General features: G+C 42.1%; 1 protein-coding gene across 2 annotated transcripts; it reads left to right on the forward strand.

Moving 5' to 3' along the window:
* The first annotated feature begins 664 nt into the window (after positions 1-664).
* atp1b3b (ATPase Na+/K+ transporting subunit beta 3b) lies at positions 665-48,774 on the forward strand. 2 transcript variants are annotated; one of them, XM_049576030.1, is made up of 7 exons: positions 665-1,056; positions 12,113-12,241; positions 27,140-27,238; positions 30,418-30,605; positions 35,147-35,197; positions 38,279-38,365; positions 47,528-48,774. In XM_049576030.1, exons 1-7 carry the CDS (start codon positions 831-833, stop codon positions 47,693-47,695), a joined length of 948 nt encoding a protein of 315 aa, XP_049431987.1. In that variant the 5' UTR covers positions 665-830; the 3' UTR covers positions 47,696-48,774. The 2 variants fall into 2 exon arrangements, with proteins under 2 accessions (XP_049431987.1, XP_049431988.1); XM_049576031.1 differs by lacking the exon at positions 38,279-38,365.
* The last annotated feature ends 23,315 nt before the right edge of the window (positions 48,775-72,089 follow it).

Below are 72,089 nucleotides of genomic sequence, written 5' to 3' on the forward strand. Positions count from 1 at the left end.
TTTATTTGCACATACAATATTCACTTTGCACTAAATATGCTCACTTTAATCAATTGCTCATTCTTATTTTTATTATAATTATTATTATTAGCCAATTATTATTTATTGCTGTTTTTTGTATTGTTTGTACTTTTTTTCATGCCTAGTTTTTTAAGTTTTTAAATACTGAAATCTTTAATCTGACTCTGTCCCCTTGACTGCTATAACACTGGAATTTCTTAACTGTGGGATCGATAAAGGTGTATCTCATCTTATCATCATATTACATTACATTACATTACATTATATTACATTGTCTTATCATCATATTACATTACATTAAATTATATTACATTGTCTTATCATCATATTACATTATATTATATATGATGTTTTGAGCCTGTGTGTGATGAGGTGTAATAACTGTGTGTCTGTAATAAACCTGATGGGATACATACATGTCTGATACATGTGTGTGACATATGATACATGTATGATCTGTCTCCTCTCTGTGCAGATGACTTGGTGCATATTTACAGGATCATTTAAACATGATCAGATTATCAGATATCGATTATCCCCTGATAATTAAAGCTGGATGTTTTTTTTTTGTTTGTTTGTTTTTTACAGCACAGTGTAGCTCACCATCATCACGGCAGACCCCCAACCCCTCACCCCCGGGGCTCTGTACTGCGCATGTGTCTTGTTCTGCAGCAGTCCGTGTGTGTCGGTATGTGTGTGTGTGCGCGCGTGCGTGTGTTTGTGCAGCCACAGCGCGAGGTCTGCGGATCGCTTTAACCCAGCCGTTAATTGGCCCGGCTGTGTTCAGGTACCCGACCCAGTGCGCCAGCATGTCGTCCAGCCCGCAGGAGCAGAACCAGGAGTTGAAGGAGGAGGTGAAGGAGGAGAAAGCAGAGGAGAAAGAGAATAAAAATGAGGAGATGAACGAGGAGAAAAGGGAGGAAAAGAAGGAAGAGAAGAAGGAAGAGAAGAAGGAAGAGAAGAAGGACTCCTGGAAGGATTTTATCTACAACCGAAGGACCGGAGAGTTCATGGGCCGGACCGCCAGCAGCTGGGGTGAGACACAAACTGTCTATTCGTCCGTCCGTCTGTCTGTCTGTCTGTCTCTGATCGGGAAGTCCGGCTCGGCCCGGCGCAGCTCTGAGCACGCGGAGCTTCAGGACGCATCTCCGGCGGCTGGGAGATTGCCAAATCATTTTCGAATTATGGGCACTCTTTTGCAGGGCAGACCACGAAAACGATATAGCAATGTCCTCATTGTTTTCTTTTTGATTATGGCATAAAATGAGCAGTCTTGAAGAAGAAAATGAAAACGCAAATAGGTTGATTGATTACTAATTTTATTCATGAGTCAAATAATGCAGCCACATTCTTAAAATGAAAAAGCATTTCTGCAAATGCATTTCAGTTTTCAAATTTTACATTTCAAATTGAATTTTGGTATCTATTTGCAGGGGCATATTTTGAAAATTAAATCTCAAATGTCTTTTTCTTTTTCATTTTTTTCCCACTTTATTTATCAGTTTTCACAGTTGAAAATGAAACATTATATATACAGAGATATAATAACAAACTTTTCTCCCACTCCACCCCCCCCACCCCCACCCCAGGGGACAATCAGAAAAAAACCCAAAACAAAACAAAACAAAAATAAAAACAAAAACAAAACAAAAAACATACAAAGACAAAACACAAGATGTGTATGTGAGAGAACGATCACATGGTTACGGTAACAATAAATGACAATATATAAGTGACTAATAGGACAAAACCTCATACCTGTTCAAGCAAATATGTAATAAAAGGTTGCCATGTCCTACTGAAATTATCCTTAGGTCGTAGAGCAAGTCTTATCTTTTCTAATTTTAAAAGATGTAGTCTATCTCTAACCCAATGTTTATAGGAGGGCGGGACAGCCAGTTTCCAACTAAGTAAAATTATCCTCCTAGCTAAGAGGGTGACAAACGCAATGCAATCAGATTGTGCTGTAGGAAGATGATCATCTTCACACTGAATACCAAATATGGCCGTGAGAGGGTTCGGATTTATTGGTCTTTTTAGTATCTTGGATAGGGCATCAAATATAGAGGACCAGTACCCTGATAGTGCCGGGCAAAACCAGAATGTATGAGCTAACGTTGCAGGTGAAAAATTGCATCTATTACACGAAACATCAATTGCTGGATACATCTTTGCAATTCTGGCTTTAGAAAAGTGTAGTCTATGTGCTACTTTGAATTGAAGTAGGCCATGTCTGGCACAAACTGATGAAGATCCTTGAAAATATATCTGACCATTCAGTATCTGCTATTTGTAAGTTTAGATCAGCCTGCCATGCTTCTCTCAAAACATCAACAGATGCCCTCTGTAAAGATGAGAGTTTCATATACATAACAGATATTATGCCTTTGTTAGATGGAGCTGTTGGGAATAGAGTATCCATGGGCAGTTGTTCAGGGATTGCAGGATATGATCTTGTTTGGTTACGAATCCAATCCCGGACCTGTAGAAATCTTTAAAAATGTGATTTTGGTAAATCAAATTTAGCTCTGAGCTGGTCGAATGAGGCAAAGATATCTCCAATGTACAGATCTTTAAATGAGACAATACCTTTCTCACGCCAGGCTAAGAAAGAGTCATGCTCAAGTGAGGGGGCAAACTGATGATTAGCCACAACTGGGGCACAAAGCGAGCCAGCCTGCCAGCCGAAGTGTTTTCGCACCTGAGCCCATATACGCAAAGATTGATAGACTAGGGGGGCAGAAGATGCACAGCGTGGTGTGATAGGCATTGCCGAGTATACCAAGGCTGGCAGGGATAATGGGAGGATTGCATCAGCCTCCATTTGGACCCACGCAGGGGGCTCGTTAGTGTAAGTTTGAAGCCAATAAGCCATGGCTCTCAGGTTACATGCCCAATAGTATAATTGGAAATGAGGTAAAGCCATCCCACCTATTGATTTGGGTCTTTGTAAAAATTCCTTACGGATTCGAGGTGGTTTCTTATTCCAAATGAAGTCAGAGATAATCTTATTGAGATGTGAAAAAACAGATTTGTTGATAAAGATTGGCATAGTTTGGAACAGGTATAAGAATTTGGGCAATATGTTCATCTTCATCTAACCGCTTCATCCTCTTGAGGGTCGCGGGGGGGGGGGGGGGCTGGAGCCTATCCCAGCTGACATCGGGCGAGAGGCAGGGTACACCCTGGACAGGTCGCCAGACTATCACAGGGCTGACACATAGAGACAGACAACCATTCACGCTCATATTCACACCTACGGACAATTTAGAGTTACCAATTAACCTAGTCCCCAATCTGCATGTCTTTGGACTGTGGGAGGAAGCTGGAGTGCCTGGAGAGAACCCACGCTGACACGGGGAGAACATGCAAACTCCGCACAGAAGGGCTCCCATGCCCGGGATTGAACCGGCAACCCTCTTGCTGTGAGGCGACAGTGCTAACCACCACACCACTGTGCCGCCTGGCAATATGTTCATTTTTATTAAATTAATTCTGCCAGCTAATGAGAGAAGAAGTGTAGACCATTTGTCGAAGGCCATCTTGGTGTGCTCTAAAAGAGGAGCAAAATTAAGTTTAAAAAGTTTTGAAATTTTCCGAGTTACAACTATACCCAGGCACGTGAATTTATCAGTAGTCACCTTAAAAGGATAGGAGTTAAAAGAGAGTGATTGTGCAGCAGAATTGACAGGAAAAAGCTCACTTTTCGAGACATTAATCTTATACCCATAAAGCTTGGTGAAACATTCTAGTGTAGTCATAACATGCGATAAAGTATTCAGGGGGTCAGTAATATATAACAATAAATCGTCAGCATATAACGATAACTTATGTTCCCTTCCACTCCTTAATAAGCCGCGAATCTCCGGCGATGAGCGTAGTGATGCTGCGAGAGGTTTGATAGCTATCGTGAATAAAAGGGGTGAGATTGGGCACCCTTGCCTCGTGCCACGTTGCAACAGGAAATATTGGGAGTCCATATTATTAATGCGTACTGACGACATTGGGGATTTATATAATAATTTTAACCATGATATGAATTTTGGACCGAATCGAAATCTTTCTAGACACTGAAAAAGGTAGCCTCACTCGACCCTATCAAACGCTTTTTCAGCCACCAAAGAGATAATTACCTCGGGTAATGGCTGATTGGGATCCGCGTTCTGCATAATATTTAAAAGCCGATGAATATTAAAAAAAGAGAGATGGTTTTTTATAAAACCAGTTTGATCTGGAGAGATAATCAAAGGTAGGGTAGCTTCTAAGCGGTGAGCTAAGATCTTAGCTAACAATTTGCAGTCCACATTCAGCAGCGAAACCCTTCCCTTACCCTGATACATGTTTGGTTGGCTGAGATCCGTCCTGGTCCAATGACTGCAGTAACCCTTCCCTTACCCTGTAACATGTTTGGTTGGCTGAGATCCGTCCAGGTCCAATGACTGCAATAACGCTTCACTTACCTTGACACACATATGGTTGGCTCAGATCTGTCCTGGTCCAATGACTGCAGTGAAACTCTTTCCTTACTCTGACACGGTTGGTTGGCTCAGATCCGTCCTGGTCTGATGACTGCAATAACGCTTCACTTACCTTGACACACATATGGTTGGCTCAGATCCGTCCTGGTCCAATGACTGCAGTGAAACTCTTTCCTTACTCTGACACGGTTGGTTGGCTCAGATCCGTCCTGGTCTGATGACTGCAATAACGCTTTACTTACCTTGACACATGTATGGATGGCGCTAATCCGTCCAGCTCCAATGACTGCAGCAACCCTTCCCTTACCCTGACACATGTTTGGTTGGCTCAGATCCATCCTGGTCCAATGACTGCAGTAACCCTTCCCTTACCCTGACACATGTATGGTTGGCTCAGATCCATCCAGTTCCAATGACTGCAATAACGCTTCCCTTACCCTGACACATGTTTGGATGGCTCAGATCCATCCTGTTCCAATGATTGCAGTAACCCTTCCCTTACCCTGACACATGTATGGATGGCTCAGATCCGTCCTCGTCCGATGACTGCAGTAACCCTTCCCTTACCCTGACACATGTTTGGATGGCTCTGACCAGTCTTGGTCCAATGACTGCAGTAAAACCCTTCCCCTACCCTGACACATGTTTAGATGGCACTAATCCGTCCAGCTCCAATGACTGCAGTAAAACCCTTCCCTTACCCTGACACATGTTTGGATGGCTCTGATCCATCCTGGTCCAATGACTGCAATAACGCTTAACTTACCTTGACACATGTATGGTTGGCTCAGATAGTCCAGCTCCAATGACTGCAGTGAAACCCTTCCCTTACGCTGAAACATGTTTGGTTGGCTCAGATCCATCCTGGTCCAATGACTGCAATAACGCTTTACTTACCTTGACACATGCATGCATGTTCTGATCCATCCAGCTCCAATGACTGCAGTAACCCTTCCCGTACCCTAAGACATGTTTGGTTGGCTCAGATCCATCCTGGTCCAATGACTGCAATAAAGCTTTACTTACCTTGACACATGTATGCATGGTTCTGATCCATCCAGCTCCAATGACTGCAGTAACCCTTTTCTTACCCTGACACATGTTTGGATGGCTCAGATCCATCCTGGTCCAATGACTGCAGTAACCCTTCCCTTATCCTGACACATGTATGGATGGCTCAGATCCGTCCTGGTCCAATGACTGTGGTAACCCTTCCCTTAACCTGACACATGTTTGGATGGCTCTGATCCATCCGGGTCCAATGACTGCGTGACTGGTATACGGCAGTGGGTGGCGCAGCAGGCCAAAACACAAATTCAAAACATAAACATGATTTGCAGACTGCAAAAATTCCTTTTAAATGCGAATATTCCGGCCTCACTATTGTTGTCGGTGAGATCAGTATGTTATATGAACATTATTCCTTAGTCTCTGTGACATATTAGGAGGATTTTATGACTTTTGCTTTATATTTCTTACATATAGCTACTTTAAGGAAATGTAAGTCTAATAAATGATGAATAACAACACTGAATAAAACATTTTTATTAACTTTATGGTTAACTTATTTACACTTTCCTCGCTCTGGCTCTTTTTTTAAAGATAAACGTGCACCGTCTGCTACACATGCATTAATATCTCTACATCCACTGGATTAAAATGGAGGCGCTGTCTTTTATTGACCTGTTGCCATGGTGAATCGTGGAGTCGGAGCTCCATTGATGATGGCTTTTTATTGTCGGCTTAACTCAGAGTGAACATACTCAGAGTTGACTGAACTAACTCAGATCAGCTGTTCTGCAACTGGATACTCAGAGTTTCCCATCTCAGAGTAAATCAACTCAGAGTTCAGGGTTAGACTCAGAGTTTGTTGAACCTCCTTCAGCACTAATGCAATGCAAGACATTGATTGCATGAGATTAAGTTTGTCTGTATGAGTTTGTAAATGGCAGCCCGTGCCCTTATGTAGTGTGTGTTACATCCCCCGGCTGCCTGTGTATTCATTATATGTATATGTGCATTATGATCTGTGTATTTATTATGTGTATGTGTATATGTCTGTGTATATGCATTTGATCAGTATGTTTAAGTTAGACCTCTCTTTCTGTCCGGAGATCGTATGCTTTGTGAACAGGTGTGTGGGTGATTTGCTGAACGATCGTGACGTCGCTACAGCTGGATTGGCTGAGCAAGGGGCTCGGCCTTTAGTGTCAACCGTTACCGGATTACGAGCGTGATGTCACCGCTGTCGGATTGGTTGAACAAGGGGCTCGGCCATCATAATGCCGGCCACACGGAAGCCGCGAGACCACTCTCTGACATGGCAGCAGCGCGTCGTTTCTCTGATCTTGTGTGATAAGGGATTTCTTGTGTGTGACCATAGTGTGTATGTTCGTATTTAGCTTGCCTTGCTAAATATTCTATCTTTTTGTTCAGACCAGCGCCTTAGGGCCAACTGAGTCGTTTGTGTATATATTGTAAATAGTCACTATCACATGTTATTGTTTGCACGGAGCGTAGGGGTGAGCTGCTATTTCTGTTGGATCTGTTTTCTCCTGTTTTTCTTTAGCCTAGGGAGTTAGGCCTAGTATTGTATTTTTTTCTGACTTTTGTTTTTGTTAGGAATCAGTTATTTCTCCGGTTGGTAGACAGGTTGCTTTTGGTTTGTTGTTTTGGCCTGGGTTCTCCCTGACGTACTTGCTCCATTTGTGTGCCATATTGTACCGTATGTTTTTTTGAAGTGTGTAGCAATAAATTGCTCACCTGTACATTTATACTCGTGTTCCTGTGTGTCCTTACGTTACGCACCCACACCCCTAGACCGGGGCGTAACGGTGTGAACATACTATTTCTCATCAAACTGTAATAACTGTGATTAAATTCAGTATATATATGTCTGCCATATGTTGCCACCCCTCAAAAATTCCTGCCCCCCTCTTGCCACCCCATAAGTATTTTTCTAGATCCTCCCCTGGTGGAGCTTTACAGTTTTTTACAGTTGTTTATGCACTAAAATGAAAATTTTCACACAATTAACAGCTCTTTACACTCAAGAAGCAAAACACCTGTCCATAGTTGCACAACAATAAGCACAGACTCAGCTTCACACTTTTTGCAAAACATTACACACAGTGATTTGCAAAACTCTACACGCATTATCACACCTTAGACACAGATAAGGATTGTGAGGTTACTTCCTTCTCATTACAAAGCCCCTGCTTGCCAACGACCACACCAATGAACAAATTGGATAATCACATCCACCTGGTGTGGAAGCACACAGGTGCTTACTGTAAACCAAGTAGACCACATGCAGTACATTGTCGTTTGGGACAATGTATCTTTCCATCGATCTACTCTGGTCCACAACTGGTTCCATGAGCACACTGAATTTGCAGTCTTATACCTTCCACCATACTCCCCATTCCTAAACCCAATAGAGGAATTTTTATTTGTCTACACTTTACAGTAGTAAGAAAAACTACTATTTTGTTCTGATTTTCATTGTTGATCTGTTACTGTAACTGAGTATGGTAAGAAAAAAATATTTTCAGTCTGCAGCAGTCTGCAATCAGTGTTGTGTTTGTGTGTTGTATTTGTGTACTTTCTCTGGATACCTCAAAGTAATCATGAAGAATGTTGTGGGTTTGACAATATCTTTTTGTCATCTAAATTATCCCTTGCATAAAAACGTCTGGCAAAAAAAGTCTAGCACTAGACCAGCTATTTCCTAAAATAGGGGTTTTTACAAATGTATTTTGTATTGATCACTGTAGTGTGTAACTGACTGCAATAGTGTCTGATCATTTGAAGACTGTGTTGGTGAGATGAAAACAAAACAGCATTTTTATAAATATGTGTATATGTTTTGACTGAAGTGTATATGTTTTGACTGAAGTGTGTCATTTTGCAAACAATCTAGGAGTTATGCAAATTGAGTGTGGTGTTCAGAGGCGGGGCTTCCATGGTGGCACGGGGGGGCACCCGCCCCCCCTGCAGTCTGATTGGCCACCCCGTGTGCCCCCCCCAACGGCCATTGACTCATCATAATGTCAATCATTGCATTGCGTAAAGTTACCGACGCTGCATGATAAGACGGAAGCAAAGCCGAAACCTTGTTTGATTAGACTATGTTAAAAACTCATGAAGGCTTTTATTTTGGAAAAAGAAGGAAGTGGCTCCTCGGCTCCGCGCATGAACTCGTGTAACTTCACCAGTCACGGACTTTTTTTCAACGTGATGCTCAAAGGTGCACCGAGCTAAGGTAAGAACAGAACACTACAGGTTCTTAAAAACAATGTTTTGCCAACTTCTGTTCCACTTGGGCCTAATTTGGTTGAATTTGCATGGGAAATTGTTCACTGTGTTTTCCTTTAGTTAGCTCTCCATCTGGATAAATGTAGGCTAAACATCTCTCCACTGTTTCAGTAGCGTTAGCATCCTTCGTGTGTTGAGCGTTTTGCTAATAGTCAACAACAGAGTATCATGTTGCCACTGTGATGTGACGGTACAAATAACATGTTGTTTTTCGTTTTGTTTGTGGACACGTTTTTCAATGTAGACTATAGTATGAAACGGAGGCAGGGAGATATCTCCAGCTTCTTCACTAAGAAGAAAATTAGGGAGAGTGACCAGGAGGAGTGTGAGAATCAGGGTGAATGCAGCCAAGCTAACATTGACCAAAATTCCCAGGGCCAGACCAGCGCTCATGGACTTCCAGGTGAAAATGCAGGAATTAGGGAAATGCTTTAAAATGTGTAATGTGTGGTGCTCTCTGCACAATTACAGTTATTTAGTGAATTAAGGAATTTAAATAGGCTATCTTCTTTTAATCATGGTACTAAACCAGCACGCACTTAAAATTGTGTAGTTGTTAAACAGTTCATATATTCATGCTATATATTATTTAAAAAATAATCATGTACACTTTATAATGTATGTTCAATTAAAAATTGAGTTAATTAAGTGCTGACTTTGTCAATCAATACTTTCAGATGCACAAAGGGAGAGGACTGACAATGGTGATGAGTTCGACCATGCTGAGTCAGATGACAGCTGCAGCTACAGCAGTTGCAGCAGCTCCAGCAGCAACAGGAACTCCCCAGTTCATCCGACCTTTGCTATGCCGAAAGGTCCCCAAGGTAGAATATTTATTAAAAATTATATTAACCTATCACCTCAACATCTGAATTACTCTTTTGTATTAATTTTCTGCTGAAATGCAGTTGTCCCTTTATATATTTTAAAGGGCTTGACAATCAAAATGTTACTTTCGAGTTGTTGTTGCTTAATGATCCAACTCAACTTTTATAAAGTTTAATAAAATCCTCATTTAAAAATTCCAGAATCTTTGCATATATTTTTCAAACATTTGCCATAGGAACAATAACAAAAGCATATTTCTGTCTTTAATTGTCAGTGTTGATCATGAGTATTAATTTCCACAGACTTATTTTGGATTTATTTTTAATATTTCCAGACATTTCTCAAACCCAGAGCTGCAGGTCCTGCGCAACCTGTCCTGAAGACCTTCCCTCGCACCCAGCACGGACAGGGTAGGACCAGAGCGTTCAGGGCTTCGTGGTACAAAACCTATACCTGGGTGGAATACTCCCAGTGCCAGGACTGTGCTTTTTATTTTGCATGTAGGCATTTTTCACTGCCCTGTGTTCCAGAGACAACGTTCACCTCAGCTACTGGCTTTTCAAACTGGAAAAAGGCCACGTATAAAGATGGAGGTTTCCGCTTACATGCAAGAGCAGAGCACCATCTTAATGCAATGGCGGCATGGCCGGAATATCAGCGGGGTGTTGAGAACAATACATCTTTACTCCAGGCAATGGACAAATGGTACCAAAAAAAAGTAGAGGACAACAGGAAGTATATCAAAACAGTTGCTGATGTTTTGCTATGCACAGCCACTCAGAACATAGCACAGCGAGGCCATCGGGAATCAGAAGACTCAGGAAACAAAGGCAACTTTTGGCCATTTTGGAGCTCATAGCCAAGCATGACCCTTAGTAAAACAGAAAATGGGACATAGCAATGCCAAGTACACCAGCAACCATACTCAGAATGAGATTTTAGAGGTTTTAGCAGACATGGTGAGAAAAGACATTATTGAAGAGGTAAAAGAAAGTGGGGTGTTCAGTATTCTAGCTGATGAAACAAAAGACTTAAAAAAACAGGAGCAAATTTCATTAGTACTCAGGTACTACTACAGAGGTACAGTGCATGAAAGCTTCATGCATTTTGAGCATGCAGACAAACTTGATGCTGCTGGGCTAACTGAAAAAATTGTTAATAGCCTGCAAAATTACGGTTTAGAATACAGAGAACAGCTGGTGGGGCAGGGCTATGATGGCACCTCTGTGATGAGTGGCAAGCACAGTGGTGTGTCTGCAAGAATACAGTCCCTGGCCAAGCATGCCTTTTATGTGCACTGCAATGCACATTGCTTAAATTTGGTTATTGTGGACACAGTCAGAGCAGTACCAGAAGCGTCATGTTTTTTTTCCTTGTTGCAGCGTCTTTATGTGTTTCTGTCAGGATCTTATGTCCACCAGAAGTGGCAGGACATACAGCGCTTAATGTATTCAGAGGATCAGCCACGAGAGTTGCCCAGACTCAGTGATGTTAGGTGGGCTTGCAGGTATTATGCCTGTCGAAACCTAATGGACCGGCTTCCAGCTGTGCTACGCGTCCTTCATGATATTGATGAGGAGAATAGTGGAGACAGAAGTGTTGAGGCACGTGGACTGCGAGGGCAGCTAAACCTAGATTTCATTGGCCTTCTAGCAACCTTTAGAAAAATACTTGGAGATACAAAGTTTCTGAGCGACATGCTGCAGTCCTCATCAGTGGACCTCGCCAGAGCAATTGACCTCATTGAGGCGCTGCAGGATTCAATATTAAAATATAGAGATGATTCATCTTTTGACCAGTTGTGGACTGAAGTGCTAAGCACGGCTCAGCGGTGTAACATCAGCACAGAGAGGATGTCTAAAAGGCAACCTAAAACAAGCTCTACTCTTAACGACACTGTTGTCATGTCCACAGTTGGTCAGCGTTACAGTGACACCAGCAAGGATTATTTTTGTAAGACTGTTTACTATCCGATCCTAGACCGTGTAAACGCTGAGCTAGAGAGGCGGTTTTCAAAAACCAACTGTGAAATTTGAGTGTCAGTGGGGAATTATTTTTCTTAAGAGTAACTACTACATGGAGCAACCTGTTCTTTGCTGAGCCTTTTTTCCTCTGCTTGAAAATTGCATATAATTAATAAAATGAGTATATCTGGAACCACAAGGTCTGTCTGAATAATTTTGGTGTCATAGGGAACACTTTGAGGATTTGTTGAGATGGGTAATTATTAGTATATGTGTTACTGGTGAATAGTAAATGAAGATGACACACAGTAAAAATTAAATAAATGTTGAACTTTTTTGAACGCAGAGTGTTATTTTGCAAGAGAAGTGTTGAATTTAGCAGTTTGTGTGTGTTTTTGTGGTTTGTGTGTAAAGTTTAAAGAAAAGGAGGTCTTCCTCCAAAAAATGTGTTTAAGCAATCGAGAAAAACTGTAACTAAAGTAATGTTTGAATTGTCTCCATCAGGTCTCATCTTCCTCTTCTACCTAGTCTTCTACGGGTTCCTGGCAGGAATGTTTTCTTTCACCATGTGGGTCATGTTACAGACACTGGATGAAAATGTTCCCCGCTATCAGGACAGAGTGGCCAATCCAGGTGAGTTCATTATCACAGGTTTAACTACACTTCCTGTTTACTTCACAACCATTATCACAGGTTTAACCACACTTCCTGTTTACTTCACACACACTTCCTGTTTACTTCACATGCATTATCACAGGTTTAATTTCACTTCCTCTTTACTTCCCATCCATTATCACAGGTTTAATTTCACTTCCTGTTTGCTTCACATCCATTATCACAGGTTTAACTACACTTCCTGTTTGCTCCACATCCATCATCACAGGTTTAACTACACTTCCTGTTTGCTTCACTTCCATTATCACAGGGTTAACTACAGTTCCTGTTTACTTCAGATCCATCATCACAGGGTTAACTACAGTTCCTGTTTACTTCAGATCCATTATCACAGGTTTAACTACACTTCCTGTTTACATCACATTTATGATGAACAGTTTTCCAGGTCTACAATGATGTTCTTCTCTGGGTGGAGTCATGGCAAAAAATATTTCAGCAACCTAAAAATATCAATCATTATCATAGTAAGTGTTCTAACTATGAAAGCTTTCTTGGAAGGAGATTTGGGACATGGAAGCTTTTTGAACCAGCTTCATCATCCGAGCCACCTAGGATGTCTTACCATCACCTCAGAATCTCAGCCAGTGGTATGGAGAAGACCCAACATGTCCTCTGTGTCTGTACAAACATCAGTATGGTTTTAGGAAATCCCACTCTACCTACATGGCTATTACCCATCTTATTAATGAATTACACAGAACCAATGATAACAAAGAATACACCATTGGAATTTTTTTTAGATTTGTCAAAAGCATTTGACACAGTAGCTCATCTTATTTTGTGACAAAAAATTGAAATATTTGGGACTGGATGAGCTGGCATTGTTGTGGTTTACCAGTTACTTAGAGCACCGAAAACAATTTGTTGCTTTTAAAGGAGTGAACTTTCCCCCTCTTACTATAAAATGTGGTGTTCCCCAGGGGTCAATCCTTGGGCCATTGTTATTTCTTATTTATATCAATGATTTGTCCAATGTATCAGATCAGCTATCCAAAATTTTATCTGCTGACAATACTAGTTTGTTTTATTCCCATAGAAATCCTAATGTAATTATGAAAGTTGTCAATGAAGAGTTAGACAAAATCTCCAAATTTTTCAAAATCAATAAATTGTCACTAAACATTAAGAAAACAAATTTTATTCTGTTTAGTTACAATCACAAGAAGCTCACCGAGAATACAACAGTGTTGATTGATAATGTTTCAATAGCTAATGTTGAATCAACTCGTTTTCTTGGTGTAATAATTGATAAAAACCTATCCTGGAAGCCTCACATTTCCTTTATTTCATCTAAAATTGCAAAAAATATTGGAATAACTGGAAAATTTTGTTATCTCTATCTCTACACAAAAGTTTCCCTCAACCTTTATTATTCCATGATTTATCCCTTTATTAGTTACTGCAACATTGCCTGGGCCAGTACTCACCAGACAAAACTGCAACCAATTTTTAGGTTACAAAAATGAACTATGAGAATTATTGCCCTTTCAGCTCCAAGAAGTAATTAATTACCTTTGTTTCATAAATTTGGCATCCTCAATATTTATCAGATTGATTAGCTCCAAATTACTCAATTTGTATATGGTTCATTAAATAAAAAACTTCCTACTTTCTTTCACAATTTCTTTTCCCCAAAAAATCAATTTCACAATTATTTAACCCGAAAAGCATCCCAGGTCCGATCCCCTCAATCGCAAACTATTTCATCCCAATTTCAGATCTCTCACAGAGGTTCCATGTTATGGAATTCTCTTCCTCCCCACTTTGTTAAACATTTTTTGTTGTATCAATAACAACGACCTGATCTCTGTATCTGTGTGTGTGTGAGGGTGTGGGTGTGAGTGTGATATCGTGCCTTTATGCACATGACAGTGTTTAATGTTTATGTAGGGAAGTCCTCTTGTCAAACTCCTTGAGGGTTTTTTGGACCTCCTTGCATGTTCCCCACTGTTCTTTTTTTTCTTCCTAAAAAGAAGTTCTTATATCACCAACTGTAAATTGTTTTAATGGTAACTGTATTACTGATTGTCAGATTTTTTATGGTAATTGTAATGTTGACTTTTTTTTAAAAAATACGTGCTAAATAAACAAATAAACATAAATACACTGTCTCCAGCGAATTTGAAGCACATCATTGTTGGCTGCAAGACTAGCCTTACACAAGGCCGCTACACCTGGCAACTCAATCAGGTGTTAAAGTGTCTGGCAGCTTCGCTGGAGAGTAGACTGAGGGTCATCAATGCCCTGCCTCCACAGTCCTCCCATCCTGCATCTTCAGAACAGTTCATCCGTGAAGGTGAAAAGCAGCTGAAAACCTGCACACTAAAACCAGAGGCCAGGCATCTGGGTGTGGCACGAGACTGGAGGCTTCTAGTAGACCTGGATCAGAGACTATGCTTTCCAACGGAGATTGCCACAACCAACCTCAGACCAGATCTTGTATTTTTGTTCCCTTCGAGTCAGAGTGTTTACATCATAGAGCTCACAGTGCCCTGGGAGGATGCTGTGGGTGAGGCCTACGAGCAGAAGAGGCTTCGGTATGCTGAGCCGTCAGCTGATGCTGAACAATGGGGCTGGAAAACCACGGTACGCCCTGTTGAGGTTGGCTGCAGAGGCTTCATGGGCAGGTCAGCTTCCAGCCTCCTCAAGGACATGGGAATCAGAGGCCAGGCACAATGTCAAGCCATCAAAGCCCTGTCCAGTGCTGCTGAAAGGGCAAGTCAGTGGCTCTGGATCAGGAGGAAAGTCAACATCTGGGCCCCAAAATGACACCTAAGGGCAAGTCAACATTGAGGGGTGTGATGAAGGAGCTAAAGCAGAGGGGAGCACAACTGGGACGCCAGTTGTTGCTGTTGAACCCTCTGGAAGTGTCGTGGGCCTATTCAATGAAACACCTACGAAGGAGGGTGCCCACCTGACGACCCCAATGAAACCTTAGCTCCTTCAACCACCCATACCTCTGCTCTTTCTTGCTCAGTGTGCCAAATGTTCAGTTATGCCTCTGCCTCCTTTGGCAACAGTGGTAACTGTAACAAGTGTAGCTTATTTGCTGCGTTGGAGGCGAGGCTTAGTGAATTAGAAGTGCAGCTCCGCACCATGGAAAACCATTCAGTAGCTGCGGTTGTTAGCCAGCCCCCTGTAGCCTGTACGGAGCCACATAGCATAGCCTCCGCTAGCAGTCCTCTGGTAACACCCGTTCAGCCAGGAGGCTGGGTAACTGTTCATGAGAGGCATAGCTCCAAGCCGAAGCCCACGGCTCACCACCAGCCTGTTCATGTTTCCAACCGCTTTTCCCCACTCAGCGACACACCCGCTGAGGATAAAACTCTGGTTATTGGCAGCTCTATTCTGAGGAACATGAAGTTAGCAACACCAGAGGCCATAGTCAAATGTATCCCTGGGGCCAGAGCGAGCGACATTGAATCAAATTTAAAACTGCTGGCTAAAGCTAAACGTAGATTCAGTAAGATTGTTATTCACGTCGGCGGCAATGACACCCGGTTACGCCAATCGGAGGTCACTAAAATTAATATTGCCTCAGTGTTTGAAAATGCAAAAACGATGTCGGACTCTGTAGTTTTCTCTGGACCCCTCCCAAATCTGACCACTGATGACATGTTTAGCTGCATCAATCAATCAATCAATCAATCAATCAATTTTATTTATAGAGCCCAATATCACAAATCACAATTTGCCTCACAGGGCTTTACAGCATACAACATCCCTCTGTCCTTATGACCCTCGCAGCGGATAAGGAAAAACTCCCCCAAAAAACTCCTTTAACGGGGAAAAAAACGGTAGAAACCTCAGGAAGAGCAACTGAGGAGGGATCCCTCTTCCAGGACGGACAGACGTGCAATAGATGTCGTACAGATCAGCATAATAAATTAACAGTAATCCGCATGACACAATGAGACAGAAAGAGAGAGAGAGAGAGAGAGAGAGAGAGAGAGAGAGAGAGAGAGATGCAGGTAATGACAGTAGCTTACAACAACATTATTGAAAGTAATAATATTATAGTTATAGTTCTGGCTACTGTGGTACAATATATTGAAAGTATGTATTAATATCTGGCAGTATACATGTGTGACAATAGTCATATGTGTATAATAAAAGTAGAAGTATGACTAATGACTAATGATGGCAGCAGCAGCAGGAGGCATCTGGCAGGACCACGGCAGCAGCACAACCACACACGTCACGCTGTCCAGGCACCGCTGTGATATGAGTTAATCATTGCATCATCATCGCATGTCGTCATTTAATCGCTGGCTGTCCAGGTGGTGTCCAGCAAACAATGTGGGTTTCGTTAATAATTGGCAAACTTTCTGGGGAAAACCTGGTCTTATTAGGAGAGACAGCATTCATCCCACTTTGGATGGAGCTGCTCTCATTTCTAGGAACCTGGTAAAGTTTATTAGTAATTTAAATCCCTGACAACCCAGAGTTGAGATCAGGACTCAGAGTCGCAGTCCTATACGCCTCTCTGAGCTTCTAGTTCAGTTACCCAGCCATAGTTTTCATAGTTTTATACAAACGGTGTCTGTCCCCCGACCACCTAAGTTATCTAAATCTAAAATTAAACAAAGAGGAGTTGTGCATAACAACCTCATAAAAATTAAAACCTCTTCTGTGACAGAAAGACAAAACAGGAGAATTAAATGCAGACTGTTAAATATCAGGTCTCTATTGTCTAAAGCAGTGTTAGTAAACGAATTAATATCAGATAATCATATTGATTTACTCAGTCTCACTGAAACCTGGCTGTGTCCAGATGAATATGTTAGTCTAAATGAGTCCACTCCTCCCAGTCATAATGATACCCACATTCCTCGAGGCAGCGGCCGAGGAGGAGGAGTTGCAGCCATTTTTAACTCTAGTCTGTTAATCAGCCCTAAACCTAAACTAGATTATAATTCATTTGAAAGCCTCGTTCTTAGTCTTTTACATTTGACCTGGAAAACCTCGCAGCCACTTTTATTTGTTATAGTGTACTGTGCTCCTGGCCCGTATTCTGAATTTGTATCTGAATTCTCAGAGTTTTTATCCAGTCTAGTTCTTAAATCAGATAAAGTTATTATTGTAGGCGATTTTAACATTCATGTCAACGTTGATAATGACTCCTTGGCTACCGCGTTTATCTCATTATTAGACTCCATTGGCTTCAGTCAGGGTGTACATGAACCCACTCACTGTTTTAACCATACCCTCGATCTAGTTCTGACGTATGGAATTGAAATTGATAACCTAACAGTCTTTCCACAGAATCCCTTGCTATCGGATCATTATCTGATTACTTTTGATTTCTTTTTACTCGATTACACGCCACTCAGCAACAGTTACTATACTAGATGTTTATCAGATAGTGCTGTTGCAAAATTTAAGGAAATGATTACTCCATCGTTACATTGAGTACCAAGTCCTTCAGTAACAGAGGTTTCCTGTGCCTACTTTAACCTCTCCCGAATTGATCATCTTGTCAATAGCACTGTAGGATTGCTGCGAACAACACTCGACTCTTAAAAAGAAGTTAACAAAGCAAAGAAAGTTCGCTCCTATAACTCTCAAACCCGTAAGTTAAAACAAATATCGCGAAAATTTCAAAGGAATTGGCGATTAACCAAACTGGAAGAATCTCTTTTAATCTGGACAGACAGTCTCAAAACTTATAAGAGGGGCCTCCGCAATGCCAGAGCAAACTATTACTCAGCATTAATAGAAGAAAATAAGAACAACTCCAGGTTTCTTTTCAGCACTGTAGCCAGGCTGACTGAGAGTCAAAGCTCTATTGAGCCTTGTATTCCTTTAGCCCTTAGCAGTAATGATTTTATGAGCTTTTTTAATGACAAAATTCTAACTATTAGAGGCAAAATTCATGACCTCCTGTCCTCAGATAGTACCTATCTAACCTCAAACACAGCTGTAAGACCTAATATATATTTAGATTGCTTCTCCCCAATTTCTCTTCAAGAATTGGCCACAGTGGAGGGGGGCGCCGCTGAGCTTTAATGGAGTAGGACGTGAGTTTGGAAGCTCCTGCTGATTTCGCTTAAAATTGTATTTCATCTGCGCTTTTTGGTCACATATTTAGTCTTGTCTTACTCCGCAGTACTTTTTGTTGGGAAGTTTAACTCTGGAATGCGTAAAATGTCTGGAAAGTTCTCTAAGACTCACATCACTATTCAGACACAACTGAGGCCTGGTCTACAAACCGCGACCACATCCTTGAGTGAGCCGTCGGCTCCTGCAGAGGCCGCCTCGACGCACGCTAACCCTCACACTCGAGTTGCTGGCCTCGCTGAGGAAAGATATTGCTGATATTTTTAAAAAGGAACTCCAGGATACTCTCAGGGATGCTCTGTCTACTATCAAGCTCAACCTGCAAACGGTGAAGACACAGCTGACGAATGATAAAGCTGTTACTGATGCTACCATGTCCATGCTAAAGGTACGGTCGGAGAGATGAAGCACACACTCACCGAGTGCTCCGATGACATCGCCATGATGAAAACTACTATCAAGTGCCTCATAGCTAACGTAGCCAAGTTGGAAAATAAATGTGAAGACTTGGAGTCCAGATCGCGGCGTAACAACATTAGGATAGTGGGAGTACCGGAGGGTCCTGACACCTGTACCACTGATGCTGTAGCCACCTTACTGAAGGAAGCGTTCGATCTGGTAAAGGAACCGCTTTTCCCTGTAATCTTACTGGATACTGTTAACAAGGCCATACCATATTTTGTCCAATCAACACCACCTTATTTTATGCTTTCTGCATCTATTTGTACAGTACTTACAGTACTGTTATTTGTTAATTGGTATTTTCATGTGCTTTACTGTATCCATCTGACCTATGTGGAAATTATTAAGGCGATCATCTTTGTTGTTTTGTTGGTATGTTCACCTTTGGATGAAACAATATTTTGTAATGTTAGTTTTTTCAAATACAACATTTATATCATTGCACGCATACTGTTAAATAGTGTGAAGTTGGCAGGAGTTTTTTTTTATTATTTTATTTTATTGTGGGAAACACTGCTGTCTCCTTTGTTCTATGGTTATATGGGGACTTTGGGTGTATTTGTGTTTAGGGGTATGTTGGAGGGAGGGTGTCCCACCTTGGCTCTCTGTGACCATTTGTATTTTCGTTGTTGTTTTTATTTAAATGGTTAATGACAATATAGATCCCAGCAGTGCTGGGTCAGGCACACCTCTCAGATTTATTAGTTGGAATATCAAAGGTACGGGTAATCCCGTTAAGAGATCTAAGGTTTTTACACACTTGAAATATTTAAACTCTGATATAGTATTTTTACAGGAGACTCACCTTCGAATTAAAGATCACCATAGGTTACATTGCCCTTGGGTGAGTCAAGTCTTGCACTCAAACTTTAATTCAAAATCTAGAGGGGTTGCCATTTTAATTAACAAAAAAGTTCAGTTCTCATCCACTGATGTTATCGCTGATAGGAATGGCAGATACCTCATACTTGCTGGTACCCTAATGCAAAAAAAGGTTTTGTTGGTAAATGTATATGCCCCGAACTTCGATGATGTTGAATTCACTAACAGATTGCTGAGTAACATCACATTCTTGAATACTCACCTGCTGATCCTTGGAGGGGATCTAAATTGTGTTTTTGACCCAATCTTAGATTGCTCTAATCCTCGTAATCTGACTCAATCTGCTATATCTAAAACATTCTCTGATTTTATGAAACAGAATGGTCTTATTGATCCGTGGAGATCTCGTAACCCCTCTTTTAAAAATTTTTCTTTTTTCTCCCAGGTGCACCATTCATATTCTAGGATTGATTACTTTTTTATTGACAGTACTCTTAATTCATGTGTAAATTCTTCTGACTATTTAGGTATTGTAATATCTGACCATTCACTGTTATTATTAGATATTCAACTTTCTACCTATAAATGTAGCCCATCACTTTGGAGATTTAACTCTCTTCTTTTGGCAGACAAAGAATTTTGCGAACTGATTTCAAATTCTATTGATGAGTTCTTGTCTTTGAATCAAAATGACTCCTCTTCATATTGATTGCTATGGGAGACACTTAAATGTTACCTGAGAGGTCAAATTATTTCTTACTCTGCTCTTTCTAATAAAAAGATTAATGCTAGGCTCAATGAACTTACATCTGCGATTAGTAACCTTGATCAAAGATATGCACTGAACCCTTCTCCGGAACTACTCATTCCAACTAAAGAGGCAGAGCGCTTATTACTACGCAGTCGTGGCTCATATTATGAACATGGCGACAAGGCAAGTCATTTACTGGCACATCAGTTATGACGACAGGCCACTTCCCGTTTGATACCTAGTATTAAAAATACTTATGACACTATTACTACAGATCATTTGGAAATTAATGCTACATTTAAATCATTTTACTCTTCATTATATAAATCTGAATTTCCTACAGACAACACTAAGATGAACAAATTTCTTCAGAACCTTTTGAACCATGTCATTGATACTAATACTGCCAGGCAACTGGACTCTCCTCTCTCCCTTGAAGAAGTATCAAATGCAATTAAAGCTATGCAATCTAACAAAGCCCCAGGCCCTGACGGGTTTCTGATTGAATTTTTCAAAACATTTATTGGTAAATTGGCACCACTACTTTTACCTTTATTCAGTGAATCCTTAGAAAGTGGTTCATTACCACCAACTTTGACACAAGCCACTATTGCTCTCCTTCTCAAAAGGGACAAAGATCCAACCTCCTGTGGTTCCTACAGACCATTATCTCTGCTTAATGCTGATGTAAAGGTGTTGGCTAAAGTAATTGCATCCTGTTGAGAGAATGTGCTTCCGCATATTATATCCGAAGAGCAAAATGGCTTTATAAAGGGACGTCAATTGTTTTTTAATACCCATACACTTTTCAATATAATTTACTCAAAACATTCGGCTGAACTTCCTGAACTTGTTATTTCTTTAGATGCTGAAAAGGCATTCGATAGGGTAGAGTGGGAGTACTTGTTTGCAGTTTTGAAGAAATTCAGATTTGGTGATAAGTTTATTTCTTGGATTTGCCTCCTTTATTCATCCCCTAAAGCCAGTGTCCTTACGAATGATATTTATTCTGATTATTTTGCTCTTGGACAAAGTCGCCAAGGTTGTCCTTTGTCACCTTTGCTCTTTGCCATCGCTATTCAGCCTCTGTCTATTACATTAAGATCTTTCCCCTTATTCAAAGAAATCACCTGTAATGGAATTGAATATAAATTATCGCTGTATGCGGATGATTTATTATTGTATATAACCGATCCTACACTTTCTATCTCTGCTGTTTTAAGTTTTCTGGAGAACTTCAGCACCTTTTCAGGTTATAAATTACATTTGGGGAAAAGTGAGTGTTTTCCCATTAATACTGCAGCATGTTATCTTCAACAGTCAGATTTACCTTTTCATTTTAGTCCATCGGGGTTTAAATACCTAGGTATTAACGTGACTCGTTCTTTATTTAGCCTTGCATCTGCTAATTTCACTCCCCTTATCTCAAAGATTGCATCCGATATTCAAAGATGGGGTAACCTCCCCCTTTCATTAATCGGCAAGATCAATGTTGTTAAAATGAATATTTTACCAAAATTTCTATTTTTATTCCAGTCAGTTCCACTTTTTCTGCCAAAATATTTTTTTGACTCACTGGATAAGATAATTTGTTCTTTTATTTGGGGTGGGAAATCACCTAGAATTCGTAAAACTTTACTGCAGAGATGCAGACTTAGTGGAGAACTTACATTACCTAATTTTCTAACGTACTATTGGGCTGCTCACATCCATAAACTTTGCTACTGGTTAAAATCTCCTGGATCCTCTTGGTGTAAATTGGAACTATCATCCTGTAGGGGATCATCCATACCTGCTCTACTTTATTCCTCCTTACCTACAAAACCTTCTCTATATACTGATAATCGAGTGGTTCTTAACACACTCAAGATCTGCTATCAATTTAGACGGCACTTTAAATTTGCAGCTGCATCTTCCTTGGGTCCTTTAAATAACAACTATTTATTTCCTCCATCACTTTTGGACTCGACATTTTCAGTGTTGTATGACAAGGGTATTACACAATTCAAATATTTAGATGTAGATAGTTTCACCAATTTGTCATCTCACTACGGCCTCCCTGTTACTCATCTGTTTCACTATTTTCAAACTCACAATTTTGTTAGTAAGTGTTTCCCTAATTTCCCCTCTTTACCTACAGAACAGCAGTGGGAAACCATGCTATCATTTGTTCCTCATCACAAAGGAATCATTTTAAAGTTGTATGATATTATCTTGGCTTTTAGCAACCACTCAAATGCTAAACTTAAGTGTACATGGGAAGAGGAACTGGGACTAGAAATACATGAGGAGTCCTGGGAACAGGCCATAGAGAGGATACGATCTACCACCTCTTGTGCTCGTCTTGGTCTTACTCAATTTAAGGTCTTATACAGGGTGCATTTCTCTAAGTCTTGACTATCTGAAATGTATCCAGAAGTGGAAGACAAATGTGATAAATGCCATGGCTCTCCTCGTCACCTTAGCCACGTGTTTTTTCTTTGTCCTGATCCGAAAGGTTTCTGGGAGGGTTATTTTACTATTTTGTCCACTGTTCTTGGGGTAAATCTCCAACCTTGCCCTGCTATATTTGGGATTCCTGACCCCTCACTTGCACTTAACTCTACACAAAAGGACATTATAGCTTTCACATCCTTACTAGCAAGACGTTCCTTATTGTTGCATTGGAAGTCTGCTAAATATCCTTATATCTCCCAGTGGCTCAAAGACATCATGTTTTTTTTTTTTAAAACTTGAGAAAATAAAATACACGTTGAGAGGATGTACAGTTAAATTTTTCCACAAATGGCAACCCTTTATTTCCTATGTCACCAATTTAGAGGTACTACCCAATTTAATGTGTGCCTGTTATAGTTGTACCTTTTTATATTGCATAAATAACCAGTAATATGTGTGTTGGTCATGATGAGCTGAGTGGGGGCGTGGGTGGGGGGTTGTTCATTGTTTATTACACTGTACTCTGTAATTTAATTATTTTCTTCTACATTCTTATCAGAGTGTTTTTGTTTTGTTTTGTTTTTGGTAATTTTCGTTTCTATGTGTGTATATGTGACTGTGTACATATGCATATATGTTCTTAAAAACAAAGAAAGGAAAAGGTAAATTGTATTTCTGTGATTGGAAGTATCGTATTGTATTTTTTCAATAAAAAATTTTTGAAAAAAAAAAAAGAATTGAAGTGATTTCTTTAGTCCTTTAGTTCCTTTAGTCAACACTCATATATTAGATATGATCAATATATCCTTATTAACAGGGTATGTACCACAGTCTTTTAAGGTAACTGTAATTAAACCTCTACTAAAAAAGCCCACCCTGGATCCAGAGGTGTTAGCCAACTATAGACCAATATCTAATCTTTCCTTTATGTCAAAGATCCTTGAGAAAGTAGTCGCAGACCAGCTGTGTGATTTTCTCCATGATAATAATTTATTTGAGGAATTTCAGTCAGGATTTAGAGTGCATCATAGCACTTAGACAGCACTAGTTAAAATTACAAATGACCTTCTCATTGCTTCAGACAAAGGACTTGTCTCTGTACTTGTTTTATTAGATCTTAGTGCGGCGTTTGACACAATTGACCATCAAATTCTACTGCAGAGACTGGATCACTTAATTGGCCTAAAAGGTTCTGCACTAAGCTGGTTTAAATCTTATTTATCTGATCGTTTTCAATTTGTTGACATTCATAATGAATCATCCTTACGTACTAAAGTTTGTTTTGGAGTTCCGCAAGGTTCTGTGCTTGGACCAATCCTATTTACTCTATATATGCTCCCTTTAGGTAACGTCATTAGAAATCACTCTGTAAATTTCCATTGTTATGCGGATGATACACAGTTGTATTTATCGATGAAGCCAGAAGAAAATAATCAATTAACTAAACTTCATAATTGCCTTAAAGACATAAAAACCTGGATGAGCACCAATTTCCTGATGTTAAATTGTGCTGTGTGATAAAACTGCACATTTCAGAGTGGCCTTTTATTGTGGCCAGCCTAAGGCACACCTGTGCAATAATCATGGTGTCTAATCAGCATCTTGATATGCCACACCTGTGAGGTGGGATGGATTATCTTGGCAAAAGAGAAGTGCTCACTAACACAGATTTAGACAGATTTGTGAACAATATTTGAGGGAAATGGTCTTTTGTGTGTATAGAAAAAGTTTTAGATCTTTGAGTTCAGCTCATGAAAAATGGGAGCAAAAACAAAAGTGTTGCATTTATATTTTTGTTCAGTGTAATTTTAGTGTAACTTTATCATTTTTTTTCACTGTGAAAACATTGGACTACTGACAAGCTTGGTCTTGTTGGAAAGCTATGATTCCGCTGTTTCACGTGATATGCGTGGCTTCTCGCTATGATGAACGGTCGCGGAGAAAATCCACAGAGAAGAACAGATGTGAATTTGGACACACTATGCGTAGTTTGGGCCCATAGGGTTAATTCTCATTTAAAACAAACCTCACGGACTGCATTTTTTCATCTGCGTAATATTGCGAAAATTAGGCCTATCCTGACCTGAAAAGATGCAGAAAAATTGGTCCACGCTTTTGTTACCTCTAGGCTGGATTACTGTAACTCTCTATTATCAGGTAGCTCTAGTAAGTCCTTAAAAACTCTCCAGCCAGTTCAGAATGCAGCAGCACGTTGTGATGGCCTCGGCCATGTTGTGTTTTGCTGGCCTCTCTGTGCTCCTCCCTTCCCAGGTTCTCCCTGCCTGTCTCCCTCCCATCTCGTCAGGGGATTCACCTCACCTGTGGCCTTGTCTATAAAGGCATGGCCATTCCAAGATGGCTCTCTCTCTCCTTCCTGGATGGCTGGGGCCTCCAGGCAACCCCAGCGTTGTTTGGTTTGGTTTGGGTTGTGTTACGTTGGTTCTTTTGGTTCCTTATGATTACACACATACACCTAATACACCCAACACCTCTCACCACACCACTGATTACTGATCTGCACTTAAATCGTATTCTTTAAATAAATTTTTGGTTAATCTAACTGGTTGCTGTGTGGTTCTCCCTCTTTTGTTGTGCTCTTAAACGAGCTGGGCATAACAAGTGGGGGCTCGTCCAGGAGCCACTGTGAGCCTCCCAGTTTTAATGCCACACAAGAGCCAAACATTGACACTCCCAAGTTCAAAATTGGATGGTTGCCTGGAGGCCCCAGCCATCCAGGAAGGAGAGAGAGAGCCATCTTGGAATGGCCATGCCTTTATAGACAAGGCCACAGGTGAGGTGAATCCCCTGACGAGATGGGAGGGAGACAGGCAGGGAGAACCTGGGAAGGGAGGAGCACAGAGAGGCCAGCAAAACACAACATGGCCGAGGCCATCACAACGTGTACTAACAGGAACTAAGAAACGAGATGATATTTCTCCTGTTTTAGTTTCTCTGCACTGGCTCCCTGTAAAATCCAGAACTGAATTTAAAATCCTACTGTTAACTTATAAAGCTCTAAATGGTCAAGCTCCATCATATCTTAGAGAGCTCATAGTGCCATATTATCCCACCAGAACACTGCGCTCTGAGAACGCAGGGTTACTCGTGGTCCCTAAAGTCTCCAAAAGTAGATCAGGAGCCAGAGCCTTCAGCTATCAGGCTCCTCTCCTGTGGAATCATCTTCCTGTTACGGTCCGGGAGGCAGACACCGTCTCCACATTAAGACTAGACTTAAGACTTTCCTCTTTGATAAAGCTTATAGTTAGGGCTGGCTCAGGCTTGCCTTGTACCAGCCCCTAGTTAGGCTGACTTAGGCCTAGTCTGCCGGAGGACCCCTCTATAATACACCGGGCACCTTCTCTCTCTCTCTCTCTCTCTCTCTCTCTCGTATTCTATTACTGCATCTTGCTAACTCGGCCATTCTGCATGTCACTAACTCGGCTTCTTCTCCGGAGCATTTGTGCTCCACTGTCTCTCAGATTAACTCATATCACAGCGGTAGCTGGACAGTGTGACGTGTGTGGTTGTGCTGCTGCCGTGGTCCTGCCAGATGCCTCCTGCTGCTGCTGTTATCATTAGTCATACTTCTACTGTTATTATACACATATGACTATTGTCACACATGTATACTATCAGATATGAATATATTATTATTATTAATATAATATTATTACTTTCATTAAGGTTGTTGTAAGCTACTGTCATTACCGTCTGTCCTGCATCTCTCTCTGTCTCTGTCTCTGTCTCTCTCTCTCTCTCTTTTTTTTGGGGGAGTTTTTCCTGATCAGCTGTGAGGGTCCTATGGACAGAGGGATGTCGTATGCTGTAAAGCCCTGTGAGGCAAATTGTGATTTGTGATATTGGGCTTTATAAATAAAACTGAATTGAAAACTGATACCTGTGATGACATCATCATCCCCATCCACGTCTCTCAAGGTATAAACAAGGATTGTAACTTCTAGTCCCATTCAGGTATGCAGCCAGGCGCAAGCTTGGATCAGGGAGGAGGATGCCCCTGCCATGCAGAGTCCATGGCACTTTGGTCTAAAACGTTTCTGTCAGTGCAGTCTGGTGGCAGCGAAGGCAGCGTTTGATTTTCTTTTTGTAAATAGTTGTAAACAAACGTGATTTGGTGTTTTTGGCTGTGAACTCACCGAGGTCAGCTGTTGGACAGGTGTGAAACAACAGTTGTCAGTTAACACTGATCAGATGAAGCCGTCCATCTGTTTTCTGTAACTCTCTGTCGTTAAAATATGTTTTACTCCAAGTTGTTCTATTTTCATCGTTTGATTATTGATTATAGATTTATGTTTTTTTGAGGACAGGTTTGGTGATTCGTCCTCATGCTGCTGAAATCTCCTTCAACCGCAGTGACCCAAAAAACTACAACCACTACATCCAACAGCTGAACGACCTCCTGCAGCGTGAGTAAAAACACACCTGCTTAGAGATAGACAACTGATGTGATGAAGTGTCAAGCTCATTACTTCCTGCCAACAGTAATTCATGACACTACACATTACCTTACTTTTCCATTGCATCCCATAAAACTGGTCCCTGTGATTCTCCCTAAACTTCAGATGTGTCTCTGTGTGAGCATCAGGTGATCACAGGTAGGTATAGCTGAGGATTGACACCTTCCTTTTTACCTGGAGGTCTTCATTTTGCTGTGAGCAGTGTTTTCCCAGGTTAAATAAAGTACATGACATCATTATCAAGGTTGGAAGTGAATTAAATAAGGAAAATATAATTTATTATATAACCCAACAGTCACAACGGCCTGACCAGTTATCTCACTGAGAACTGATACTCATGCTCCCCCTGCTGTTTACTCATATTCAGCACATGAATCAAAATCAGTACGACTGTATGAAAGTAATTGTTGCACTGTGATGTCATGCTGATTGTTTTTGTGAATGACTGAATGGTGCGTAGCTTTAAATGTTGCAGCCACAGTGGGACGACATTGTCTCCTCTCCTTTGGTAAAGGTTGGTCTGGTATCTCCTACACTGAAGTAAATAAGAAAGGAAGAACTAAAGTACCTTTCTGTTGTGGAGAATTCATGACACTGTAGGACAGGTCAGAGAGGGCGTCTCATGGATGGTTGAAGGACAGCAGGTGAGAGGGGAGTCTACGGCTTGAGGGAAGTGAAGAGGTAATGGAGACAGGGACAGAGAGATGGGACAGGTCAAGCATCCTACCAACCTGAAAGACCTCATGATACCTTCACAGACTCTTAACACACATAACACAACAGAACTTTATTACTATTCTCATCTACAAGAAAGACATTTTATGATCAAAGTGATCGATCACCTGTTCACACAAGACATTTGAAATAAAATTGTAACCACGAGGGAGAAACTAAAAGACACAGTTTAACAGTTGTGAATGTATTTGTGATATTGGGCTTTACATGTGAATCACATCTGTGAACATGTGAATCACACCTATGAACAGGTGAGTCACACTTGTGAACTTGTAAATCACACCTGTGAATATGTGAGTCACACCTGTAAACATGTAAATTACACCTTTGAACAGGTGAGTCACACTTGTGAACATGTAAATCACACCTGTGAACATGTGAGTCACACCTGTAAATGTAAATCAGACCTGTGAACATGTGAATCACACCTTTGAACAGGTGAGTCACACTTCTGAACATGTAAATCACACCTTTGAACATGTGAATGACACCTGTGAACAGGTGAGTCACACTTGTAAACATGTAAATCACATCTTTGAAAATATAAATCACACCTTTGAACAGGTGAGTAACACCTGTGAACATGTAAATCATACCTTTGAACAGGTGAGTCACAGCTGTAAACATGTGAATCACACCTGTGAACAGGTGTGACACAGCTGTAGAGATGTGAATCACACCTTTGAATAGGTGAGTCACACCTGTAAACGTGTGGATCACACCTTTGAACATGTAAATCACACCTGTGAACAGGTGTGACACAGCTGTAGACATGTGAATCACACCTTTGAATAACTGAGTCACACCTGTAAACATGTAAATCACACATGGGAACAGGTGAGTCACACTTGTAAACATGTAAATCACACCTTTGAACATGTAAATCACACCTTTGAACAGGTGAGTCACAGCTGTAAACATGTGAATCACACCTGTAATAAATATTAAATAAAAATAACGTCAAACTGAAATAAATAAATAAATAAACAAATCTGAGTCACAAATAGCCATCAATTACTCATCAAAAGAAAGTAACTTCCACCACCTCAATCCCCCACCCTTGATTAAACACTGAAAAATAAAATAAAAGAGGGAGACAGGTTTTTCCTATTTAATCTTATTTTGTTATATTTCTCCCTCTCCCCTCTCTGGAGGCGTCCGATCTCCCTCAGCCCTCCGCCTCTCCCACCTTAATTAAACACTGAAAACAGAAATAAAATACAGAGACATTCTTTTCTATTTTCATCTTATTTAGCCATATTTCTCCCTCTCCCCTCTCTGGGAGCATCCGACCTCCCGAGGCTCCTATACCCCCGAGGCTCGGGTCTCCCCCTCCATGGAGCCCACCCTCCCGGCCCCGCACACACTCCTGAGGCTCTTTTGGACGACATGTCGACAACTCTTCACCTGCTGCAGCTCTGCAAGTGCCTGCCAGCGCACCCCTCTTATTGTTCAGATGTTCAGTGCTGTCAATCGTTGCAACGAGGCATGGGCGGTCAGGTCTCTTCTCTCCTTCCTCGAGCTGATTCTACGCGCGCCTCACGGTAGCGCATGTGCGCATCCATTGTGCATATGCGCAAATGCGTCCCCTCGCGCAAAATGTGGCCCCCCATGGAAGATGAGTCCCTACGCACAGCGCGTGTTCTGCGTTTAGGGAGGGGCAGCCCTGCTTGTAAACATGTAAATCATACCTTTGAAGAGGTGAGTCACACCTGTGAACAGGTGAGTCACACCTGTGAACATGTAAATCACACCTTTGAACAGGTGAGTCACAGCTGTAAACATGTGAATAACACCTGTGAGCAGGTGTGACACAGCTGTAGCCATGTGAATCACACATTTGAACAGGTGAGTCACAGCTGTAAACATGTGAATCACACCTGTGAACAGGTGTGACACAGCTGTAGACATGTGAATCACACCTTTGAATAGGTGGGTCACACCTGTAAACATGTGTATCACACCTTTGAACATGTAAATCACACATGTGAATAGGTGAGTCGCAGCTGTAAACATGTGAATCACACCTGTGAACATGTAAATCACACATGTGAATAGGTGAGTCACACCTGTAAACATGTGTATCACACCTGTGAACATGTAAATCACACATGTGAATAGGTGAGTCACAGCTGTAAACATGTGTATCACACCTGTGAACATGTAAATCACACATGTGAACAGGTGAGTCACACCTGAAAGCACTGATAACAGCAAGCAGGAGGCGTGGCCTTTTCACAGTAGACATACTGATTGGTTTCCTCCTTGTCCTCAGAAGAGAAGCTTTTATAGGGTTTTAATGGCTTTTAAAATCTTTAAATAAAGTGCAGTGAACAGTTTTGTTTTGAGACGTCACTGACTGATTGTTTTGTTTTTGTGGTTTTTGTCTGCAGAATATAATGACAGTGTTCAGGAGGGTAACGACTTGTGTCTGGTGGGTGAATACACTGAACAAGACGACGAGCCTGTAAAGAAAGTTTGTCAGTTTAAGCGCAGTACGCTGCGTCAGTGCTCAGGTCTACCCGACACCAGCTTTGGATATGCTGAGGGAAAACCATGCATCATCATCAAGATGAACCGGGTCAGTTAAAGTCTCCTCATTCAGTCTGTTGGATGTTTAAAGCATGCAGAATGCAGCCTCGTTGTGACTTCCTGTTTGCACTCATGAGACGTTGTTTAATTTACTGTTCTGTCAGAGTTCACAAACAATAAGATGACATAGATCCTGTTCTGTCAGAGTTCATGAACATTAAGAAGATGTAGAACCTGTTCTGTCAGAGTTCATGAGCAATAAGACAACATATAGTACAGCAGATTAGCAGATAAATTGTGCACTTTTTGAAAAAAGCATGAAATTTCTACCATAGTTTGTAGATACCATAAAGTTTATTTATAGCCTGGGGAGAGGTCAAATTCAAGATGGCCGTCAATAATATTCAAATACGCTTAACTTTGGAACCAAACACAATAGAAAAAACATTTAAGGTGTCATTTCCAACTAAGTTTAGGGTGCCCATTCAGTTAGTGATACTTTGTGATTGTGTTAGTGATCACCAGAATTCAAGAAAATGCATTTAGGTTAAAGTCATGGTCAAATTATGCAGACGGAGTAAGATAAAGGGTGCAGAAAGATGGTTTATTTCCAACATAATAACAGCAATGATAATGATCATTAAAAATGTATTTACTTACAATATTTCAGTAGGCCTGCTATGCTTCTTATACTGAAACTTGCTTTGAGATCAGTAATAACATGTCTACATTTACATGCCAGCTATTAGCTCTCAAGCCTGTTTGATGCCAGTATCGATTAACAGTATTGAACTAGGCTACTATGCTACTATGCTACTGCTATAGCCATTCCCTTAATTCAGCTATAGTCCTACTTCACACAAATTACCAAGCTGAAATCTCTAGAACATGCGCTGTTCAATCATTCAACTGACTTCAGCTCATGTATGTTCCAGACTGTCTTCTGGTTTAGCTAGCAGAATTATTTTGATCAGTGCCAGCCTTTTTTTTTTTTTTTTTTTTTTTACCACAGAAGCTAGCTAACTAGCTAGGCAGACTCATTCCCGGCTACAATCAAATTCAATGTATTTGCATGTTAAGGCTTTACTCAAGTATACTTATATTGGCGGAATTTCCCAGATGGCTCTTAGTGCTAAGAGCATCTTAAGAACGCTCTTAAGCCTCCCAAGAAATAAAAACGCATTTCCCAGATCGCTCTTATCTTAAGAAGATCTTTCACTAAGAAGGAGTTGTAAGATCGACCTGACCCACTCTTAACAGTCTTCTTAACGACCAAATGCGCACAGATGCAGCCACGGCAGGCAAATTGATCATACACGAACCAAGGAGATACTGAAAGAGTGCACACTGTATTTGATCTATTTTATACTTCAGATTTATATTGTTGAGCATTAATTGGTGACATAAAAGAACGAATTTCATTCTGCAGGGAAACGTGTGTCCTTACTGTGCATATGACAGTAAACACTTCTTGAATCTATATGTTTTATGAAGACCCTGTGTGCGCTCAAAGCTGTGGCACAAGTTACGCACCGAAATCTGGCGGAAGAAAAATAATAAGACGAAAATAAGTATGAGGAATAACAAATGTGCTCCTGTATGTGCTGTGCACATACAGGAGCACAAATAAAATGAATCATTGTGACTATGATTGATCATAATTTGTCTGCATGTATCTCACATCTGCATGCACATATCAGATAGTTTACCGCATCCAAAAAATGCGTCAGGGCACAACAGAAACACATCCAGCCTCCAAACCTGCGACATTCAGATATCGGGCAACTGACAGGTGTAATTGAGCTCAGCTGGAACCTCATCAAGGGACGCTCCACCTGCTACTCTACATAACGGCGTTACCCTAACCCTAACCCCATATCACACGTGTGAGATACCACGGCTGCTTTACAGCATATTCTCGCTGCTAAACAACAGTGTCGCCGTGTGCTGTGCCAAACCGTTTATGTAAATGCATTTGTGTGTCAGCACTTCAGTCCACTCGACGTGCTGTCAGACCAGGCTGTCCAAACGAAGTACTGAGATGCAACGCCTCATCAACTAGTGCAATTTTGCCCTCATCCCAGAGATGCAATGCCTGGCTGTGCTGAGTTTTTACGCAGTGGAGAGCTTCCTGGAGGTGGTGGGAGATGGCACTGGCCTCAGCAAGGCGTCTGTGTTTTTTCATTTAAATATAATATATTCCTCATGATTCTCTCACCAGGACTACTTCTTATTTAGTTGTAGTCTTGTTTTCATTATGAAAATAGGTCATTAACAAATATTTATTGTCTTAGTTTTTCATTAGAATTATTAGAACACACATACACACGAGCAGCAGGGGATTAGTGCGTTAAGTTTTTATGTCACTAGCTGAGGTTGAAGACGTTATCAATTCAGTCAATCAGTTTTATTTATAAAGCCCAATATCACAAATCACAATTTGCCTCACAGGGCTTTACAGCATATGACATCCCTCTGTCCTTAGGACCCTCACAGCTGATCAGGAAAAACTCCCCAAAAAACCCTTTAACGGGGAAAAAACGGTAGAAACCTCAGGAAGAGCAACTGAGGAGGGATCCCTCTTCCAGGACGGACAGACGTGCAATAGATGTCGTACAGAACAGATCAGCATAATAAATTAACAGTAATCCACATGACACAATGAGAGAGAGAGAGAGAGAGAGAGAGAGAGATGCAGGTAATGACAGTAGCTTACAACAACATTAATGAAAGTAATAATATTATAGTTATAGTTCTGGCTACTGTGGTACAATATGTTGAAAGTATGTATTAATATCTGGCAGTATACATGTGTGACAATAATCATATGTATATAATCTGAAACAAAAACCATTGCGTAAGTTGGCCTAAGTCAGCCTAACTAGGGGCTGGTACAGGGCAAGCCTGAGCCAGCCCTAACTATAAGCTTTATCAAAGAGGAAAGTCTTAAGTCTAGTCTTAAATGTGCAGACGGTGTCTGCCTCCCGGACTGTAACAGGAAGATCATTCCACAGGATAGGAGCCTGATAGCTGAAGGCTCTGGCTCCTGATCTACTTTTGGTAACTGTGTTTTCCAGTTTTCCATCTGTCTGTGTGTCTGTCTCATTCTTGTGAGCATAATGTGTCAAGAAAGTTATCAGGGTTCATCTTCATATTTGGCACGAATGCCACAAATGTTCACTCAAAGATGAACTGATTGGATTTTGGTGGTTGGAGGTCAAAGGTCAGTGTGACCTCACAAAACTTGTTTTTGTCCATAACTGAAGAATTCATACACTAATCATGACAAAACTTGAGACAAATGTCTAAATAATATATATATATATATATATATATATATATGTATAGCTCAAAAGGCCAAAGGTCAGCTTGACTGTGACATCATCATATTTTAACATCATATGTCAGGAACAGAAGGGGAGACATTTGGTCAGATACTGAACTAGTGACACTGATGCTGAATCTTATATGTTCATGTTTAAGAATCTGAACTTTGCAGCAACAGATTTGAAGTGTCGACAAATATCACGTGTTCATTGTATCGTCCACCTGAACATTGGTACTGCTGATATTTGGCTTTAGATGATTGTTGCTGCACCACGTGACGAAGGTCTCCGTCAGTCTTCTGTAAAAACTGTTTCTGAGTGGAGAGTCACCAGCAGGTAGAGTCATACCTGACATTATTGTAAATAAATAAATAAATAAATAAAGTTCTTCAGAGTCCTCACTGCGTACATCATGAGTCTGGACAGACATGGATGTAAACTGGAACCTGATTGGTTGGTGAAGGTGTTAAAGCACATGGATAAGTTTAAAATAAAAATGAAGAACCAAATGAAGAATGTCACATCACATTATGTAGAAATATGTGAGTCTCTTACGTCATGTTCACTGCTGAGTTTAAATTGTCCTTCATGTTTTAAAGTTCAGTTCCTGTGGTCGTCTGCTCGTTCATGTCTATGAGGGTCTGAGGTTTGACTGCTGAACGTTGTGTCCAGATTTGACTTTAATTATCATTCATTCATCTTCTAACCGCTTCATCCTCTTGAGGGTCGTGGGGGGCTGGAGCCTATCCCAGCTGACATTGAGCGAGAGGCAGGGTTCACCCTGGACAGGTCACCAGACTATCACAGGGCTGACACATAGAGACAGACAACCATTCACACTCACATTCACACCTACGGACAATTTAGAGTCACCAATTAACCTGCATGTCTTTGGACTGTGGGAGGAAGCTGGAGCACCTGGAGGAAACCCACGCTGACACGGGGAGAACATGTCAGAGCACCTGGAGGAAACCCACGCTGACACGGGGAGAACATGTGGGAGCACCTGGAGGAAACCCACGCTGACACGGGGAGAACATGCAAACTCCGCACAGAAAGGCTCCCACACCTGGGATCGAACTAGCAACCCTCTTGCTGTGAGGCGACAGTGCTAACCACCACACCACCGTGCCGCCCCTTGACTTTAATTAGATAAACATAAAAACACACATTATATAAAAGTTAATAATGTGTCTGTCTGTCTGTGTGTCTGTGGGTCTGTGTGTCTCTCTGTCTGTCTGTGTCTCTGTCTTTGTGTCTGCAGGTAATCGGACTGAAACCACGGGGAGACCCCTACATCAGCTGTACTGCCAAAGTATTACACACACACACACACACACACACACACACACAGCTATCCCATAATGCACCTGTGAAGCTGAATCACATAAAGACTGTGTAAGAGCCACAATGTGAGAATTGAAGTTAATTTAAATATTATGCAAAATTCATAATTGTATGTAACTGAATGTATATAAGAGATCAGTAATGTTAAAAGGTTAAAAACAAACTCATGATGATTGTATAATACATATGCTGCCTTCCGCAAAACTTTCCTAACTGAGGGAGTCATGTGCGCAGTTGGGTGAAGATAGAGCTGCAGCAGGCACAGGAGCATATAGTTTTTCTACGGTGTGACAGACTGTGTTTATTTTTTTACTGAACATTGTTAAATGGGATAACATCTCCTGTCATTCACGTCAGATTGAAGTTACTGTGCATACAGCTCATGAAGTGGCTTTTTTGACATCGAGAAGGATAAATTATATTTTTATTAACTATAAATAGTATAAAATATAAGGTATATTAATTAAACTGTTTATTAAGTATAAATAGTATAAAATATAAAGTAAATTAATTAAACTGTTTATTAAGTATAAATAGTATAAAATATAAAGCATATTAATTAAACTGTTTATTAACTATAAATAGTATAAAATATAAAGCATATTAATTAAACTGTTTATTAACTATAAATAGTATAAAATATAAAGTAAATTAATTAAACTGTTTATTAACTATAAATAGTATAAAATATAAAGTATATTAATTAAACTGTTTATCAAAGAGGCAACAGATAGGATTTTTTTTTTTTTTTTTTTTTTAGCTTGGCGCCACCTAGCATTAGCTGTGTTGCTTGCACGGTCAAAATGACCAAATTGACCGTGGGGATCAGAGACAATCAATAATTTGACTCTATTAGACTCTAAATTAAATAAAATGTAGCCTGTAAAGCCACCAGAATACCTCTATGTATATGGAGAATGAGAAGGTGGGTGGACACTCTACTAAATAAATGAATAAAGAGACCAAGCAACAATCATCACATTTATCCTAAGAAAAAACAAATAGTAATGCAAATAATTATAGCAGAATGCACAGTACCAGTACAAACAATTCACAGTAAATGATACCAATATGTACAGTATGTAATCTATTTTTTCTCTTCATATTCATAGAAATCTATTTTTTCTCTTCATATTCATATAAATCTATATTTTCTCTTCATATTCATATGAATCTATTTTTTCCTCCATATTCATATAAATCTATATTTTCTCTTTGTATTCATATAAATCTATTTTTTCGTAATATTCATATAAATCTATTTTCTCTTCACATTCATATAAATCTATTTTTTCTTCATATTCATATAAAACTATATTTTCTCTTCATATTCATATGAATCTATATTTTTCTTCATATTCATATAAATCTATTTTTTCTTCATATTCATATAAAACTATATTTTCTCTTCATATTCATATGAATCTATATTTTTCTTCATATTCATATAAATCTATATTTTCTCTTCATATTCATATGAATCTATATTTTTCTTCATATTCATATAAATCTATTTTTTCTTCATATTCATATAAAACTATATTTTCTCTTCATATTCATATGAATCTATATTTTCTCTTCACATTCATATAAATCTATTTTTTCTTCATATTCATATAAAACTATATTTTCTCTTCATATTCATATGAATCTATATTTCTCTTCATATTCATATGAATCTATATTTTCTCTTCACATTCATATAAATCAATTTTTTCTTCATATTCATATAAAACTATATTTTCTCTTCATATTCGTATGAATCTATATTTTTCTTCATATTCATATAAATCTATATTTTCTCTTCATATTCATATAAATCTATATTTTTCTTCATATTCATATAAATCTATTTTTTCCTCCATATTCATATGAATCTATTTTTCTCTTCATATTCATATAATCTATATTTTCTCTTCATAGTCATATGAAACTATTTTTGTCTTTATATTCATATAAATCTATTTTTTCTCTTCATATTCATAGAAATCTATATTTTCTCTTCATATTTATATAAATCTATTTTTTTTATTTCATATAATCTATTTTTTCTCTTCATATTCATATGAATCTATTTTTTCTCTTCATATTCATATAAATCTATTTTTTCTCTTCATATTCATATGAATCTATATTTTCTCTTCGTATTCATATGAATCTATATTTTTCTTCATATTCATATGAATCTATATTTTCTCTTCGTATTCATATGAATCTATATTTTTCTTCATATTCATATAAATCTATATTTTCTCTTCATATTCATATAAATCTATATTTTTCTTCATATTCATATGAATCTATTTTTTTCTCCATATTCATATGAATCTATTTTTCTCTTCATATTCATATAATCTATATTTTCTCTTCATAGTCATATGAAACTATTTTTGTCTTTATATTCATATAAATCTATTTTTTCTCTTCATATTCATAGAAATCTATATTTTCTCTTCATATTTATATAAATCTATTTTTTTATTTCATATAATCTATTTTTTCTCTTCATATTCATATGAATCTATTTTTTCTCTTCATATTCATATAAATCTATTTTTTCTCTTCATATTCATATGAATCTATATTTTTCTTCATATTCATATAAATCTATATTTTCTCTTCATATTCATATAAATCTATATTTTTCTTCATATTCATATGAATCTATTTTTTTCTCCATATTCATATGAATCTATTTTTCTCTTCATATTCATATAATCTATATTTTCTCTTCATAGTCATATGAAACTATTTTTGTCTTTATATTCATATAAATCTATTTTTTCTCTTCATATTCATAGAAATCTATATTTTCTCTTCATATTTATATAAATCTATTTTTTATTTCATATACTCTATTTTTTCTCTTCATATTCATATGAATCTATTTTTTCTCCTCATATTCATATAAATCTATTTTTTCTCTTCATATTCATATGAATCTATATTTTCTCTTCGTATTCAAATAAATGTATTTTTTCTCTTCATATTCATATCAACATATTTTTTCTCCATCATATTTATATGAACATATTTTTCTGTGTGGCAGAGAGACAGTCTGTTAGAGATGCAGTACTTCCCCTCAGAAGGTCGTCTGGATAAAATGTTCTTCCCGTACTATGGCAGGAAAGCTCATGTGAGTCAACTCTCTTCTTAATAATTTATTTATTTATTTAATTGGTTTAAAAGAAACTGTAATAACAAAAAAAACCCTTCAATAACCAAATATTTTTACCAGAATCAACTGTATGTGTTCATTAGGATCAGGATGAGAATAAAAGTCAGGATCAGAACCATAACCAGGACCAGGATCAGGATCAGGATCCGAATAAAAGTCAAGATCAGGATCAGAATCAGAATCAGAATCAGGATCAGAACCAGAACCAGGATAAGGATCAGGATCAGGATCAGCCATATCAGCTGAGTTTCAGTTTCAGTTTATTTTGTAGCGAAAACGCCTAAAATGACACACCCAAATTAAAATGACTGTAGCTTCTGAACCGCTCTGACTACATGCATACATGAGGTCAGAAACACTCTAGGTGATACAGAGACAGAGTAATGGGCCTCTGAAGTCAGTAAAAAACTGAAGATTTTGCCTAAAATAAAATAAAGAATGTGTTTCAGGATGAATAACTGTCTGTGGCTTCATCTGAGCAGGTAAATGACACTGTGGGGCTGTAGGCACACTATCAATGAACACTTGTTTCAAATTTGAAGAAGACTGCTCAAAGTATGACCATTCTACAGTGTTTTTACCATGAAAAGATCCAGGCGGAGCTCCAAATGACAAGTGGGTCACTCTGCTTCAAAACAGTACTATCAGTGATCAAACAACACTCAGCCAGCTTCAAACATTGTACCTTATTGAAATCAGGTGTGATTATGATAGCTGATGTTGTTTATGACACAGAAACACCATAAAATATCACCAAATAAAGCCATATGAAACATGAAAATTATGATTCCGCTTTCTAGAAGGTATATCTCAGCCAAAAATAGTGATAGGAGTGAGACTCTTACCTTTTATAAAAGAAATCTCCACTCGCAGCTCCGCTTAAGATCGCGAGTAATCCTTTAATTTTTCCCCTCGAAAAACGGCATGACATGACTTGTCACCACTCACTCGATTTTGGACTTCATGTGATTAGGCTGCTCTGGTGCAAAATTCATAAGAAATAAAAGAAAAACGATGCCATCTTTTTTTTTTTTTTTTTAAGATATGTTCTTGGGCATTTTTCATGTCACTGTATCACTGTGTAGACGAATCTGATGTTTGTAAAGTCTATAAACAAAATGATTGAACAAGCGTTACTATTTCTGTGTGCACGTTATGGTTATCGTAGATTAGCTGGGCTAACCGTTAGCTGTTAGCCCCGTTAGCGGTGTCTGTAGCAGCTCAGTAACTCAATAAACAGTCTGTGGAAAAAAATATTTTTTCCAGCAGATATCTTAGTTATAACATGATTGAGCTAGCAAAGCAGTTTTGTGTTGCTATGTGTGGTATTTATTCAGTTATGGGAAATCACAATGTCTAGAAAGCATCAGCTGACAGGGACAGCTAACAGCAGCAGCAAAGCTAACATCAGGACGTCACCTGTTAAAAGCCTCCTGTTGTCGGATACGACATGAAACTACTCCAGGTAGCTCAATCATGTTGTAACTAAGACATCTGCTGGAAAAAATATTTTTTTCACGTTGACGAGATGGCGATTTGGGTGGAGTGGTCGCCATTGACGCGGAGCTTGCTGTTTCTGTCGGTGCACATTTCCTGGGGACACCTGCACGTCTCGGCCCCGCCCCCTCCATTGTGATTGGCTAAAATGCAGTATCGTTCAAACTCAAAGCCCCCCCCCGTAGTCGTCGTTCACACAGGGCTGCCGACAGATTCTACAATGTAAATTGCAGAATCTGTCCTGAGAGATTATGCATGAGTTGGAGGAGGAGAACACCACCTTACGAGCCCAGGCACTGAAAGTAAAGGAGGATGCTGCTGACAAAGACATCAGCTTCAGCAGAGAGCTACAGGAGATGAGAGAGCAACTTCAGGAAAACAGATACCATGTTTCATCACCCAGTGACACACATGCAGCCGTCCCAACACCGACCCTCTCCCCTGCTGCCAAACCACCAGCTCCCACAGACACTGGCAGCCTCCCCCTCTCACAGCCTTTACCCACCTCTCCGACCCTGACACCCAGAGATTCTCCTCCTGACCTCCCTGCTGCCCAGCCCCTGTTACACACAGAGCCCAGATCTGACAGACCAGCCAGGCCAGAAGCCCAGGCAGTCCTACTCATGGACTCAAATGGAAAATATTTGAATGCTAAACGCCTCTTCCCTGGCCAGGCAGGACACACTGGGGAGCCCTCAATACATCGTGGTGCATACAGGAACCAATGACCTCCACATCCTCCACCGGGGCACTGCTGAGGCCATGACCAAGGTGGCTGAGAGGGCCTCCAAGGAGTTCATGGACAGCAGAGTGATTATTTCTACCCTTCTCCCCAGGACAGAAACCCCTCCACATGTTATCCATGACATCAACATGGAAGTCTCAAGGAGCTGTGCAGCCCTCCCAAACATCCACCTCGCCCACCATCAACCAATCAATCAATCAATCAATTTTATTTATAAAGCCCAATATCACAAATCACAATTTGCCTCACAGGGCTTTACAGCATACAACATCCCTCTGTCCTTATGACCCTCACAGCTGATCAGGAAGAAACTCCCCAAAAAACCTGTAAACGGGCGAAAAAAACGGTAGAAACCTCAGGAAGAGCAACTGAGGAGGGATCCCTCTTCCAGGATGGACAGACGTGCAATAGATGTCGTACAGAACAGATCAACATGATAAATTAACAGTAATCCACATGACACAATGAGACAGAAAGAGAGAGAGACAGAGAGAGCGAGAGAGAGAGAGAGAGAGAGACAGGAGAGACGGTAATGACAGTAGCTTACCACAACATTAATGGAAGTAATAATATTAAAATTATAGTTCTGGCTACTGTGGTACAATATGTTGAAAGTATATATTAATATCTGGCAGTATACATGTGTGACAATAGTCATATGTGTATAATAACAGTAGAAGTATGACTAATGACTAATGATGGCAGCAGCAGCAGCAGGAGGCATCTGGCAGGACCACGGCAGCAGCACAACCACACACGTCACGCTGTCCAGGCACCGCTGTGATATGAGTTAATCTGAGAGACAGTGGAGCACAAAGGCTCCGGAGAAGAAGCCGAGTTAGTGACATCCAGAATGGCCGAGTTAGCAAGATGCAGTAATAGGATACGAGAGAGAGAGAGAGAGGGAGAGAGAGAGAGAAAAGGAGAGAAGGTGCCCGGTGTATTATAGGGTGGTCCTCCGGCAGACTAGGCCTAAGTCAGCCTAACTAGGGGCTGGTACAAGGCAAGCCTGAGCCAGCCCTAACTATAAGCTTTATCAAAGAGGAAAGTCTTAAGTCTAGTCTTAAATGTGGAGACGGTGTCTGCCTCCCGGACCGTAACAGGAAGATGATTCCACAGGAGAGGAGCCTGATAGCTGAAGGCTCTGGCTCCTGATCTACTTTTGGAGACTTTAGGGACCACGAGTAACCCTGCGTTCTCAGAGCACAGTGTTCTGGTGGGATAATATGGCACTATGAGCTCTCTAAGATATGATGGAGCTTGACCATTTAGAGCTTTATAAGTTAACAGTAGGATTTTAAATTCAATTCTGGATTTTACAGGGAGCCAGTGCAGAGAAGCTAAAACAGGAGAAATATGAATATGATGATGATTAGTACACGTGCTGCTGCATTCTGAATTAGCTGGAGAGTTTTTAAGGACTTACTAGAGCTACCTCATCATAGAGAGTTACAGTAATCCAGCCTAGAGGTAACAAAAGCGTGGACCAATTTTTCTGCATCTTTTCGGGTCAGGATAGGTCTAATTTTTACAATATTACGCAGATGAAAAAATGCAGTCTGTGGGGTTTGTTTTAAATGAGAATTAAAAGACAAATCTTGATCAAATATTACTCTGAGGTTTCTTACGGTAGTGCTAGAGGCCAGAGCAATGCCATCTAGAGAAATTATAACATCAGATAAAGAGTCTCTGAGTTGTTTGGGGCCAAGAACATTAACTTCATTTTTGTCTGAATTTAACATCAGGAAATTGGTGCTCATCCAGGTTTTTATGTCTTCAAGACAATTATGGAGTTTAGTTAATTGATTAATTTCTTCTGGCTTCATAGATAAATACAACTGTGTATCATCTGCATAACAATGGAAATTTATAGAGTGATTTCTAATGATGTTACCTAAAGGGAGCATATATAGAGTAAATAGGATTGGTCCGAGCACAGAATCTTGCGGAACTCCAAAGCAAACTTTAGTACGTAAGTATGATTCATTATAAACGTCAACAAACTGAAAACGATCAGATAAATAAGATTTAAACCAGCTCAGTGCAGAACCTTTTAGGCCAATTAAGTGATCCAGTCTCTGCAGTAGAATTTGATGGTCAATTGTGTCAAACACTGCACTAAGATCTAATAAAACAAGTACAGAGACGAGTCCTTTGTCTGAAGCAATCAGAAGGTCATTTGTAATTTTAACTAGTGCTGTCTCAGTGCTATGATGCACAAATCCTGACTGAAATTCCTCAAATAAATTATTATCCTGGAGAAAATCACACAGCTGGTCTGCGACTACTTTCTCAAGGATCTTTGACATAAAGGGAAGATTAGATATTGGTCTATAGTTGGCTAACACCTCTGGATCCAGGGTGGGCTTTTTTAGTAGAGGTTTAATTACAGCTACCTTAAAAGACTGTGGTACATAGCCTGTTAATAAGGATATATTGATCATATCTAATATATGAGTGTTAACTAAAGGAAAGACCTCCTTAAGTAGCCTAGTTGGGATGGGGTCTAAGAGACACGTTGATGATTTAGATGAAGAAATCACTACGGTCAATTCTTGAAGAGAAATTGGGGAGAAACAATCTAAATATATATTAGGTTTTACAGCTGTGTCTGAGGTTAGATAGATTACTTTCTTCTGGCTTCATCGATAAATACAACTGAGTATCATCCGCATAACATTGGAAATTTACAGAGTGATTTCTAATGATGTTACCTAAAGGAAGCATATATAGAGTAAATAGGATTGGTCCGAGCACAGAACCTTGCGGAACTCCAAAACAAACTTTAGTACGTAAGGACACACCAACATTGGGACTTGGGATCCTACAGCCGTCCATCCCCATCCTATATCCTCCCCTCTTACTCCAACCAGCCACAGAACCCCCCACCCCCCACCCCCCATCACCAACAGACACAGACAGACAGACAGACAGAGAGACAGAGGCAAAGACAGACAGAGACAGACAGACAGACAGACAGACAGACAAAGACAGAGACAGACGGACAAAGACAGAGACAGACAGGCAGAGACAGAGACAGACAGACAGACAGAGACAGGCAGACAGACAGACAGACAGAGACAGGCAGAGACAGACAGAGAGAGAGAGAGACAGACACAGACAGACATAGACAGAAAGAAAGACAGACAGACAGACAGACAGACAAAGACAGAGACAGACAGACAGACAGGCAGAGACAGGCAGAGACAGACAGACAGACAGACAGACAAAGAGAGATAGACAGACAAACAGACAGACAGAGACAGGCAGACAGGCAGACAGACAGAGAAACAGAGACAGACAGACAGAGACAGACAGACAGGCAGAGACAGGCAGAGACAGGCAGAGACAGACAGAAAGACAGACAGACAGACAGACAGAGACAGGCAGAGACAGACAAAGACAGAGACAGACGGACAAAGACAGAGACAGACAGGCAGGCAGTAGCCTATTTCAGTAGCCTATTTCAAGAAAAGTAGATTGGAGATGGTTATCAGCTGCTGCTCGACTCCTGCACACAACACACCTGATTCCACTCCTGTAATCAGAGAGATGAGGGGAGAGCTGCTGACGAGGAGGGAGAGGAGACTGTGACAAAATGTCTCTGTCTCCATAGTAACCACACCCCTAACCCTCTCTATCTCCAAAGTAACCACACCACTAACCTTCTCTGTCTCCACATTAACTACACCACTAATCCTCTCTATCTTAATACTAACAACACCACTAACCCTTTCTGTCCACACATTAACCACACCACTAACCCTCTCTATCTTAATAGAAACCACACCACTAAAGCCTAGTTTATGCTTGTTGCAGTCGCGGGTGCGTGAGGTTTACGCGCCACAAATGGTGTTGACAGCCATGCAAGCTGGTGCTTCGTGAGGTCGTGCACCTCCAGGATTTTGAAACTTTTTACAAGCCGCGCAAATGTTGTTCATTTCAAAATGGATGAATTTGAAGGAAGATTAACTTAAGAGCATCTCTTCATCTACAGCCTGCATTGGCTTCACAAGCGGGCTGTGTTCCCCAGTCAGATATCCCGCTACATGTAACGGGTGGACAGACCATCTCCTTTTGCAATGCTTTTGTCTGGTCAAAAGCAATAAATATAACAATTGCTCATCCTCTGCAATCCGTACTTTTCGTGCTGCCATCATTACTCTTTACATTGGCTGCGGTCAGAAAGTCTTTTTGCCTAGGAAGGTTCCTAGCTGAGTGAAATGACCTGGAAGTATTTTAGTGGCTGCCATGATAAGAGCTGTTTGAATTCTCTAAACACTAAGAAAAGGAGGTTCAGTGCTTCTTTTCAGATCTCCTTTAGCATAGGATACATCGGACCTTCCTAAGCGATAGGAAAGGAGATAATTTAATCCCACATAATAATAATATTGTGGGAGCAATATTTAAAACGACCGACCGTTCACAGAGACAAATGAGTAAACCCGAAGAAGTAGGAGAAGAAGAAGAAGAACGAAAGAAGCGACGAAAGGTAAAGAAAAAGAACAACTGGCTCTCAACATGACTGAAAAGTCACGGAGATCACGATGTAAGTCACTGTTACATGAAGCTTTGTCCTTCTCATGCCATAACTTGATCATGTGCATAACGTGATATGTTCCAAACTCTCAACAATGTTAAACCCATGCGAACTATAAACGTCACGCTACTGTTGTAACATTACCCAGTTCAAGTTAATATTGTGGTGTCAGATATGCTCAGTGTGCATTAATCATATCACTATTTGAGCGTTGTTGAATCGCCAGCTTTTAACAATATCATGAATTAATTTTTCTTCAGTCACAGATGCTCACATCTCTGCAGTCATACGGGCACGTGTGTGGCTGGAGCAGCTCTTCAGCGGGAGGCAGCCCTTTTTACATTATTACGCAAATGAATTTCAGCCAAACACTTTAGAATAAAGTCTACCACATCTCTTCCTTTCTGCTCTCTCTGTGAATTGAATAGTTTACTCATTTCTTGCATACGAACATCAGCAAACACAGAAAACCTGTCCATTTAGGCAGAAGATATACTGTTAATTGCACAGTTGCACCTTCATCCCTAAGTATGCTCTTGTTGTTTGTTCTGTTTCTTTTTTCTGTGTTGTTATTGTCACTAATATAATGGAAAATCCAATGAACACAATTAAAAAAATAAAATAAAAAATAACTTCAAGGCACAATCACGTCAACATTTCAAGGTGTTTACTGAGTTTTGTGGTCGTTTTTAAACTATTGTAAGCAAATGACAGATGATGATTGATTGGCATATTAACACAGAAGTTTGTGTTTCAAGAAAAAGGGATATGAAACTTTTTTTAGATGATGTTTTTAATTCAACATGTTTGCAACGTAAGAATGATATGTACAGTAGTAGATCTGTAAGCCTAACATATTTGCCTCTCTTGCATACACTCGAACATTTGTCAAAATAATCACAATGATTGAGGAGGGTGAGTGTGAGCAACCATTTTCAGCGTTTCAGTTTTGTGACTGCCTATCTATGTTTTTTAATTCGATTCAGACGTTGGTAATTAAGTCATATTTTTGACTGTGCTGTCCATGTTCATATAGCCTGTATGAAGCAGCAAGTAGGCACGGGGCGGAGTATCTGAGATGTGCTTTTTGTAGACCATCTAAACTAAAGTGTAGTTTCACCACGGTCGACCTACGTCACTGACGTCCGCCGTTGCATGATGATGTAGCCCAGCATAAGTGTGGTTGGATTCTCTCAGCTCTGCGGTTCTCTTTTCCTAGGTCCTTATGAATTCTCCTACTCATCTTTCCTTGACCTCATGATGTTTCCCACCGAGGTCAAGAAATAGTGATTAGGAATAGACAACAGGAGGGACTTTCCGACTGCAGCCATTGTTTTCAACTTGTTTCTACTTCTACTGTTTTTTGCCTGCTTCAACTACTTCGTTTAGTATGCTTTCTCTACCGCCCCCTGTCTTTGCAGCGAGTACTGCAATGAAGATTGCGCCAAGTATAAATGCTTTCGTGCTCTGTTGAGGTGTGTGCACAATCTGCAAATGGAGCCAGGCGAAGGTATAACTGAGGCTTAACCCTTTGTCTCTAGCCCCTTTTCCACTGCCAGATTTTTGGTGAATGTTGGGCCGTTTTGCCGGCAAGCTGCGACCGTTTAGATACACAGAGCAGGATTGGCGGGTTGATCCGAGGTGCCCAACTATCAGTCTTGTAGGGTAGACATATTGGCAGAATGTTTTTGGTTTAAAAAGAACGAGGTGGTCTTCTGCCATGGGAGGGGCTGTTGAAAACTTGTGGGAGGAGCTGTTGATGACGCCGCACGTGCGACCCACTGGAAGTGGTTAAACAGGAAACAGCTGATAGCAGGAATTAGCGAGCAGCTAGTAGCAAGAGGGAAACGCAGACCTGACAGACACTGTAAAGATGAGCAACTGGAGAGACAAGGAAATGCGCGCCCTCCTTGTCCTCGCAAATGAAGAGGCCATTAACCATCAGATGATGGGGACGGTGAGGAACGGGCTGACTTATGAGAGAATTGCTGAAGGACTGACCAGCCATGGCCTCCCTCCCATGTCACTGTTTACGTCACACGTTTTGTTACTTGCTCACGCCTCACATTGCCCCGATAAAGGCACATTCTGTATGAACAAAAGTAGGTAGGCGGCATTTTGCTGCACTCCCTGATTTTGTTTTTATATTGCCAATGCTGAATAAAGACTGATTGGGCTTTACTGCAAATTTGCACAATTCCTGTTTAAAACGGGCTTGTGTCTCCATAGTTACCACACTCCTAACTCTCTCTGTCTCTGTCTACATAGTTACCACACCCCTAACCCTCTCTGTGTCTGTCTCTATAGTAACCACACCTCTTTCTTTCTCCATCTACAGTCTGACTACGTGCAGCCACTGGTCGCAGTGCAGCTGTTGTTATCCAAAGAAGACTTTAATGTTGAGCAGACCGTGGAGTGTAAAATCGAGGGTTCAGACCTGCGTAACAACGATGACCGGGACAAGTTTTTGGGTCGTGTCATTTTCCGGGTCAAAGTGTCTGAGTAACTGGATCCACCAGTTGCCATGGAGACCACAAACTGGGTTTAACCTGGAGATCGATGTCCAGTTTTAGACACTTTGAAATCCAGACCTGATCTTATCCTGGACGTCTGAATGTGGTCTATCTTGCTCAGACTCTATGAGGAAACCAGATCTGGACCACTGACAGCTCATTATGGTTATGTTTCCAGAACCCTTTAGACCTGATTGTGGTTTGGTCCAGATCTGGATCAGACCTAGACCTTAACTTGAACCCTGGTGTGAGTGTTTGATTCAGTGGTCCAAATGTGCTCCTCAGTTATCCAAACAGAAAATAGTGTGACTAATGTATTCAGAGAGTTGGAGCAGATCAGGTCTGTGGTGGAAGCATGTCCAGCCAGTTGCACAATGATGTGTTGTTATTTGATTTATGTAAAATAGTGATGTAATGAAAACAATAATAAGAGCCCAGCAGCTTGGCACAAAGTGAGTTCACCACAGAAACATGACGGAAAAATCAAGTCTGATTCAATGACTTTTCTTCTACAGTGAATTATTAATGCCACAGTAATGGCCTTTATACATTTATATTTATAATAATAATAATAATAATAATAATAATAATATTGATAATAGTAATAATACTGCCTCCAAGTTTTCAACAGGAAGTGGACTCAGAGAGCAGAAACCATGAAGACCTTTGAGGAGGGTTTGTTGGGGTGTTTGCTATCAGATGAAAATATTTCAAACAAAACTTTGATGTAGCAGCAGGATGGTTTGACAGTAATGTGATTATTGATTATCTATACATAAACCTTATTAATAATAACATTAAAATATTTTAGTTCACACAAAGATTTCAGTGTCAGTACAAAGTTTTCACAGATAATTTCAATGTAAATTGAGAAATGTTGGGACGTTTATTCCCTGATTTAAAGTGAAGCTTCAGGGTTGAAGTTGTTAATGTAGGAAAAGTGTTAATCTGTAACTGATAATAATGAAGATAAAACAGGTCTTGTAGAGGGTTGTCTGTGTGACAGCCAGCTGTAGTAAAGTGAATTAAGACAACACTGTGATGAAGAACACCACTCCGGCTGCTGGGACATCCCCACGTACTTTTAAATATACTTTATGAATATAATGTGTGTTTTCAACCTGCTGTTGTACAGTTTTTATTGTATGTGAATTTGAGTGTGATTGCAATGATTACTGTTGTGTGAGTATTGACCATGATAAAATAATCAATAGAAGTCCAATCATTTGCCGTAAACAACCTCTCAATGATCATGTAATTGTTTCTATCTTGAATGAAAGAGACTGAATAATGGTTTATTGTTTCTATTCTGTCATCAGAAAGTGGTGATGATGTATTTACACTGCTGCAATTAAAACAAAGATATAGAGTAAGATCTCATTATTAAAACAGTGATTCTCATCAACTCCATCAGACTATGTTTTCATGTGCACTTTGTGTTTGACCTCTATCAAAACCAAAGCTCTGAGCCCAGGTTGAACCCACCCACTACACTTGTAAAGGAGAAGGGTTAGTGTCAACACAATTTAATGGAAATTCCATTCAAGTTTAAGAAAAATAAAACATTTTACATAAAGCAGTTTAAAGTCACATCAAAATTATATAATTTGTCTATGACTGAGTCACTGTCATCAAACCCTAAAAGTTTGTTATTATTCTGCTCTCTTTATTGTCTTATGATGCTGATCAACTGTCCCTGTCTTGGGGTCTCCTGACTCTGTGTTGGTGGTATACCAATGCCATATCTCCCCTCTGTGTTCCTGTACTCTCAATGATATGAGTTCATTTCCAAGAGTCTTTGATGGATCCAATGTGAATATATGAACATAGTTTGAGTCCAGTTCTTGCTAGGTTTGAACTCTGTGAAGATGCCTGTCACAGTGCTGCTCAGCTGCAGACCCTGATATTCTTAGCTGTGATTACCAAGCCAACAATGAAATCTGCAGTAAGACTGGGATTCTTGGATCCATGTGCATCTCTCAGCTGTCCAGATACAGTACAGGTGGTAGAGGCTCGAAAGCAAGCCCCACCCCACCTAATTTGGCCACGGGCTTTCCAGTGGTACTACCCTGACTCTCTATGTTTTTGGGTTGTGGAGATACTTCCCTTTTTGTATTTAAATTGGCTGTATCTTGGGAAGGGAAGGTTATAGAAACATGAGGAGGGAAGGGGAACTGAACCCGTCCCCCGTAAGGGACAGGAGGTGCATGGGCCTTCCCCCAGGACCCCCTGCCACCCTGGAACCCCCAGTTGTTTTGACGGGGGCTTTGGCCACGTCTGCTGTAGCGGACCATGGCTCAGCCCCCACTCTCATGCCTTGAGTCCATGTCGGGTCTCTGTTATTTATGCATACTGTTTGTGTTTTTAGTTTAGGCTTAGTAATTGCAATGAAATATTTTAATATGTATTTATGTTTATGAAACAAAGATGTATATTAATATTTGTCAATGAAATGTAATTATTATTTAATAAGTGGCTATGAAATAAAGATGTATTTGCATTAATGAAGGTGTATTTACCCCTTTTAAATTAAAATTTTAAATGAAATTGTCCCAAAAACAGGTTTAATTAAAAAAAAAAAGTCCCAAAAATGGGCTTTTTCAAATGTCAGTTTCAGGTTCAAGTTCATTTATTTATATGACACTCTTCATATGACAGTAACAAAGTGCTTCACAGAGGTTAAAAACAACAAAGAACCAAAACAGAAAAAAAGAGAAAACCCAACCCTCCCACACTAAATAGAGATACATAAATACACACACACACACACACACACGCACTAGCTATCACTAAAGAGACATGGCAGAGAACCGAGACCCAAGGCGAGGAGAAAGCCACCTCTCGGGGCCATCCACACTGAAAGGGCCCACTTAACCCTTGGCGCATCCTGTACCTGCCTGCACTGGGTCCGACGTCACTTTCCACTGTCCTCTCCTTGTCTTCCCCAAAAACGGGGGGTGGAGTGTGAGCTAGGGTGGTGGACCCTTGACCTACCCCCCCATTGTTGGGCACGAGCTTTCCAACAGTGTCACCCCTGAGTCTCTAGGACTCACCATTAAGGAGTTAGTGTCACGAGTTGGTCCAATCGACCTGGAGGCAACTTGGGCCTGAAAGGGCTCCCTGAGACCTGCGCGGACATGTGCTTGCCATCCCCCTAGGACTTACTGTTCCGGAGTTACGAAGCATCGAAGTATGCAGCTTTTACCAAAAAACGCGCCGTAGCTCGGGAATGGAAGCAGCTGGGAACCTGGGGACAACTGCTGTGGAAAGGGCTCAAAGAGTACTACAAGATGGGCCGATAAAACCTCCATGTGCCCTGTGTCCCCAAGGCTGGCACAAGGGGGTTCCAGGCTACGCCCGGGAGACCACCCGACACGTGGGCCCAGGAAAAAGTCAACTTGGTGATTTTACGTTGCAGGGCCGAAGTCGACATGTCGTTGGAAAGGTCACGTCCGGCAGAGCCTGGATCCGTTGGCCCCGTGTCTCTATGACCTTCTTGTCCAGAGATATTAAGCGTCCAAGTTTGTCAAGGTCAAACCAATTAAGGTCCATAACTGAGGAATGCAAGCAGCTAGAAACCTGGTTGGAATTTTGTTGCGACTGTCCGCGCCTGGCATACAACATATATAAGGGCCAGGTCCCTAGCTGCAACTTTTGTGCAAAGTTGGTCCTAGAGCCAGGAGCTCCCCAGCATCTGAAAGGAGGTCCCCAGCTGTGTGCAAACATGTCCTCGCCATCCTCCTACCTCATACCTGTCCAGAGTTGTGAGCCATTATAGGTGAGACCGTAGAGCCAGAAATTCACCAAGTGTCAGAACCAATAAACTTCCCCCAGAAAGTGCTTAGGAGCATGTTTCAGAGCCTCCTGAGTTGATTGGACATGGTTTGTAGTGACATATTGTTTCACTGCTAGGTGGCGCTATCGGCGCGAAACTATAGGGACAGCTTCTGTGGGTCACAGTGACTCCAACGGTACCAGTCCCGGGGTTAGGAAAAGAGAATGTTTGGACTCAACCATCCGATAGGATGGTGGAGTCAGTGCACACTCCATCCAGCCCGTCCAAGTATGGGACAGTCCCATCCCCCCAGAAAGAGAGACCAGAGCAGGTGCAAATGTTTTTACATATAACAATGCTTACTATTATAATTAATTTGTACATAATAATGGCACTGTAAAATAGGTAGAGATATATATGAGAAAGACACAGTGGAAAATAAAAGAGGGTTGGGTTGTGGCGAGAGAAATGATGTAATGGTTGGGTCTTAGGTCAAATTGAGAAATGGTGGGGGTATGAGGAGGATATAATTTGGTTTAAAAAAAAAAAAAAAGGGGGGGGGGGAAAGATCCAATATGGTTGAAGTTAGGGCCAGGTTATGGTGGGGTTGGGATTAGAATAAAATTAGGCTTGGGGTTATGTTTGGGGTCAAATGGTTAGGTTTAGGGCCAGATTAGAGTGAGGTTAGGTTTAGGGTTAGGGGATGATAGGGTTAAATCCCAGGCTGGGGTCAGATAAGGAGTAGAGAGAGAGAGAGAGAGAGAGAGAGAGAGAGAGAAAGAAAGAGGGAGAAAGAGAGAGAGAGAGAGAGGAAAAAGAGAGAGAGAGAAAAAGAGAGAAAAAGAGAGAGGAGAAAAAGAGGAAGAGAGAGGGAGAAAGAGAGGGAGAGAGATAAAGGGAGAGAGAGGAGAAAAGAGGGGAAGAAGGAGAGACGGAGAAGAAAAAGGAGAGATAGAGGAGAAAGAGAGAGAAGAGAGGAGAGAAGGAGGAAGGGAGAGGAGAGAGAGAGAGAGAGAGAGAGGAGAGAGAGAGATGAGAGAGATAGAGAGAGAGCGATAGAGATAAAAGAGAGAGAGAGAGATATATGGAGAGGGAGGGGAGAAAAGGGTGGGAGAGAAGGAGAGATGGAGAAGAAAAAGAGGAGAGAGAGAGGGAGAAAGAGAGAAAGAGGAAGAGAGGGAGAGAGGGAGGGGGAGAGAGAGAGAGAGAAAAAAAGAGAGAGAGAGAGAGAGAGGGACAGACAGGGAAAAATATATATAGAGAGAGAAAAAAAGGAAGAGAGGGAGAGAGAAAAAAAGAGAGAGAGAAAAAAAAAAATATATATATATAGAGAGAGAGAGAGAGAGAGAGGGAGGGGTAGAGAGAGAGAGAGAGAGAGAGAGAAAAAAAGGGGGGGGGAGAAAGAGAGAAAAGGAGCGAGAGCGAGGGAGAAAAAGAGGGAAAGAGAGGGAGAAAGAGAGAAAGAGCTATATAGAGGGAGAAAGAGGGGAGAAAAGGGAGGGAAAGAAGGAGAGACAGAGAAGAAAAAAGGAGAGATAGAGGGAGAAAGAGAGATAGAGAGGGAGGGAGGGAGAGAAGGAGGGAGAGAGAGAGAGGGAGAAAAAAAAGGGAAGAGAGAGAGAGAAAAAAGAGAGAAAGAGATATGGAGAGGGAGGGGAGAAAGGGGAGGGAGAGAAGGAGAGATGGAGAAGAAAAAGATGAGAGAGAGAGGGAGAAAGAGAGAAAAAGGGAGAGAGAAAAAAAGGGAGAGAGAGAAAGAGAGAGAGAGAGAGAGAAAAGGAAAGAAAGATAGAGGGAGAGAGAGGGGAGAAAAGGGAGGGAGAGAAGGAGAGAGGTAAAGAGGGAGGGGGAGAGAGAGAGAGCGCGAGAGAGGTTAGGTTCAGGCACGAAAATACATCCTTTCATTGAGTCCGTGTGGGTAGGTTGTTCCCAATTTATTAATCCAGTCTCTTTCAGCTCTCCTTCTCTGGGCCGTGGACCAGTGTGGATTACACTGCAGGACCAGGGCCTGTACTGCACCCCAGCCATGGGAGACAAAATGCTGGACAACATGTCGGTCAGTGTTTTTTTGTCTGACAATGTTATGTTTATGGCATGTGAACCGAACCTGTATGGTCAGTCTCGTTTCTCCCACATATCTTACGCCACATTGTTTACAAGTTATTAAATATACACAATTCTTAGAAAAAATATTACCCTGTGTTGCAGCTTGGAACACTTGTTGTTGGTGTAAGTCATAGACCCATGTCTGTTGTTTGAAGTAAGTGCTGTGTGAGCCAGCTCTCTGATGCACCCGTGGTTTGACCCTTGACCTGACCAGGTAATCTTTAAGGTTTTGTTTTTCCTGAAGGCAGCAATAATTCTGAGGTCATTATGGGGTTCATATGATGTCATAATGGTCTTCAAGTTGTTTTTAATTTGTCTAACCAGTCTTACTGTAGATGGTGAGTAAGTGGTGACCAGTGGCAGAGAAGTGGAGACCTGCATGGGTTTGGCCTGGAGAAAGGTTTTAAAACTGTTTCTAAGAAAGGTCCTAGAGTACCTGCTGGACAAAGCTGAGAACAGCAACTTGGTGGCCTGTTTAAAGTCCTCAGTCTGTGTGCATATTCTGTAAAATCGTAATAACTGTGACTTAATCAGTCCTGAAAATGTGTGTTTCGGGTGATGACTATTTCTGTGTAAAAGTGCATGTGTGTCTGTGTCTTTAAAATAAACTTTGATGTCCAATTGGTTGTGTAGTGTGAATTTAGGTCCCTTAAATGTGGTTGTGTCCAAGAAGTTAACCGAATTTTGATCAATTGTGGACTTTAATTTTATAGAGGGATTGTGATTATTTAAGGTGTCCAAAAACACAGCAAAGTCTTCTACCGAATGGGTCCAAATACCCCAAATGTCATCAAGATATCTAAAAAAATACAGGGGTTTTTTAACACATTTCTCCAAGGCAGTAGTCTCCCATTCGGCCATAAAAATATCTGCGTACGCAGGGGCAAATTTTTTACCCATGGCTGTGCCTTTGGTTTGTAGGAAATATTTCCCATCAAATTCAAAATCGTTTCGGGTCAGATTGATCTCCAATAATTGTAGTAATTCCTTGTCTGGTCTTTTTTTATCATGAAATTTGTAAAAAAATGTTTTTAATTGCTTGGATTCCTTCTTGTGTGTCAATGTTGGTATATAGGCTCTCCACATCAATTGTAAATAAGATAGAGTCCGTGGGGATGTTTAAGTTTTTAATCTTATCTATGAAATCATAGGTATCTTTAATGTAGCTTTTGTGTTTTTTAGCCAATGGGTTTAAATAATGATCAATGAATTCAGCAGACCTATATGTCTCACTGCTGCAATCGGACACTATGGGACGTCCTGGTGGAATTTCGAAGGGTTTACTCCAACTACTGGGATCCTTGTGGATTTTAGGGAGTAAATAAAACCTCCTGGGTCTGGGCTCAGAGTCTCCAATTAAATAGTTACGTTGTTTGGCATTGATGAGTTTTTTCTCATATATTTTTTGGAAAATTTGTGTAATTTGAGACAACGTTTCGAAATAAATGGGTTTTTTCAGTTTGGAATAATATCTTGTGTCGGCCAATTGTCTGTTCCCCTCCCATAAATACTGCTCAAGATCCATAACAACAACCACACTGCCCTTATCTGCTGGCTTAATAACAATTTCCTTGTTTTCCATTAATTCTTTGAGGGCTGCGTTTTCCTCAGCTGTTAGATTGGACTTAATCCTGAGGGTTTGAAATGAACTTTCAAAATGGTTTAGGTCTAGTTTGATCAGATCCCGAATGTGGGTGGGTAAATTTAGTTCTGGGGGGGTCCAATTAGAGCTCGGAGTAAAAGGCTGCTTGGCTGAGGCCTCCTCATCCCCATAATAGACCAAAAGTTTCAACCTTCTGTGATAATTTTGGAGGTCAAGCCTGGACTGAGGTTTAATGTTTTTATTGCTCCCCCTGGTGGGGATAAAATTCAGGCCTTTATTGAGCAGAGATAACTGAGAAGTCGTTAGTTTAACATGTTTTGCTAAAATCATCACATTTTTATACACCTCCTGAAAAAAAATGCTCTCGGGTACCTTTAGTTTACCTGGTGCATCCAATGGTCAAACATTTTGGAGGCTGTGCGATGAGTCCAATGGACTTTATCGATTTCTGTATCGAAATCTTTGCTGGGGAGTCCCGGAATGAAGTCATAGTTCCTCGTGATGTGGTTGTTTAATACCTGCAGGTTGAGCTGGTCTTTCTGTGGGAGGGTGGAGGAAAAGTTAATGACAGGTATGCGGATAGATGCTTCCGGGAACCTGTTTTGGCCACCCTAAGGGCTCTCTGCAGCTGCTTGATGGTTGTGCGGGTCTTCTGCTTTCTGTTGTTGAGTCCGAAGGCAAGGATGACCGCTCCACCTCGGTGGTGCAAACGGCCTTCTGCAGGAGGGACTCTGCGTGGTGAAATGTTGCTCCAGGATAGCTGTCCACCTGCAAATCGTGGATCTGTAATGGTGGAAATCTGGCAACATTAGAGTCCCCAATAATGAGGAATTTTTTCCTCACACACAGGGCCCAGTCTTTCAGTTTTTTGTTAGTGTTTAAATGTCTTGTGGGTCTGCGTATGGGTGTGTGTGAAGTGGACTGTGATGTCAGCAGTGGAAGGAAGTCCTCTGAAGGTTCTGCAGCAGACTGGGTGGTGGCTCTCCGAGGAGCAGTGGCGTCCCGGTTGCTCTGTCGTGGTGGTCGAGGGGTGAAGAGGAGGTCCTGGATGGGACCTGGGGACCCACAGGTGTGAGCCTGGAGATGGAGGGCTCAGACGTAGTGTTGGGGCTAGGCTTGTTGCTGACTGGCTCCTCTTCTATGAGGTCCTGAATTGCTGAGTCGTCCAGGAGCACACACGGGTTGTGTGGAAGAGGAGGGGAGACTGCTGAGGTGTCCGATGGTGGTGCAGTCATTGTGGTGAGGCTGGTCTGTTGGACTGTTGTCTTCATAGACACCTCACCCCTTCTGCTAACCCTCTGCTGTCTCTGGGGCTTGGGGCTGGAAGCTGACACCTGGAGAGATAGAGGAAAAGGAGAGGGGTGAGGCGGGTGAGACGGGGGAGAAGAAGGAGAGGGGGGTGGAGGAGGGAGAAGGAGAGGAGGGGGAGGAGGAGGAGGAGGAGGGGAGGAGTCATCCTCGGACTCCACAGGAATGGAGGGGGAGCCATCATCCCCTCTCTGGTCTGTTATGGTGGGTCCAGATGTGACTGTGGCTTGAGGAGGTGGAGCAGGTGAGGTGGACACCGCTGGTGGGGCTGTGGTCGTGTGTGTGTGCACCTGAGCCTGGATGGTGGTGGAGTGTGGGGCTGCTGGTGGAGCTGGTGGAGCTGCTGGTGGGGGGGCAGGGGGGGCAGCAGCGCTGTGGTCCTGTAAGCTGACCTGTGTGTCTGTAGGAGCCTGTCTCGTGAGGTTGGTTTTCAGGAAGGTCTCGGCCTCCTGTAGGGTCTCTGGCTTTAACCTGCGGCCTAAGTTCCTCTTGGCCCAGGCAGTGGCAACTTGAAAAGGGCCCCTCCAGTCCTGGCTGGGGAATTCTGCCAGATCTTGGATATCATTATTTATATTGTCTTCATAATGTTGCCTCAATATGACCATGGCAGTATGCTCCCAATTTCTGGCGTTACCTTCAAGCAGTGCCTGCGTGGTGTCACTGGGGGACGCTGGTTTAATGAAGTTGGCCAGATTTTGTGTGGTCTTCCTGATTGTGGGGGGTGGGTCAGTACCCGAGGCATTTCTTAAATGGTGGGTCGATTTAATAATTTTATGAACAATGCGGACCTTGTGTGTAAAGTCTGGATCCTGAGATTGGACCCTGTTCTGGGATGAGGTGCCTGTGTTGTTGTTTTTTGGCTTACGGGTGGGCTGCTGGTTCTGCCGCGGTCGGTAGTTATTCCAGCCGTTGCCGTGGTTGATGTACGGGCGCTGGTCATAAGCTGAGCCGGCAATCACTCGCTGGCGTCCTCGGTGATTCCACTCGGTGCGGCTCTGGGGCGCGGTGCTGTCAGAAACTCGCTGGAGCTCCGGAGCGCGCGGTTGCTAAGTCGGGCGGCGCCACTAGTAGAACGGTCTGGATAGTAGCGGTGGAACCGCTGGTCACCTCTGGTGATGGAGGCGTAGGAGCGTGTCATTGGCGGGGGCTGTTGGTGACGGCGGGGATATGAGTCCACTCTTACCGCAGGCCGGTCGGTGCGCCATGGCTGCGCTCGGCGCCCGTTGCTGTCGGCCTCGGGGGTAGCTCACCTGGGTACAGCCGTCTTGGTCGGAGTAATCCATGAGAAGGAATGTAGTGTGTATATTGGTGAAAAGGGAAAATAAAAATAAAAATAAACTTTGAATGCCGCCAGTCTGTGGCGTTAAAAAAGGCTGATACTCACAGTTGTAATAGAAAAAAGGAAGCTTCTTCTATTAACACTCGGTATTTAATAAACAATGTACAAAGAGTACAAAATCCAATAAAACAAGCTGTAATCGCGACGTTTCGGTCCTGAAAAGGACCTTCTTCAGGCAAGCTTGTTCCAAAAAGTGACAAAATTAACGAGTGTCAGCGCTCAATTGCTCGCGGCATGTGTCTCGGGCTGTTGAGGAGAGAGAAAATGGCGAGCCAAGAGCGAAATCCAGCAAAGTCAAAAATGGCTGCCTATACTCCGTCACCTGTGCCACCCGGAAGAGCCTACAGAGCGATAGAGCGCCAACCTCTGTTGACCTTTGGTAGTACACCCACATTGGTCTTAATAAGAGTGAATGCAGTAGTTAATGAACCAATATACACACAATTACATGGATTGTTTTTGTAACAACATATGTAATAAAACACATTATTGAAAAATCACATGGCATGAATAATAAAGAGATCTAACATGAAGCTCAGTCCTTATATCAGTGAAGGTTACAGTCAATCAGCACTTCAAACAAAAGCACTCAAGATTAAAACGATATTTTAAATGTGTCTACTGTTGTAAAGGGAAATGATCCATTGTGGAGGAAAGACACATCCCAAGGGGGTTTAGAGAAAAGAAAAGGCCAAAATAGAGTCAATCTAAAGGAAGGGACAGGACAAGGCCCAGAGGGGGGCTGGAGGCACTGGCGGGTTAGGAAAAGAGAATGTTTGGACTCAACCATCCGATAGGATGGTGGAGTCAGTGCACACTCCATCCAGCCCGTCCAAGTATGGGACAGTCCCATCCCCCCAGAAAGAGAGACCAGAGCAGGTGCAAATGTTTTTACATATAACAATGCTTACTATTATAATTAATTTGTACATAATAATGGCACTGTAAAATAGGTAGAGATATATATGAGAAAGACACAGTGGAAAATAAAAGAGGGTTGGGTTGTGGAGAGAAATGATGTAATGGTTGGGTCTTAGGTCAAATTGAGAAATGGTGGGGTATGAGGAGGATATAATTTGGTTTAAAAAAAGGGGAAAGATCCAATATGGTTGAAGTTAGGGCCAGGTTATGGTGGGGTTGGGATTAGAATAAAATTAGGCTTGGGGTTATGTTTGGGGTCAAATGGTTAGGTTTAGGGCCAGATTAGAGTGAGGTTAGGTTTAGGGTTAGGGGATGATAGGGTTAAATCCCAGGCTGGGGGTCAGATAAGGAGTAGAAGAGAGAGAGAGAGAGAGAGAGAGAGAGAGAGAGAGAGAGAGAGAGAGAGAGAGAGAGAGAGAGAGAGAGAGAGAGAGAGAGAGAGAGAGAGAGAGAGAGAGAGGGAGAAAGAGAGAAAGAGAGAGGGAGAAAGAGAGGAGAGAGATAAAGGAGAGAGAGGGGAGAAAAGAGGGGAAGAAGGAGAGACGGAGAAGAAAAAGGAGAGATAGAGGGAGAAAGAGAGAAAGAGAGGGAGAGAAGGAGGAAGGAGAGAGGAGAGAGAGAGAGAGGAGAGAGAGAGGAGAGAGAGAGAAAGAGAGCGAGTGAGAAAATAGAGAGAGAGAGAGATATATGGAGAGGGAGGGGAGAAAAGGGAGGGAGAGAAGGAGAGATGGAGAAGAAAAAGAGGAGAGAGAGAGGGAGAAAGAGAGAAAGAGGAAGAGAGGGAGAGAGGGAGGGGGAGAGAGAGAGAGAGAAAAAAAGAGAGAGAGAGAGAGAGAGGGACAGACAGGGAAAAATATATATAGAGAGAGAAAAAAAGGAAGAGAGGGAGAGAGAAAAAAAGGAGAGAGAGAAAAAAAATATATATATATATAGAGAGAGAGAGAGAGAGAGAGGGAGGGGTAGAGAGAGAGAGAGAGAGAGAGAGAAAAAAAGGGGGGGGGGAGAAAGAGAGAAAAGGAGCGAGAGCGAGGGAGAAAAAGAGGGAAAGAGAGGGAGAAAGAGAGAAAGAGCTATATAGAGGGAGAAAGAGGGGAGAAAAGAGAGGGAAAGAAGGAGAGACAGAGAAGAAAAAGGAGAGATAGAGGGAGAAAGAGAGATAGAGAGGGAGGGAGGGAGAGAAGAAGGAGGAGAGAGAGAGAGGGAGAAAAAAAAGGGAAGAGAGAGAGAGAAAAAAGAGAGAAAGAGATATGGAGAGGGAGGGGAGAAAGGGGAGGGAGAGAAGGAGAGATGGAGAAGAAAAAGATGAGAGAGAGAGGGAGAAAGAGAGAAAAAGGGAGAGAGAAAAAAAGGAAGAGAGAGAAAGAGAGAGAGAGAGAGAGAGAGAAAAGGAAAGAAAGATAGAGGGAGAGAGAGGGGAGAAAAGGGAGGGAGAGAAGGAGAGAGGTAAAGAGGGAGGGGGAGAGAGAGAGAGCGCGAGAGAGGTTAGGTTCAGGCACGAAAATACATCCTTTCATTGAGTCCGTGTGGGTAGGTTGTTCCCAATTTATTAATCCAGTCTCTTTCAGCTCTCCTTCTCTGGGCCGTGGACCAGTGTGGATTACACTGCAGGACCAGGGCCTGTACTGCACCCAGCCATGGGAGACAAAATGCTGGACAACATGTCGGTCAGTGTTTTTGTCTGACAATGTTATGTTTATGGCATGTGAACCGAACCTGTATGGTCAGTCTCGTTTCTCCACATATCTTACGCCACATTGTTTACAAGTTATTAAATATACACAATTCTTAGAAAAAATATTACCCTGTGTTGCAGCTTGGAACACTTGTTGTTGGTGTAAGTCATAGACCCATGTCTGTTGTTTGAAGTAAGTGCTGTGTGAGCCAGCTCTCTGATGCACCCGTGGTTTGACCCTTGACCTGACCAGGTAATCTTTAAGGTTTTTGTTTTTCCTGAAGGCAGCAATAATTCTGAGGTCATTATGGGGTTCATATGATGTCATAATGGTCTTCAAGTTGTTTTTAATTTGTCTAACCAGTCTTACTGTAGATGGTGAGTAAGTGGTGACCAGTGGCAGAGAAGTGGAGACCTGCATGGGTTTGGCCTGGAGAAAGGTTTTAAAACTGTTTCTAAGAAAGGTCCTAGAGTACCCCCTGCTGGACAAAGCTGAGAACAGCAACTTGGTGGCCTGTTTAAAGTCCTCAGTCTGTGTGCATATTCTGTAAAATCGTAATAACTGTGACTTAATCAGTCCTGAAAATGTGTGTTTCGGGTGATGACTATTTCTGTGTAAAAGTGCATGTGTGTCTGTGTCTTTAAAATAAACTTTGATGTCCAATTGGTTGTGTAGTGTGAATTTAGGTCCCTTAAATGTGGTTGTGTCAAGAAGTTAACCGAATTTTGATCAATTGTGGACTTTAATTTTATAGAGGGATTGTGATTATTTAAGGTGTCCAAAAACACAGCAAAGTCTTCTACCGAATGGGTCCAAATACCCCAAATGTCATCAAGATATCTAAAAAAATACAGGGGTTTTTTAACACATTTCTCCAAGGCAGTAGTCTCCCATTCGGCCATAAAAATATCTGCGCATGAGGCAAATTACCCATGGCTGTGCCTTTGGTTTGTAGGAAATATTTCCCATCAAATTCAAAATCGTTTGGTCAGATTGATCTCCAATAATGGTAGTAATTCCTTGTCTGGTCTTTTTTTATCATGAAATTTGTAAAAAAATGTTTTTAATTGCTTGGATTCCTTCTTGTGTGTCAATGTTGGTATATAGGCTCTCCACATCAATTGTAAATAAGATAGAGTCCGTGGGGATGTTTAAGTTTTAATCTTATCTATGAAATCATAGGTATCTTTAATGTAGCTTTTGTGTTTTTTAGCCAATGGGTTTAAATAATGATCAATGAATTCAGCAGACCTATATGTCTCACTGCTGCAATCGGACACTATGGGACGTCCTGGTGGAATTTCGAAGGGTTTACTCCAACTACTGGGATCCTTGTGGATTTTAGGGAGTAAATAAAACCTCCTGGGTCTGGGCTCAGAGTCTCCAATTAAATAGTTACGTTGTTTGGCATTGATGAGTTTTTTCTCATATATTTTTTGGAAAATTTGTGTAATTTGAGACAACGTTTCGAAATAAATGGGTTTTTTCAGTTTGGAATAATATCTTGTGTCGGCCAATTGTCTGTTCCCCTCCCATAAATACTGCTCAAGATCCATAACAACAACCACACTGCCCTTATCTGCTGGCTTAATAACAATTTCCTTGTTTTCCATTAATTCTTTGAGGGCTGCGTTTTCCTCAGCTGTTAGATTGGACTTAATCCTGAGGGTTTGAAATGAACTTTCAAAATGGTTTAGGTCTAGTTTGATCAGATCCCGAATGTGGGTGGGTAAATTTAGTTCTGGGGGGGTCCAATTAGAGCTCGGAGTAAATGGCTGCTTGGCTGAGGCCTCCTCATCCCCATAATAGACCAAAAGTTTCAACCTTCTGTGATAATTTTGGAGGTCAAGCCTGGACTGAGGTTTAATGTTTTTATTGCTCCCCCTGGTGGGGATAAAATTCAGGCCTTTATTGAGCAGAGATAACTGAGAAGTCGTTAGTTTAACATGTTTTGCTAAAATCATCACATTTTTATACCCCTCCTGAAAAAACAGGCTCTCGGGGACCTTTAGTTTACCTGGTGCATCCAATGGTCAAACATTTTGGAGGCTGTGCGATGAGTCCAATGGACTTTATCGATTTCTGTATCGAAATCTTTGCTGGGGAGTCCCGGAATGAAGTCATAGTTCCTCGTGATGTGGTTGTTTAATACCTGCAGGTTGAGCTGGTCTTTCTGTGGAGGTGGAGGAAAAGTTAATGACAGGTATGCGGATAGATGCTTCCGAACCTGTTTTTGGCCACCCTAAGGGCTCTCTGCAGCTGCTTGATGGTTGTGACGCGGGTCTTCTGCTTTCTGTTGTTGAGTCCGAAGGCAAGGATGACCGTCTCCACCTCGGTGGTGCAAACGGCCTTCTGCAGGAGGGACTCTGCGTGGTGAAATGTTGCTCCAGGATAGCTGTCCACCTGCAAATCCTGGATCTGGAAAGGTGGAAATCTGGCAACATTAGAGTCCCCAATAATGAGGAATTTTTTCCTCACACACAGGGCCCAGTCTTTCAGTTTTTTGTTAGTGTTTAAATGTCTTGTGGGTCTGCGTATGGGTGTGTGTGAAGTGGACTGTGATGTCAGCAGTGGAAGGAAGTCCTCTGAAGGTTCTGCAGCAGACTGGGTGGTGGCTCCGAGGAGCAGTGGCGTCCCGGTTGCTCTGACGTGGTGGTCGAGGGTGAAGAGGAGGTCCTGGATGGGACCTGGGGACCCACAGGTGTGAGCCTGGAGATGGAGGGCTCAGACGTAGTGTTGGGGCTAGGCTTGTTGCTGACTGGCTCCTCTTCTATGAGGTCCTGAATTGCTGAGTCGTCCAGGAGCACACACGGGTTGTGTGGACGAGGAGGGGAGACTGCTGAGGTGTCAGATGGTTGTGCAGTCATTGTGGTGAGGCTGGTCTGTTGGACTGTTGTCTTAATAGACACCTCACCCATTCTTCTAACCCTGGGCTGTCTCGGGGGGTTGGGGGTGCAAGCTGACACCTGTTGTGATAGTGGAAATGTTGAGGGGTGGGGCGGGTGAGTCGGGGGAGAAGAAGGAGAGGGGGGAGGAGGAGGGAGACGGAGGGGAGGGGGAGGAGGAGGAGGTGGAGGGGGGCTGGAGTCGTCCTCGGACTCCACAGGAATGGAGGGGAGCCATCATCCCTCTCTGGTCTGTTATGGTGGGTCCAGATGTGACTGTGGCTTGAGGAGGTGGAGCAGGTGAGGTGGACACCGCTGGTGGGGCTGTGGTCTGTGTGTGTGCACCTGAGCCTGGATGGTGGTGGAGTGTGGGGCTGCTGGTGGAGCTGGTGGAGCTGCTGGTGGGGGGGCAGGGGGGGCAGCAGCGCTGTGGTCCTGTAAGCTGACCTGTGTGTCTGTAGGAGCCTGTCTCGTGAGGTTGGTTTTCAGGAAGGTCTCGGCCTCCTGTAGGGTCTCTGGCTTTAACCTCTAAGTTCCTCTTGGCCCAGGCAGTGGCAACTTGAAAAGGGCCCCTCCAGTCCTGGCTGGGGAATTCTGCCAGATCTTGGATATCATTATTTATATTGTCTTCATAATGTTGCCTCAATATGACCATGGCAGTATGCTCCCAATTTCTGGCGTTACCTTCAAGCAGTGCCTGCGTGGTGTCACTGGGGGACGCTGGTTTAATGAAGTTGGCCAGATTTTGTGTGGTCTTCCTGATTGTGGGGGGTGGGTCAGTACCCGAGGCATTTCTTAAATGGTGGGTCGATTTAATAATTTTATGAACAATGCGGACCTTGTGTGTAAAGTCTGGATCCTGAGATTGGACCCTGTTCTGGGATGAGGTGCCTGTGTTGTTGTTTTTTGGCTTACGGGTGGGCTGCTGGTTCTGCCGCGGTCGGTAGTTATTCCAGCCGTTGCCGTGGTTGATGTACGGGCGCTGGTCATAAGCTGAGCCGGCAATCACTCGCTGGCGTCCTCGGTGATTCCACTCGGTGCGGCTCTGGGGGCGCGGTGCTGTCAGGAAACTCGCTGGAGCTCCGGGAGCGCGGCGGTTGCTAAGTCGGCGGCCACTAGTAGAACGGTCTGGATAGTAGCGGTGGAACCGCTGGTCACCTCTGGTGATGGAGGCGTAGGAGCGTGTCATTGGCGGGGGCTGTTGGTGACGGCGGGGATATGAGTCCACTCTTACCGCAGGCCGGTCGGTGCGCCATGGCTGCGCTCGGCGCCGTTGCTGTCGGCCTCGGCGGTAGCTCACCTGGGTCCAGCCGTCTTGGTCGTCGGAGTAATCCATGAGAAGGAATGTAGTGTGTATATTGGTGAAAAGGGAAAATAAAAATAAAAATAAACTTTGAATGCCGCCAGTCTGTGGCGTTAAAAAAGGCTGATACTCACAGTTGTAATAGAAAAAAGGAAGCTTCTTCTATTAACACTCGGTATTTAATAAACAATGTACAAAGAGTACAAAATCCAATAAAACAAGCTGTAATCGCGACGTTTCGGTCCTGAAAAGGACCTTCTTCAGGCAAGCTTGTTCCAAAAAGTGACAAAATTAACGAGTGTCAGCGCTCAATTGCTCGCGTCATGTGTCTCGGGCTGTTGAGGAGCGGAGAGAAAATGGCGAGCCAAGAGCGAAATCCGCGGCAAAGTCAAAAATGGCTGCCTATACTCCGTCACCTGTGCCACCCGGAAGAGCCTACAGAGCGATAGAGCGCCAACCTCTGTTGACCTTTGGTAGTACACCCACATTGGTCTTAATAAGAGTGAATGCAGTAGTTAATGAACCAATATACACACAATTACATGGATTGTTTTTGTAACAACATATGTAATAAAACACATTATTGAAAAATCACATGGCATGAATAATAAAGAGATCTAACATGAAGCTCAGTCCTTATACCAGTGAAGGTTACAGTCAATCAGCACTTCAAACAAAAGCACTCAAGATTAAAACGATATTTTAAATGTGTCTACTGTTGTAAAGGGAAATGATCCATTGTGGAGGAAAGACACATCCCAAGGGGGGGTTTAGAGAAAAAGAAAAGGCCAAAATAGAGTCAATCTAAAGGAAGGGACAGGACAAGGCCCAGAGGGGGGCTGGAGGCACTGGCGGGTTAGGAAAAGAGAATGTTTGGACTCAACCATCCGATAGGATGGTGGAGTCAGTGCACACTCCATCCAGCCTCCAAGTATGGGACAGTCCCATCCCCCCAGAAAGAGAGACCAGAGCAGGTGCAAATGTTTTTACATATAACAATGCTTACTATTATAATTAATTTGTACATAATAATGGCACTGTAAAATAGGTAGAGATATATATGAGAAAGACACAGTGGAAAATAAAAGAGGGTTGGGTTGTGGCGAGAGAAATGATGTAATGGTTGGGTCTTAGGTCAAATTGAGAAATGGTGGGGGTATGAGGAGGATATAATTTGGTTTAAAAAAAAGGGGAAAGATCCAATATGGTTGAAGTTAGGGCCAGGTTATGGTGGGGTTGGGATTAGAATAAAATTAGGCTTGGGGTTATGTTTGGGGTCAAATGGTTAGGTTTAGGGCCAGATTAGAGTGAGGTTAGGTTTAGGGTTAGGGGATGTTTTGGTTAAATCCCAGGCTGGGGGTCAGATAAGGAGTAGAAGAGAGAGAGAGAGAGAGAGAGAGAGAGAGAGAGAGAGAAAGAAAGAGAGAGAGAGAGAGAGAGAGAGAGAGAGAGAGAAAAGAGAGAGAAAAGAGAGAGGGAGAAAAAGAGGAAGAGAGAGGGAGAAAGAGAGGGAGAGAGATAAAGGAGAGAGAGGGAGAAAAGAGGGGAAGAAGGAGAGAGAGAAGAAATCGGAGAGATAGAGGGAGAAAGAGAGAAAGAGAGGGAGAGAAGGAGGAAGGGAGAGAGGGAGAGAGAGAGAGAGGGAGAGAGAGAGGGAGAGAGAGAGAAAGAGAGCGAGAGAGAAAAAAGAGAGAGAGAGAGATATATGGAGAGGGAGGGGAGAAAAGGGAGGGAGAGAAGGAGAGATGGAGAAGAAAAAGAGGAGAGAGAGAGGGAGAAAGAGAGAAAGAGGAAGAGAGGGAGAGAGGGAGGGGGAGAGAGAGAGAGAGAAAAAGGGAGAGAGAGAGAGAGAGAGGACAGACAGGGAAAAATATATAGAGAGAGAGAAAAAAGGAAGAGAGGAGAGAGAAAAAAAGAGAGAGAGAAACATTTATATATATATATAGAGAGAGAGAGAGAGAGAGAGAGAGAGAGAGAGAGAGAGAGAGAGAGAAAAAAGGGGAGAAAGAGAGAAAAGGAGCGAGAGCGAGGAGAAAAGAGGAAAGAGAGGGAGAAAGAGAGAAAGAGCTATATAGAGGAGAAAGAGGGGATAAAAGATAGGGAAAGAAGGAGAGACAGAGAAGAAAAAGGAGAGATAGAGGGAGAAAGAGAGATAGAGAGGGAGGGCGGGAGAGAAGGAGGGTGAGAGAGAGGGAGAAAAAAAAGGGAAGAGAGAGAGAGAAAAAAGAGAAAGAGATATGGAGAGGGAGGAGAAAGGGGAGGGAGAGAAGGAGAGATGGAGAAGAAAAAGATGAGAGAGAGGAGAAAGAGAAAAATGGAGAGAGAAAAAAATGAAGAGAGAGAGAGAGAGAGAGAGAGAGAGAGAGAGAAAAGGAAAGAAAGATAGAGGGAGAGAGAGGGGAGAAAAGGGAGGGAGAGAAGGAGAGAGGTAAAGAGGGAGGGGGAGAGAGAGAGAGCGAGAGAGGTTAGGTTCAGGCACGAAAATACATCCTTTCATTGAGTCCGTGTGGGTAGGTTGTTCCCAATTTATTAATCCAGTCTCTTTCAGCTCTCCTTCTCTGGGCCGTGGACCAGTGTGGATTACACTGCAGGACCAGGGCCTGTACTGCACCCCAGCCATGGGAGACAAAATGCTGGACAACATGTCGGTCAGTGTTTTTTTGTCTGACAATGTTATGTTTATGGCATGTGAACCGAACCTGTATGGTCAGTCTCGTTTCTCCCACATATCTTACGCCACATTGTTTACAAGTTATTAAATATACACAATTCTTAGAAAAAATATTACCCTGTGTTGCAGCTTGGAACACTTGTTGTTGGTGTAAGTCATAGACCCATGTCTGTTGTTTGAAGTAAGTGCTGTGTGAGCCAGCTCTCTGATGCACCCGTGGTTTGACCCTTGACCTGACCAGGTAATCTTTAAGGTTTTTGTTTTTCCTGAAGGCAGCAATAATTCTGAGGTCATTATGGGGTTCATATGATGTCATAATGGTCTTCAAGTTGTTTTTAATTTGTCTAACCAGTCTTACTGTAGATGGTGAGTAAGTGGTGACCAGTGGCAGAGAAGTGGAGACCTGCATGGGTTTGGCCTGGAGAAAGGTTTTAAAACTGTTTCTAAGAAAGGTCCTAGAGTACCCCCTGCTGGACAAAGCTGAGAACAGCAACTTGGTGGCCTGTTTAAAGTCCTCAGTCTGTGTGCATATTCTGTAAAATCGTAATAACTGTGACTTAATCAGTCCTGAAAATGTGTGTTTCGGGTGATGACTATTTCTGTGTAAAAGTGCATGTGTGTCTGTGTCTTTAAAATAAACTTTGATGTCCAATTGGTTGTAGTGTGAATTTAGGTCCCTTAAATGTGGTTGTGTCCAAGAAGTTAACCGAATTTTGATCAATTGTGGACTTTAATTTTATAGAGGATTGTGATTATTTAAGGTGTCCAAAAACACAGCAAAGTCTTCTACCGAATGGGTCCAAATACCCCAAATGTCATCAAGATATCTAAAAAAATACAGGGCTTTTTTAACACATTTCTCCAAGGCAGAAGTCTCCCATTCGGCCATAAAAATATCTGCGTACGCAGGGGCAAATTTTTTACCCAAGGCTGTGCCTTTGGTTTGTAGGAAATATTTCCCATCAAATTCAAAATCGTTTGGTCAGATTGATCTCCAATAATTGTAGTAATTCCTTGTCTGGTCTTTTTTATCATGAAATTTGTAAAAATGTTTTTAATTGCTTGGATTCCTTCTTGTGTCAATGTTGGTATATAGGCTCTCCACATCAATTGTAAATAAGATAGAGTCCGTGGGGATGTTTAAGTTTTTAATCTTATCTATGAAATCATAGGTATCTTTAATGTAGCTTTTGTGTTTTTTAGCCAATGGGTTTAAATAATGATCAATGAATTCAGCAGACCTATATGTCTCACTGCTGCAATCGGACACTCTGGGCGTCCTGGTGGAATTTCAAGGTTTGCTCCAACTACTGGGATCCTTGTGGATTTTAGGGAGTAAATAAAACCTCCTGGGTCTGGGCTCAGAGTCTCCAATGAAATAGTTACGTTGTTTGGCAGTGATGAGTTTTTCTCATATATTTTTGGAAAATTTGTGTAATTTGAGACAACGTTTGAAATAAATGGGTTTTTCAGTTTGGAATAATATCTTGTGTCGGCCAATTGTCTGTTCCCCTCCCATAAATACTGCTCAAGATCCATAACAACAACCACACTGCCCTTATCTGCTGGCTTAATAACAATTTCCTTGTTTTCCATTAATTCTTTGAGGGCTGCGTTTTCCTCAGCTGTTAGATTGGACTTAATCCTGAGGTTTGAAATGAACTTTCAAAATGGTTTAGGTCTAGTTTGATCAGATCCCGAATGTGGGTGGGTAAATTTAGTTCTGGGGGGGTCCAATTAGAGCTCGGAGTAAAAGGCTGCTTGGCTGAGGCCTCCTCATCCCCATAATAGACCAAAAGTTTCAACCTTCTGTGATAATTTTGGAGGTCAAGCCTGGACTGAGGTTTAATGTTTTATTGCTCCCCCGGGGGGGGATAAAATTCAGGCCTTTATTGAGCAGAGATAACTGAGAAGTCGTTAGTTTAACATGTTTTGCTAAAATCATCACATTTTTATACCCCTCCTGAAAAACAGGCTCGGGACCTTTAGTTTACCTGGTGCATCCAATGGTCAAACATTTTGGAGGCTGTGCGATGAGTCCAATGGACTTTATCGATTTCTGTATCAAATCTTTGCTGGGGAGTCCCGGAATGAAGTCATAGTTCCTCGTGATGTGGTTGTTTAATACCTGCAGGTTGAGCTGGTCTTTCTGTGGGAGGGTGGAGGAAAAGTTAATGACAGGTATGCGGATAGATGCTTCCGGGAACCTGTTTTTGGCCACCCTAAGGGCTCTCTGCAGCTGCTTGATGGTTGTGACGCGGGTCTTCTGCTTTCTGTTGTTGAGTCCGAAGGCAAGGATGACCGTCTCCACCTCGGTGGTGCAAACGGCCTTCTGCAGGAGGGACTCTGCGTGGTGAAATGTTGCTCCAGGATAGCTGTCCACCTGCAAATCCTGGATCTGGAAAGGTGGAAATCTGGCAACATTAGAGTCCCCAATAATGAGGAATTTTTTCCTCACACACAGAGTCTTTCAGTTTTTTGTTAGTGTTTAAATGTCTTGTGGGTCTGCGTATGGGTGTGTGTGAAGTGGACTGTGATGTCAGCAGTGGAAGGAAGTCCTCTGAAGGTTCTGCAGCAGACTGGGTGGTGGCTCTCCGAGGAGCAGTGGCGTCCCGGTTGCTCTGACGTGGTGGTCGAGGGGTGAAGAGGGAGGTCCTGGATGGGACCTGGGGACCCACAGGTGAGCCTGGAGATGGAGGGCTCAGACGTAGTGTTGGGGCTAGGCTTGTTGCTGACTGGCTCCTCTTCTATGAGGTCCTGAATTGCTGAGTCGTCCAGGAGCACACGGGTTGTGTGGAAGAGGAGGAGACTGCTGAGGTGTCCGATGGTGGTGCAGTCATTGTGGTGAGGCTGGTCTGTTGGACTGTTGTCTTCATAGACACCTCACCCCTTCTGCTAACCCTCTGCTGTCTCTGGGGCTTGGGGCTGGAAGCTGACACCTGGAGAGATAGAGGAAAAGGAGAGGGGAGGGGAGGGTGAGACGGGGGAGAAGAAGGAGAGGGGGGAGGAGGAGGGAGAAGGAGAGGAGGGGGAGGAGGAGGAGGAGGAGGGGGGAGGGAGTCATCCTCGGACTCCACAGGAATGGAGGGGGAGCCATCATCCCCTCTCTGGTCTGTTATGGTGGGTCCAGATGTGACTGTGGCTTGAGGAGGTGGAGCAGGTGAGGTGGACACCGCTGGTGGGGCTGTGGTCGTGTGTGTGCACCTGAGCCTGGATGGTGGTGGAGTGTGGGGCTGCTGGTGGAGCTGGTGGAGCTGCTGGTGGGGGGGCAGGGGGGGCAGCAGCGCTGTGGTCCTGTAAGCTGACCTGTGTGTCTGTAGGAGCCTGTCTCGTGAGGTTGGTTTTCAGGAAGGTCTCGGCCTCCTGTAGGGTCTCTGGCTTTAACCTGCGGCCTAAGTTCCTCTTGGCCCAGGCAGTGGCAACTTGAAAAGGGCCCCTCCAGTCCTGGCTGGGGAATTCTGCCAGATCTTGGATATCATTATTTATATTGTCTTCATAATGTTGCCTCAATATGACCATGGCAGTATGCTCCCAATTTCTGGCGTTACCTTCAAGCAGTGCCTGCGTGGTGTCACTGGGGGACGCTGGTTTAATGAAGTTGGCCAGATTTTGTGTGGTCTTCCTGATTGTGGGGGGTGGGTCAGTACCCGAGGCATTTCTTAAATGGTGGGTCGATTTAATAATTTTATGAACAATGCGGACCTTGTGTGTAAAGTCTGGATCCTGAGATTGGACCCTGTTCTGGGATGAGGTGCCTTTGTTGTTTTTTGGCTTACGGGTGGGCTGCTGGTTCTGCCGCGGTCGGTAGTTATTCCAGCCGTTGCCGTGGTTGATGTACGGGCGCTGGTCATAAGCTGAGCCGGCAATCACTCGCTGGCGTCCTCGGTGATTCCACTCGGTGCGGCTCTGGGGGCGCGGTGCTGTCAGGAAACTCGCTGGAGCTCCGGGAGCGCGGCGGTTGCTAAGTCGGCGGCCACTAGTAGAACGGTCTGGATAGTAGCGGTGGAACCGCTGGTCACCTCTGGTGATGGAGGCGTAGGAGCGTGTCATTGGCGGGGGCTGTTGGTGACGGCGGGGATATGAGTCCACTCTTACCGCAGGCCGGTCGGTGCGCCATGGCTGCGCTGGCGCCGCTGGCTGTCGGCCTCGGCGGTAGCTCACCTGGGTCCAGCCGTCTTGGTCGTCGGAGTAATCCATGAGAAGGAATGTAGTGTGTATATTGGTGAAAAGGGAAAATAAAAATAAAAATAAACTTTGAATGCCGCCAGTCTGTGGCGTTTAAAACGGCTGATACTCACAGTTGCAAGAGAAACAAGGAAGCTTCGTCTATTAACACGCGGTATTTAATAAACCATGTACAAAGAGTACAAAATCCACTAACACAAGCTGTAATCGCGCCGTTTCGGTCCTGAAAAGGACCTTCTTCAGGCAAGCTGGTTCCAAAAAGTGACAAAATTAACGAGTGTCAGCGCTCAAGTGCTCGCGGCATGTGTCTCGGGCTGTTGAGGAGCGGAGAAAAATGGCGAGCCAAGAGCGAAATCAGCAAAGTCAAAAATGGCTGCCTATACTCCGTCACCTGTGCCACCCGGAAGAGCCTACAGAGCGATAGAGCGCCAACCTCTGCTGACCTTTGGTAGTACACATTGGTCTTAATAAGAGTGAATGCAGTAGTTAATGAACCAATATACAAACAATTACATGGATTTTATTTGTAACAACATATGTAATAAAACACATTATTGAAAAATCACATGGCATGAATAATAAAGAGATCTAACATGAAGCTCAGTCCTTATATCAGTG

This window comes from Epinephelus fuscoguttatus, linkage group LG5, assembly GCF_011397635.1.
Source record: "Epinephelus fuscoguttatus linkage group LG5, E.fuscoguttatus.final_Chr_v1".
NCBI lineage: Eukaryota > Metazoa > Chordata > Actinopteri > Perciformes > Serranidae > Epinephelus > Epinephelus fuscoguttatus.

Excerpts from the sequence above, each read along its gene's own strand:
- atp1b3b (XM_049576030.1), top strand. The coding sequence starts at position 831 with ATGTCGTCCAGCCCGCAGGAGCAGAACCAGGAGTTGAAGGAGGAGGTG. Across the intron at positions 1,057-12,112 it reads CCGGACCGCCAGCAGCTGGG|GTCTCATCTTCCTCTTCTAC; the intron begins GTGAGACACAAA and ends TGTCTCCATCAG. Across the intron at positions 35,198-38,278 it reads ACATCAGCTGTACTGCCAAA|AGAGACAGTCTGTTAGAGAT; the intron begins GTATTACACACA and ends TCTGTGTGGCAG.